The 51,216-nt window shown below is 36.2% G+C and overlaps 2 protein-coding genes across 4 annotated transcripts in view; both read right to left on the bottom strand.

The window, feature by feature from the left end:
- Positions 1-13,640, bottom strand: part of LOC148282078 (uncharacterized) — a 17,406-nt gene extending 3,766 nt beyond the window's left edge. Inside the window, exons 1-6 of the mRNA XM_088225665.1 lie at positions 13,404-13,640; positions 6,655-6,825; positions 4,921-5,085; positions 4,659-4,829; positions 2,048-2,355; positions 356-488 (exon numbers count right to left, since the gene is read on the bottom strand). Of these exons, the coding sequence (XP_088081791.1) occupies positions 356-488; positions 2,048-2,355; positions 4,659-4,829; positions 4,921-5,085; positions 6,655-6,825; positions 13,404-13,482 (1,027 nt within the window). The 5' untranslated portion in view covers positions 13,483-13,640. The remainder of the gene's footprint in view (positions 1-355; positions 489-2,047; positions 2,356-4,658; positions 4,830-4,920; positions 5,086-6,654; positions 6,826-13,403) is intronic.
- Positions 13,641-18,430: 4,790 nt separating this feature from the next.
- LOC148282077 (uncharacterized) lies at positions 18,431-46,648 on the bottom strand. 3 transcript variants are annotated; one of them, XM_088225661.1, is made up of 10 exons: positions 46,579-46,648; positions 42,242-42,426; positions 40,292-40,480; positions 37,266-37,430; positions 32,855-33,028; positions 26,710-27,008; positions 24,617-24,758; positions 22,025-22,135; positions 20,098-20,808; positions 18,431-18,828 (listed from the first exon to the last, which is right to left on the bottom strand). In XM_088225661.1, exons 2-10 carry the CDS (start codon positions 42,318-42,320, stop codon positions 18,590-18,592), a joined length of 2,109 nt encoding a protein of 702 aa, XP_088081787.1. In that variant the 5' UTR covers positions 42,321-42,426; positions 46,579-46,648; the 3' UTR covers positions 18,431-18,589. The 3 variants fall into 3 exon arrangements, with proteins under 3 accessions (XP_088081787.1, XP_088081786.1, XP_088081788.1); XM_088225660.1 differs by having other exon boundaries at positions 46,549-46,640; XM_088225662.1 differs by having other exon boundaries at positions 42,242-42,343; positions 46,549-46,640.
- Between the last annotated feature and the right edge of the window lie 4,568 nt (positions 46,649-51,216).

Below are 51,216 nucleotides of genomic sequence, written 5' to 3'. Positions count from 1 at the left end.
TCAAATCTTTAATTTGTAATTGAATGTATAATAAATAATTATATCAACGTCTAAAGCTGTTTCTTCTGTCTACGCTCCGACTGGTGTAGATACTCCTCAACACTCTACGTACGAACTTCTACAAAGGTAACGAGCTCATATAACACTGACTCCCTTTTTTCCAAATAAGAATAATACATTTGCACGCGTTTTGGCCCACTTTAGAGAATGAGTATGAGAAAACTAGCAACATCTATTGTTGGAAAAGGTAATGTGGTTTGTGTACACCAGAAGTCGTTATATTTAATCAGTTATCAAGACCAAGATAGGCAAACAAAAGATTTGTATAGTAATAACATTTATCAATTATATTTACCTTGTTTAAATGGCGAATTTGTTGAGGTGACATTTCCTCCAATTTTTTGAGCACACAACGAATATTGAAGAATAGCAACATCATCTATTGCTATGTTACTCAAGTATCCGGGTGGATTGCCTTCAATCACTATCTTCAGGAAGAAAAACTTTATTTAAAATATTTTGTGTATGCCATGGCAGTTGCTGTTCCTAGTTCTTATATGAAAGACATTGCTACATGAGACATTCAGGACTGTTTATACAAATAAATGAAGAGAAAAATGGCAAAAATAATTTAAAGCCACATACGAGTGTTAAACTTCGTTCAGAATAATTTTATTGCAGATTAGTGATTGGTGAGACATGTAGCGGAAAAAAAATGAGCGGTTTGTAAAGTAATAGTTATTTTCCAAACTGACAACATGGGCAGTGGGTAAAATGGCCGACAATTCGTCCAGATAAATATTCCAACAAGAGACCTATATTTAATTAACACTCCTTGCTTCATCTCTTGTCAGGATCGCTCACTGTCATCAGCCGTTTTGCTGAGGACTTCCCTGAGAACGGAATAAAAGTCTCTTTTATTGCTTTCGCTTGATGAGGTAAAATTCTTCAATAATCACAGTTTGAGTAGGTATGAGTGGTGGCAAAAGTTGGTTTGCAACCAGTAGTCTTTGGGTAAGTCTACTGCTTTTGGCTGCGCTGCCGGCGAGCGGACTTGAATATCACTTGGGGGCGTTCTGGTGCTCCAGAGAATAGTAACTAACGTTTCCTACCACTGTCGACATAAAGGGATTTGAACTGGGTGAAGGATTTATTTATTATATTTACACTTCCTCTTGCCCCTACATTGTAGACGATGAGGGGTTTTTTTTTAGAGCGACAGTGAAAAGGACGTTGTAAGTTGTAAATGTAAATATTTGTTCGCGCTTTTCTTTACTGAATTTGGCTGGTAGAGGAAGAAATATGATTAATTCGTGATGAAAAAAAAATTGCTTGCTTGTATGAGTGAATTCGAAGAAAGACATTTAGTCTTTAAAATGGATTCAGGTGGTGGATGCTTTCAATGTCATCAGGCGATGCAGTCATCAAACTTTTACCGGAGATGCGGAATGGTACACTCGTATTATGAAGGTATTGGATTTTTTTTATGAAATGAAGGGCGGTGAATGACAACAAAAATGTGATATTCTCATGACTAAGTGAGAGTATTTTTAGTACACCCGTACACCGGCGCCGATGAAGTAAATAGTAGAAGATCTTCAGAGATTATACATGACGTTGTTTTAATTCATCGTACAGTGTCATTGTAAATCCTAGGAAATATTGTAGCACCTTGGTGCGACTGGTGTGGTAATTCCATAGCGCCAAAACTAGCGAGCTGTTACCTCCTTCCGTTTTCTTGCTGATCTGAATCTGAACAAATTAGAGGCTCAACCAGTGATTCTGGCATCTGTACTAAAAGAGGAGGGGAAGTTTTTACGCTACATACAGTTCAAAAAGGTAAACAAGTAGATGAAATTTGCTACCAAACTTTAGTGTCTGGGTTGAGGTTACCATTGCTCTCCACCAGAAGTGTCATGTTTGCGTCCCGTTTTTCTGACATGAACTGCCCACGAATAGTAAGCGGTAGACGTCCAGGACGTCGAGAACCTGATCCCTCGTAAAATAGGCAAGCAAGAAAACGAGAACAATTTACCAAAATCATTACCTGAAAATCATCCGGCATCACATTCAGATCGAAGAAACCTTTGTTCCACATGTCTCCATGATTTACATTTGTTTCAAACATGGTATATTTTGCTCTAAGTTCTCGATCGCTGGCAATACTGGCCAAAGTGACGCTTGAAGGGTGTACCAAGATGGTGAGGTTACCAGCCCCCGTGAGGACGCGTCCGTACATGTGGTAGTAGAAACTGAAGCAGCCGGATTGAGACAAGTTGGCTGGGTATACAGGAGAGATGAGGCGAACTGTGATGTCGGTTTTAAAGGTAAAGCTTTTGATAAACATGTAGTGACCTGGAAATATAAAAGAGACTACTTTTAACTGCCATGTCATAATTATTTTCATACATAGGGCGCTTTATTGGCACGAGTCATTGACATTTATTGCAACAGAGAGGGAAAATAGTTTAACACCTTTATGGCTACGGTATCACATGAGTCTACATAGGATACAAGACTTGATATATCTCTCTTATTTTTTTTAAATGATAAAATTGTATTTTATGCAATCTTCAGATAAATATTTTTATACCCGAATTAGAAAGTAAAATTTGTATAAATATACATGATTTTTATATAAAAAATATTTATCCTTGCTATGCGAAGAATAATTAAATGAATGAAAGGTTGCCAATACGACAATAAATTTGTTTGACTGTATAAGAAAGAGCACGAGGATAGAACTTATAACAACGAGGACAGATACACAGTTCTATGGCTGGTGTTTGTGCGAAAGAGATGAAAGCATCCATTTAACAAGATAGATACATGTACCATGCATAAGGCAAAGAAAACAACACTAGCGTGTATTTTGCCTATTCGTTCGAATCAGTATGTTATTGGCAGTAGGCGGGAGCGTACGCTAGTTAAATGACCGGCATAATTACGATTTTGAGTTTCTTTTGCCTAAACAGGCCTAAATTATATTATTGTTTTTTATGAATTAAAGAAAAAGAGTTATTAAACGGTGTGCCTTTATGTTTTTTCTTTCAAATGTCTGTACTTCTGATAATCCAACTTTTGCTTTATGTAACATGAAGTTACAGCACTGTATCCAAAAGAATTTTTAAGCACAAAAATATGGAAATTTAGGCAACGGAGCTTATGACTTGTAATTTTACAGAATATAAAATTCACCATTCTGCCTATGTTTAAAGGTCCACAATTCCCCTACTCTTGCATCTATTGACATTTGAGAAGTAAAATAGCTGAAACCCTTGTTAATGCGGGTAAGATTAATCTGGCTGAGTGATTTCACCTACTTTTGTAGTAGTCACCCAGGAATAATTTCTCAGTGTTAGCGGACCTACTATCATATTAAGAACAATACAGAAATTGAATCATGTATTTCTTGTATGTAAAAAAAATATTATTAAAACATTCAACTGACTATTAACAAACTGCTGATACGAGCGGATGTAAAATCGCTGAGAAACATGGAATTAGTACACGACCTCAAAGAAAGTAAAATGAACATTGGACACAATATATAAGTAGTAACACCTTTAGTTGCACAGTCAGTTACAGTCAATCTGCTACAACTATGCGGTTACAATATACAGTTACAACAGGTAGTTAGGACATTCATACACTCAGCCACAACATGTAGTCTAATTCAGTGCCCAGTGACTCAACGTAAAACGTCTACGTTTACCGTCTCGTGACTCTGTTTAAACGACATGTAATAAACACGCATCACAGCGTATTATTGTTTTCTCCCGCCTCCAACTGGATGCTTTTTCCAACCATCAAATCCTACACTTCTTACACCAGTTATTCAGCAACATTTTTGGTTAAGCCGATAATTTATTCCAATGTATTTTAGCCAGAAGAATCGTATGTAAGTAGACACTGGCTAATTTTGATTTGTGAGGTTGCCACGCCTGACGGGGCATTTGTTGGTTGGTAACACTGCTCGTCCTCCGCGCCATTCTTCGCTTTTTTCAACGAGTTATGTTCACACGCTTTTCTAATTGTTGAAAGTATTTCTCGCTTTTTTTCGCCATAAAGGTTAATATAACGCCGCGAACATTTATCATCCATCGCCATTAATCATCATCCGCCGCGCCGCCTCCAGACTCCATACAATTGTGTGCATGCAGTTTTTCCGATCACCAGTTTCTCCGTTAGCGCGTGAGCTGATCGCCGACAAAGAAGAGGACTCAACACCAGGTTGGTCAGTGTTTTTACTTATTGATTTTCTCTGGTTCGAGTACATTTTAGTAAATTGTTGGCTGCGCAATCCACTAGCTCACATTGGCAGTTTTGGAGAAAATAATTCAATTGTCCGCTATAGAAAAAATATATTTAAATTCGCCTTTGCGAGTATAGTCTATTGACTATAGTCTATTGACACGGCTTCTCCGATTTCAAATACGTCTAAATGCTTGTAAACAATGCTGAAGACGATGGGTATGAGACGACGATGATTGTAAAACAGTTATTATACGTTAGAAATCCATTTTGGACAAATTTGGAAACAATGAGCTTGAGGTTGAGGTATGAGGTTCTTACAAAAGCAGAAAGAACATTAAGAGCAGGTTTTATATATCAACAACCCAATTCTTCAATAACTTTGTCATTATATCATTACTTGCCTTTTTTCCCTTCTCCAAGGGTATGATCATACAAGGGTCCGATTCTCGTTGGGTAACCTGAGTCACTCATCCTTCTTATCCAATTAACACTTTGTTCTGGGTCGTGAACCCACCCGCACAGCTCAGGATCTTCAAAGTCACAAAAAGTCGCAGGAAGTGTGGTGGAGTTGGCTGAAATAAAATGGACATATAAATATTTTTTTCTGTTTAATAGCAAAGTCAAATGCTCCAACTAGATAGAAAATATGCACCAAAAGAATACCTTTACAAGTAGGTGGGACTCCATTCCAGTGAGTTCCGTTGCAAAAAGTGATATTGTTTCCTTGCAATATATATCCCACGTGGCAGAAAAATCTCACGTAAGAGCCGTTGTGAGAGATGTCTTTAATTCCATTAACAACATCTCCTACTTCTGGACAACCGGGACCTGTAATTTTTTTACAAATGCATTTTAAACGGCTTTTTTGAGTATGTACACTGGTTTGTCACTTGCGTCTGCCCCGGTCAGACTTTCCTGGGAAACGCAAAGCTACCCTCTGAAACAGAGTCAAAACACAAAGTCGAAAGGTAGTGCGATTCAAACTCAATAGCCTTGAAAAGGTCTTTTCACCCAGTCCAAATGGTCTAGAGAGACGAAAGCAGTCAACTGGCAGGCCGAAGTGAATAGCGGTGAGCGGGAGTACACAGAGCGACGAAACGAAGAAAAACACTTGTTCGCTGTTCAGAGTTTGGAACTTGACTGATTTTTAATTAACATTACACGCCTTATAAAGCATCGTGCGTCATGCTCAAACAAAACGTTGCACCGGCTGGCCTACCCCCACCACTTGAGGTACACTGTCGGCCACAGGTATCGTAAATAGCGCGCGCCCCACCCATACGGGCTATTATACCGGGTAAACACAATACAACGGTCCTTTTTAGGGCTTTAAAAATTCGGTTTATATTTTTTGAAATTCTCTTGGCTATATTTCCCCCGGTGTCAAAAGACGCCAGGCCTGAAAGCAAACCATTTGTCTTTATTGAGGGCCTAGCACTCAGTTAGCAAATACTAGGGTATCTAGCTATATTTATCCGTTCATTATATTTATTTTTATTAATCTGCTTATAATTTACAACTAGTTATATGTTTTAATATATTCTCTGTCAATACTTTTTTAATGTTTTTAATCAAAAACATTCAAATTCCACAGAATAATAAGACTGAAGATAATATTCAAAGCCCAAATTTATTAAAGTAATATGTAGAATTAAAACATTTAAAAATTAGGTGTTTTACAGTGAAGCAATAATAAAATGCAATGTTGCAATTTTTGTTCAAGTAATCACTAAGCGGTTAAATATAATATAATTTTACATTTCCTCCTGGCTCGTGGAATGTAACTAAAATCTCCTAGAATCCATTCCTGTATGATAATTTTTATTGGTTGCAAAAGGTTCAAGTTGTGACGAGCGAAACAGTGGGGTTAGATTTCAATTTGTTTTTAACTTGTAAAGAAGGATATGTCACTTTTAAAAATAATAACTGGAATAGCGGTTTTTAAGATGGTATGTTTATGCATTCTGGAGGGCTCTAGATTTTTTTTAATTCTGAACGGTGGGCAAAATAAGTTTGAGAACTTGCAACCTAACTTAATAAAATGAGAACTTATAAACCAGCTCGTATCTATGCAGAGAATGAAGGCAATTAGCCACGAATTTAAATGTCATCTATTATGCGCTTGTAGCGCATCTATTCAATTATACGACATTGATTCATTTATATATATATATTTTTTTATTAAAAAAGAAATATTTGCGTTCTTATAATTTACGCAAATATTTAATTTTGAGGGCCATTTTCAACGAGTTGTAAATAACTCATTAGAAAATGGAAATCAAGTTGAGGTAGAGTGGGATTCGAACCACGGATCTTTGATCCGCGAGTCCGAGACACTAGCCACGAGACCACAACCCGATTCGAAATATATTCAATAGACAAAATCTCATGACTTACTGACACAAATAGGTGGTTCTGAGTCCCAAGAATAGTTGACACATGCCGAGTACTTTTGTCCAACTAATTGATATTCCAAAGCGCAGTCATATTTGACGAGTTTCATTTTCTTTGATATAACGACTCTGCCATTGGCGATATTACCGGGGCGATCACACGACTTTGGCAATCCTGAAATGAGAAATATTTCATTATTATTTCAAAGTGTGAAGAATATATTTCAACTGTAAATAGGGTCTAGAATTACAAACTGCTCATATGATCTGTTGATCTTAAAAAACTATTCTCTTTAATATTATTTAATTATTTTTTTTTTTAGAAAAAAGAAATATTAGCCTTCTTACAATTTACCCAAATATTTAAATTTTGGTGACCATTTTCAACGAGTTGTAAATATAACTCACTATTTGAAAATGGAAATTAAGTTGGGGTAGAGTGGGGTTCGAACTCCGGATCTCTGATCCGTGAGTCCGCAACACTCTTGTATAATCTTTCTTTTAATACGGGGGTCTTCCCAGAAACATGGAAGACGTCAAAAGTAACACCTATACATAAGAGTTGATCTAAATCATCAGTAAAAAATTACAGACCTGTAGCTGTTCTTTCTGCACCAGCGAAGGTATTTGAAATTATCATATTTAGAATCGTCACTTCCCGAGTAGAGCCATTTATTATTGATGAACAACATGGGTTCAGGAAAGGCCGCTCGGTTGAAACCAATCTAATGGTTTTTACAAACTACGCCACGGAAGCTCTGGATGCAGGACATCAGGTAGACTGTTCATATAATGACTTCGCCAAGGCCTTTGATACTGTCGACCATTATGTCTTATTAAATAAGCTGTATGAGATCGGTTTCTCGGATGGTATGTTAAAATTAATGGCAAACTACCTCCAAAACAGAAACCAATACGTCTCCTACGGTCTATTTGCGTCAGAGTGTTTCCATACTTTCTCGGGTGTCCCGCAAGGCTCTAACCTGGGTCCATTGTTGTTCTCAATTTTCATTAATAATATTAAAAATGTAATTTTGAACTCCCGTTTTCTGTTGTTTGCGGATGACTTAAAACTATTCTTAAAGGTGACAACTTCTGACGATTTTCGTCTTCTCCAAGCGGATATATCTAATATGTCTGAATAGGGAAGGCGAAACAAACTTAGGTTTGATGTTTCCAAGTGTTCGGTCACGTCTTTCACTGGGGCCCAAAAAAATCTTTTTTTTCGCTACAGAATGAACGATCAGAATCTGATACGAACATCGAATGTTAAAGATCTGGGCGTTAGATTTGTGAGCACTCTGACATTTCATGAACACATAGAGACAATCAGCATTGAAGATGTCAGGATTTGTTCTGCGTACTGCCAGGGTTTTCGAAAATACCCGCGTACTGAGAACTCTTTACAACTCCTCGGTGCGAAGTAGACTCGAGAGTGGCTCGATGATTTGGGGGCCACATGAACTGAAGTACTCTCTTATGATAGAGAAAATCCAAAAGAAGTTTCTGAGATATCTCTACATGAGAGAGTGCGGGTATTATCCTTGGCTCTACCCGACCGAGTTTCTCCAGGGTATGCTCGGCTACAACAGTTTAGAGACTAGAAGGAATGTGTATTTGACTACTCATTTTTATCGATTGTTGCGCGGCATGATCGATAATTCTGAAATTATGATGAGCATTGGTTTGTATCTTCCTGATAATTACCTAAGACAGCGTCAGCATAGATTGTTTCATATTCCGATATACAGGACCAATCTAGGGAGACTAGGGAGACCGTAGGGATGGTCATGCTTGTTGGAAGGGCTACCGCTATGCTGAACAAAATCGCTCTGGATATTGATCTGTTCCATGTATCCGAAGGGGTTTTCCGGAGCAGGATTCTTCTACTACTTTGACATGAATCTCTTTCGTGTATTTTTTTTTATTTTTATAATATGTACGTATTGAATATATTTTCGTAATGTAAATGTTATATTTAAAATAAATGAATTGAATTGATTTAAACACTAGCCACAGAACCACAACCCGATTCATTTGAATTTTAAGGTTTAAAGTCATTAGTTGTTGGCGCACTTTTCTAAAACAAATCTAGTCCACTTTTGAGCATATTTAGACTACACATTGAGACCAGCTCTTGTGGCAAATTATTTCAATCATCAACAACCCTGTTGCTCGGGAAATGATTCCGTGGATTTAGACTGAATCTGGTTTTCTCCAGCCTGTGTTGACTGGTTTTCTCCAACTGTGGGTCTTGTTTAAGCTTGAACATGAGATTGGAATTTGGGTGGCTACAGTGACAGTTGAGTATCTTGTATGTAGAGACATAGAGATCAGTGGTGGTGTTTTGGATTATCTCTACCCCCTAGAGAGTGGTTAACTTGGGGATATTTATTTTTACACTGATGATTAAACGTCAAAAAATATGAACACGTGAAATCAAACATGACGATTTTCATTTAGAACATTATTGCGACCATAGAATTAAAAATAGTCCAGAAACCGCATACTCACATCAAACAGAAGGCGACTAAACTACTCATAAATGAGTAGGTTTACGTTTTGACCCATTAGTTTCTTTGTAGACGTCGCTCAGTACGTTACTTCTGATTTGAACTCAACTATGCCACACTGTGTCCTTTTAAAGTGTAGAAATACTGCTAGGATTTTAAAGAAATAGGATAGGATCACATTTCATGTGTAATTAGCAAATGAATGTGTAAGTAGCAAATGCATTACTTAAAAATTAAATTATTTTTCCATCTGTCAGATTGACGAAGAAACAAAATGAACATTTCGTTAGTGTTGCCGGGGTAGTAATTTTTTTTTACCCTATTTTGCTCATCTAATGAGAGAACGAATGAAAATTGGACCTCGGATTAAACAACTCTGTGGTGGACATTTGACCGGCATTATCTTTAAAACATCAAATATTATTTAACACGATATAAAAATATCCGTTTTATGTAAAACAAGATTTTATGTTTTAAGTTCAAAGTTCATTAATTCAATTACTCTTATTATTAAATGACCCTTTACTTATTTACTCTGTTGTGTCAATCAATATTTCCGCGTGCACAATAAAATTTGAGAGAAATAAACTGATTGCTTTTTTCCCCCTTACATTTGTGTTATAATTATATTTGTTCCCATCGTGCAACATTCCGCGGTGGCATCACGAATGCGCGCAGCGAAGGTGAGGCATAGTGGGGGTATTATTGGACACAGTCCGATGTATTCAAATATGATTCTACGCTCCTTCTGGACTATTCTTAATTCTATGCATAAAGTGTTATTTGTTAACAATTTTTGATTATGTCCAAATGCTTGCAGACTGGCTGGATTTCCTTCCTAGGGAGTTGTTCATATTTAAATTCATTTCAACAGATAGGGAAAACATTTTTGAGAAGGGAATATGGAAGTCTAGGCATTTACAGGGCTTATGACCTGTCATTGGCTGGTTTAAGTGGCCACTTTACACACTGTGTAATCACCCACGTGATAAAGGTTTCAGCTCTTTTACTTCACAAAAGTCAACAGATGGAAGAGTTGAGGAAATGTGGATGTTTAAACATGGCAGAATGGTGAATGTTACACAGTGTGTAAAATAGCCACTTAAACCAGCCAATGACAGGTCATAAACCCTGTAAATGCCTAGACTTCCATGTTCCCTTCTCAAAAATGTTTTCCCTATCTGTTGAAATAAATTAAAATGTTATTTGTTATATTATATTTATTTATTATGTACTTGAACATAATATAAAAATAATGTAAACGAATGCCTTGACACAGGTTAGGCTCAGCAGGGGCGAACCGTCCATATAATCGATTATTCGCAGATTACCATTATATTTCACTACCAATAATAATGTTTTATAGTAGTTTTAATTATAGAAGAACAAATTAAATAATCTATATTTATTATAAATTAACGTCACTGTTTATATCTTCCTCAAAAAATAAATATAAGCTGCCAAATGCGCACCCAGCGCATTGCCCGGTTCCGATTATTGCAGCTTATTTTTCAATACAAATATAAAGTTTCATATTATATTATTTATTGACTCGGCGTTAACATTGTGGAATAACATATTGAATTGTATAAATAAAACAACTTTGTTTTTAGTCCACTGAGTTTATATATTTAACACGACATGTTTCGGACACGCAGTACTGTCCATCTACAGGTGTATTTAAAAACTAAACATAAAATTACAAAGAGATCATCACCGCTACTTAATATATTCCCACTTTCTAGACCCCCTACCCCCCATTCCACCCCTTCCACACTTAGTTCCTCCCCCACCCCTGTCAGTACCTAAACTTTCTCTTTGTAATTTTATGTTTAGTTTTTAAATACACCTGTAGATGGACAGTACTGCGTGTCCGAAACATGTCGTGTTAAATATATAAACTCAGTGGACTAAAAACAAAGTTGTTTTATTTATAAAATAAAGTTTCATGTGTGAAATAAATAAATAAAATAATTTGGCAATTATCGCCAATGCAAATATTGTTTAGTTGAAATAGAGAGTAAAGACGCAAACCTTCTACTACATAATAAGGTCCGTTGGCTTTGAGGAAACCTTTTTATACGAAAATAAATTTGGCTCGCTAAAGAAATTTATATTCTTGTACCGCTGATATTTGACTTGTTTGACTGATGAGTTTGCCAACCCATGGCTTAGATCATCAAAAATTAAAGCTTTAAGGGCTCAGGGAGAGTTTTTAGAGATCAAGTCCGCAATGAAAAAATAAAACGGACCTGTGTACTTATTTCCACTCAATTCCCTTCAGGAGTTCAACCTTAGAGTAGCCATCGAGCGAAAAACACTCCTCCAGTATTCTATAGTCCTTAAAATATAGCTTGATTAAAAGACAGCTGCCAAACTAATGTCGCTAGTGGAAATTACTGATCACTGATCGTGTACCGATCAAATCTATTTAATTAGTTTTCTCATACAAACATTCCGAAAATTGATCTTAAAACGCAAAAACAAGCTTATTATAGTGTGTTTAAGACAGTTATTTACTGAAAAATAAGACATGAAATACTTTTTTTCATAAACAACACCAAATAAATATTAACATATTTCAACAGAGATGAAGAAAATTTAAGAGAAGGTAATCCAGTACTTGTCTACAAAAATTTGGACAAACTCAAAATATTGTTGATTAAATAAATATCTTTTTTATTCGATCGATTTACATAGATCAGTTTGTCCCATCTCATTACATTACATTTTTTTTTTTTGCACCACAACAGGCCAGGAGGCCTAATTACAGTGGTGAATTACATCACAGAGCACCCAGGCTTGAGAAAAATCACAGTTTTATTTTTTTGTGTTCTCACCGGGAATCGAACCCAGAACCTTCCGTGCGTAAGTCAAGCGTCTTGACCACTACACCACGGAGGCCGCCGAACTCTCTAACATTTTTGCAAAATGTAACCTTGTAAGAACGTCGTTAATAATAAGTTTGGTTTAGTTTTGAAGCTGATTTTATATGTTGATTTATATGTCAAGCATTGTATTAAAAAAAATGATTAACATGCCAGATACGAATGATTTTTCGTGTCTCAATATAAATCACTCCTTAGACGTTACTACAAAGTTATGACGTCACTTTTGCTGACAACTGTCGTTCTAATCAAGCTATATTTTAAGGACTATAGTTCTATTATTCAAACAGAATTGTATTTTTCAACTGCCCAGACACTGAGACATTGAGAAAATGCTGGTTAGGTTAGGTTAGGCTTTTGAATATTGACAACAAAAACAAACTATCACGCCGTTTCCCCGTAAGGATAGGCAGAGAGGATAAAACGCCACATCACTCTATCTTTGCATACAGATCTCGCTTCCTCTACATTCACTAATCTTCTCATGCACGCGCGTCGATTATTCCGACTTTTCCATCTTTAAGTATTTCTTGGATTTGGTCATGCCACGTCTTTCTCGGTATTCCTCTGTTTCTGCATCCATCAACATTCGCATCGTAGATCCTTTTAGCCGTTCTTTCGCTGTCCATCCGCTCTATTTGTCCAAACCAGCGCAGAGCTCCTTTCTTGATTTTGTCGATAATGCTTGTCTCAGCCTTACATAATGTACGGATCTCAACATTTGCGCATCTATCGTACAAAGTTCTACCACAAATTCCCCTTAGAGATCGCATTTCGACAGCATTCAGCCAATTTTCATCCCTGTTTTTCCAAGTCCATACCTCGCTCCCGTACATCAGGGTCGGGACCAGGACTCCTTGTGAACTGCCAATTTTGCCTCTTGCGACAAACATTTATTTTCCAAGGTTGATTTAAGTACACTGTTCACTCTGTTCCCGGCACTCACCCTCCTTTCAATATCTTTCTCAGTCATTCCATTCCTAGTCAACATACTTCACAGATACACGCAGGGATGTGTGATGTCACCATGGCTGTTCAACGTGTATATCGATAACTGCATGAAAGAACTGAAAGGCTTAAGAATGGGAGCAAAAATGGGTGATTTAAAAGTCAATTGTCTTTTGTATGCTGACGATGCTGTACTCCTTGCTAATAACAAAGAGGAACTGCAATTCTTGGTAACAAAGGTCTACGATGTATGCGAGGGAAGCGATTTGTTGATGAATGTCGATAAATCGAATGTGATGGTTTTTGAAAGAAATGAAAGTATGACTAAATGTGAAATCACTGTGAATGGAGTTATACTAAAACAAGTATAGGAATATTGATAATATAAATAAAAACAAGCTTACCATTGCAATAATCTAATAAAATTATAAAGAAAATTCCTTTCAACACAGTAACACTTAATTGTGACTTAACTAAACTCATTTTGTCCAATGTTTGTACTTTCTTCAAGTCAAAATGTATATTTTTTTATTATAAAAGGTTCCAATGTTCACAGTATTTGAAAAATATACAAATCACCACTTTATTTAAATTGATTATAAATATTATGTGTGTTTAAGGCAAGGTGCCAAATGCAAATGATTGGAATTATTTTAATTATAATCTTAGCGTAATTTCTAATGGTTTGAAGATAAGACAGACCACAATGGTTTCCTATTTAATTATAAAAAATTGTTTTCAATATTGAACAAATCATCATCATCCCGTTTCTCGCCTAATGGCGCATAGGGCACTGCGTTGCCATACTAAATTGCCATACTTACTAGTTCTTTGCTCGATGTATTGTGTTTTTTTGTTGTTCGCTTTTTAAAATCATTCTTATGTTGCTGAAATTCCATTCGTCGATGCGCTTTGTAGCTGCAAGACTTTTTGTGATGTTAGTTTGTAAATCATATTTTGTAAATGTTATCAACCATCAAATATCTAAATTAAGTAAATGGGGTCTAGAACTCCAACCGTCCATGCGCTCAGTAGCTGCAAGACTTGTAATCTAACTTCTATTTTCATAAATTTGTTTTTTATCTTGTTTTTCAAAGTCACTTAAACTCTAAACTTCATTGTCAAATGAAAAAAATGTAAATAGGGGCTAGATTACCTACTATCCATACGCTCTGTAGCCGCAAGACGTGCTGTAATCTAGCTCCTAAAAATCATAATTGCTATATATCATAATTGGAGACGAGAAACTAGAATCCCAACCGTCCATGCGCTCTGTAGCTGCAAGACGTGCTGGGATTTTTATTTATTCCACAGTGCCCGTGATGTGATTTTCACAAAAATGGCGCTATATAAATTATTCAAACATATATATTGGTACACCAATCGCAGCGTATCTTAATCATTTTATTTCATCAAGGTAAGATGGTCAGTCTTACGCTTCAGGTTCATGGACTATTCTAGTGTGAAAACACCCTTTTAAATAAACATTTCATATCAACCATTATTATTATTATTACTATTATGGTTAACTTATATAGCGCCACTTTCGTAATAAAATACTCAAGGGCGCTTTACACAGTGATTCTTTTTAATTTGTAATTTAATTTAAATAATGTATTTTGTTGTCACATGCTACGGATTTATTCAAATGATTTAGAGAACAAGTGGGTTTTAAGTTTTTTCATAACTTCACTTTCACAGCCTCGCACCTCTGCTGGGAGAGCATTCCATGCCATAGGGCCTGCGACCGCAAATGCGCGTTCACTAAATTTAGTGCGCTGTTTGCGTAGAGGTAGCTGATCTAAGCGTGAGACGCCTGTCAGCTAGTTCACCTGGAATGCATAGTTCCCTTAGATATTCCGGAGCAGAGTTGTGCAGTGACTTATACATAAGCCAACAGAGTTTGTATTCGACCCTCTGTGGAAAACGTAGCCAGTGTAGTTCCCGAAGTAGTGGAGTGATATGACTGAACTTAGAGATTCCGAAAATAAGTCTAGCTGCGGCATTCAATACAGATTGTAGGCGAGTCATTTTGTTCATTGGTAGACCTGCATAGATACCATTACAATAATCGACTCTAAACACCACACACGCATTTATTAATTGACGGGCGGCATCAACTGGCAAATTTTTGCGTATGCATTTAATTTGTCTCAGCTGGTAGAAGCAGGAACTTATCGTTCTATTAATTTGAGCGTCAAGAGAAAGGTCAGAATTGAGTAAAACTCCCAGTAGTTTAACGGTGGGTAAAGCGGTACTCCCTACATTGGGTAGGGCCGTATCCTGGATCAAATTCTGTCGTCTGGCTGAAGCCACCCATAGTTGTTCAGTTTTTGATGGGTTTAATGTTAGTCTGTTTTCAGCCATCCAGTTTCCTATTTTATCGATGCATCCATCAATTAAATTGACAAGCAAACTTCTCTCGCCTGGTTTGCAATAAAAATAAATCTGAGTATCATCTGCGTAGCCATATCGGGAATCGAACCCGAGACTTCTTGCGAGGTAGGCACACGCGCTGATCATTGCACCACGACGCTGGAAAAAACATTTTTAGGTATAAAATTAAAAATAACATGAGATAGATTGCCCTAAGATTTTACTACTGATTTACATCCCAGTAACGCAGATCAGAAACCAATCCCTATTTAAAATTTCTAAATGTTCCGCAAAATCTTTTTAAAATTCATTTGCAAATAGAACCTGCAATAATACATGAGTATTAGGGTATTAATTTTGAAATAAAAAGTTGCCTTTTAGATTATTTGGAATGCAAAAATATTTGATATTGCTTTTGGCCTTCAACCAGGGCTTGAAGTTTTCGAAAAAGTCAATTTTTTGCTCCAAACCGGCTGTCATTTCGGTCAAACCGGCTGTCATTACAATTAAATTTTATAATGTGCATTAAACCTTATAAAATAATCATCTAAGGGCGTGAGTTGCACTTTGTTTTGTAATAAATGGAAAGCATTGTTTTAATGAGCCATTGTTTTCGTCAATGGAATCAGTTCCGGGGAGTGTAAACTTTTTGCATTTCGGTGGTTTTAAAACGTGTTTGAATTTGTAGTGTGATTATGATATATCTTTACTAACAAAAAATAATTTTAACAATATGGATAATTAACAAAATGTTCAGACAGTTATAAACTTTAAACCCCTGTTGAGGCTAAAAGTAGTATGGAATTTGATTTCCAATAATTTTTACGTTCAATGTGATCCAAAATGCTACTTTTTTTAATTCTTTTCACTTTGGTGTCTAAAAAAATATAAAACCTCATACATCATCGGCCCATTTTAATGTGTAATCATCAATTAAATTGTATTGATATTAATAACATATCTTGTATAACATTCTTTGAAAATGAAATCCACAAAAAAATTCAAGTTATGATGTTGCGCCTTGAATCCGCAGGCTATATTGCGCAGGTTATGTGCAGTTCTGTAGGTAGGGACATATACCGGGTGTTCTTTAAACCCTGTCACACGACTGGCTACGAGCTCACCCAGATGCTTACGGGTCATGGTGGCTTCATGAGCTACCTGCATCGCTTCAAGCTCTCAGAGATCGACAGCTGCCCATGCGACGATGAAACTTCTCAAGATGTCCCTCACCTGTTGATGCATTGCCCCTTTTCCAGCTTTCAAAGACAACAGCTGGAGGCGCGATGCAGAGGCCTGGGTGAAGATCTACGCGACATCCCATCGGTGATAGGTAATAAAGAACTCACACGAGAGGTAGTATAATGCATGATAAATATAGCGCAGGAAATTGGTAAAATTAACCAAAGTAGGGAACAAAATGCCGAACACTCCTCTAGTGATACGGAAGGCCTGTTGACTGCTGCCAACAGGCCGGCTTCTCCTGAAGAGTTTTAAGTGGTTTCCTCTCCACGTGAGCAAATGCTGAGAAGTTCCTGATTAGCCCACATTAATATATCCCTCCTGATCCCAATAGTTTAGATAAATTTTAAGATATTTAATTGCAGAAAAATCCACCTTTTGAATTATAAATCTTGTACATTATAAGCAAGGTAAATAATAAATCAACTCCCATATAAAAAAAATATATAAAAAAAACACTAACGCACCCGAAACCACGATGATCAGTATGGGCAAGAAGACATATTAGCATATTTATAATATATTTAGAACAAAGAAAAATTTAAAAAATAAAATATTTGAAAAAACAAATGTTTGCTTAAGTCTGCAGGAGAGAAGTGAGGGGAGCGCGGCGCAGTAGACTCTCCCCTCCCTCCTCTTCGCTTCTCTCCTGCAGAAATAAGCAACCATTTCCTTTTTTTGATATTTTATTTTTAAAAAAAAAAATTGCCGAAAAAAAAAATTTTTATGTGCCAATATGTCTTCTTGCTCATACTGATCATCGTGGTTTCGGATGTGACAGGGTTTAGTAAACACCCTGTACGTGATATTTCCCTATTTTTTAAAACAACCATAGAAATTCTTGCGTTTATTTAGTTATTTATTGTATAAATAAAAGACGAGTGATACTTTAATCCACAAATTTGGAATATTCAGTTTTCACCGCTTTCGCGACATCTTCGAGACTGGTATCTTTATTAAGGAGTTCAATGTATTTATACGAAACAGAGGTAAGGTGGATTAAAGTATCACTCGTATTTTATTTATATAATAAATTACAATGAACTTCCATCAAGAATTTTCACTTACAAACTTAAATGTTTATTTAGTTATACTGTTCTAAAAGTTACCATTCAATAATCATTAATTTTTGAGCTTTAAATTTGCGGTTATGTTTCACTAGGTATACTATAAATCTTGTATGGTATACATGTTAATTTCGTGGTTAATGTAAGGAACCGCAATCCACTAATTATTATCAGAAGGATGTAACCGTTATCAGAATTTTAATTCTCAATAATTTTAATTACAAAATTTTTAATAATAATAATTTTTCAGAGTTTGCTAATTATCTTATAACTTCAAATCACAATTTTGATAATGAGAAGAGTCAAAATTTTGCATTCAAATAATAAAAAAGAACTTAAATGAAATAATATGGAAATTTTTCGCATTAAAAAAAGCCTTAAAAAATTATATTCCCTTAATAAATAATCAAATTTGCTCTTCAAAGAATTCAGAGTACTGGATATTGTTTGAGAACGGTAGTGGTTACACACATAAATAGAGACATTTACCCAAGCGTCAACCACAACCATAATACAAGATACATACTAAGTGAAGGGGTCAACACTGTTCTGGCATCGAGACAACACTATTACGTAGGCAAAAAGGTGCATAACTTTTTGCCAGAATCGTGGAAAGACGGGAGTGTTGTCAAGTTGCGGAAGCTATTGACCTCGCTCTTTCATGACATTGGTCATAGGGATTCAGAAAAGTTGATGCATGCCACGGATTGGAGATTCTTACTGGATGTCGAAAATAAAATATAAAATTTGGTATTAAAGTTTTCTAAATGGGGAGAAAGTAAGTTACATTTAGAGCAGCTACGATATATAAATGAATTTGAACATATTTACAACGATTTTTTTTGGGCAAAGGATTAAAAAAATAACATTTCATATAACATTGATAACATTTTCTTTCATTCTTTTCAGTCTTCATAATCATGTTCCAATTCTTCCTCGTGAACTAGGAACTTCATGTCTGCGTTGGTAGAGCTTTTGGAGTTCAGTCGTATTCGGACTCTGCCTTTGTCGAGAAGTTTCCTCAAGCGACCGGACCGCATGAGGAATAAGATGACTCCCACACAAGTAATGACCAAGACTACTGTAATAATGATGACTTCTGGAGATGACGACTTTTTGGCATCAGACTCAGCGACATGGGCGTCTGTGAAACATAATTAAAGATATGATTTTCAATGATTAAAAACATTGTAATTTATAAATTTTAAACTGTATTTACCGTGTGAAAGTTAATATTGACTTAGAGCAAGTTTAAAAAACGTTGTTTTATTTTTAAAAATATATTTATTAACTCATAGCCTCCGTACCGGCTGGGCGTGAATTATAGTTTCTCTCTCCAAACATAGCTTAAAATTCGAAAATAAATAGTTAATTGTTAAACAAACATTGTATTAGTGTTTATAAGTGGTCGATGTGTGGACAGAACTCTAATTTAAAATCATTATTTTGCGCTTTATTCTTACTAAAATATGTGACAAGTAGTGAATAACGGAAACTTTCAAACAACTGTGCGCCTATTTTTAAATCATAAAAAACTACATGAATCCGTTAAAATCATTTAAGAATTAATTTGTGATGCGAATGTATCAAGATTTAACTATCCGGGCTTCTGCCTCTGGAGTGCTACTAAAAATGAACTTATTGATAAATACTCAATAGATCAAAAATATTACGTCCAATATACTCGTACATACAAAATGATACGTCAATCCTCAAACCACTCTCATATACACGTTTGTATAATCATAATGTAAAAAAAAAAAAATTGAGTGGGAATTTCATACTCATTATAAAACGAAATAATACAGACTAAAATGGATACAAAGTCGTTGGAACAATAGGCTTCTTTCCCCCCTCCGGCAACTACACGTGGACCGGACCATCTTCTAGGAATTTAGCAAACAACATGTGTTTGCACGTGTGCGACACTGCGACAGTGACTACCCAAAATCTACGAAAGCTACCCTTCGGATATTTTTATCTGTTATTTTATCCATAGTGTTGAAACGGTGCTTTATCTGTTTAGTTTTTTACTGTTCACTTTTTAGCACGAACACTTTACAAAGTCACTATTATGCTCAATGTTTATTTTAAGTTGCCAGAATTTTACTCGTCCATGCACTTTGTACTGAAAGACGATTAGTAATCTAGCTTCAATAGATAAATGTTATGATCTATTAAATATCTAAATTTAGTAAATGAGGTCTAGAATTACAACTGTCCATGCGCTCAGTAGCTGCAAGACTTGTTGTTATCTAACTTATATTTTTATTAATTTGTTTTTTTATTTCTTTTTTTTATATAACACTAAATGATGCTTGGACAAAAAGCAGTTCACAAGATATAGGCGCATCAGCAAAGGCTGCCTGCCTATAACCAATAATAATAATAATGAAAATCTTTGATACCTTACCTTCATTATAAAGAAGAATGTTTTTGTTTTTAGATGCAATGCCCTCTTTGGTAGTCGTTATTGTAAATTTTATAGGGTTCTTACTGTAGTGATCAAATGTTTTGGAATATGCTTTAATTGGTCTAGCAGTAGTAAAGACTTTTACTTTAGGATTCCCAGTATCATTTTTAGTTCCACTTGAGGGAGTTTTGTTTGCAGTTGCGGTTTTATTTGCCTTGACTGGAATATTTTCTACTTCATCTATGGCCTTTTTCAAAATTCCCGTCGCATTAGTCAACGGTACGGCCGGAGTATTGAATTGGAGAATCGGAACAGTTTTTTGCTTCGTTGAACTTTTATTGTTGTAACTAACTGTGTTTAAATTATACGGCTTTTGAGTTGTTGAAGTGATTTTTGTACTTGGTTTTGTAGTTTTAGTTGTGAGGTATCTGGTTGTCGACGTAGAACGATATGTTGATTTTACCGGCTTATATGTGAACACTTTAGTTGTTGGACGGAAAGTTGTTTGTCTTGTTGTCTGTGTCTGATGTGTTGTTTTAACGGTTTTCGTAGTCACGGTTGTCGATGTAGTTGGCGGTTCGGTTTCAGTTGAACTCTGAGTTTTTGTCGCAAAGATTTTTAGGGAAGTTGGTGGCGTATCTGACTTGTACGACGACACTGATTCATTTTCATTGTACGTGGCTTCGGTTTCTACGGTGGTAGAAACTGCATCTACGGAATAAATTACAGTAAATTAATATTGGTGTAAATTTGAGTTACATCTTCACTCACTTCGTACAATTCTGTCTGTGTTTAAACATCCACCTTTACTCAACTCATCCATCTGTCGAGTTTTGAAGTTAAAGAACAGCAACCTTAATTGATGTGGGATAGCAAATCACGATGAAAAAAATATTAATTTATCTTTGTATTAAAAGTACAAATCGACGCTGGAAAGGAAAAAGTTACCAAGCGACACGTACCAATTTTACAAAAGACCCAAAATAAAAATGATTGTTTTTTTAATCAAAAAATAACCTCGCATTTTACATTCCTTTTTAAATGACTTATTTTATTAATTTATTATCCGGCACAAGTGCCTTTTACAATATAAAATATAACAATATAATGAGTTAGTTAGATATACAAAAATTAAAAAACAATATTGAAACATGGGTATAAAAAGAAAAAGAAAAATAACAAGAAAAATATATACGTACATGTATGTATGTCAGCGTACAAAGGATATAAAAAAAATTAAATTAATTAACACCAGATCATTAGCATAAGTAGCTTTTGCAAATGAATCGTTAATCGTTGCTATAGAACATCATAATAGGCGGCCTCCGTGGTGTAGTGGTCAAGACGCTTGACTCACAGACGGAAGGTTCCGGGTTCGATTCCCGGTGAGAACACAAAAATTAAATGTGATTTTTCTCAAGCCTGGGTGTTCTGTGATGTAATTCACCGCTGTAATTGGGCCTCCTGGCCTGTTGTGGTGCAAAAATAAAATAAAATAAATAAAATAAAATATTTATAAAAAAATAATTTTAATTCACAGAGACTGGAGTTAAAAATGTCGATATGAGAGGTACATTCATTTAGGCTAGGCTGTGTGTGCCCGGTATTGGTGAGTGACAAAGATAATTGGTTTGAAAAGGGTGACAATAATATATAGTATTTTGTCTAGTTCTACGTGTTAGAATATTAATATTTATTAAATCCAGGAGTTTGCAACACGACCATATGAGATTTTTTATTAGTAAAAAAAAACAATACTTTAATTGGCGCTTCTGTAAAATGGTACATGTCGTTTAGTATTTTTTTCCTTTCCAGCGTCAAAATGCATTTTGTTAAAAGAAAACAATTTAAATGAGTCGAAACACAGGGAAATATAAATTGTTTGAAGAACACAGCAGTAATAAGTCTTAGTAAATGATACACCTACCAAAAACACAAGTATCCAAATAGTCCACACAGCAACTATTTTGTTCTTCACAGCCATCAAAGCAATCGCAATGTTCACTGTCCGTGACATTGCATCGGTTGAAGCAGGAGCCTAGAAGTGTAGGATTTTGTTAGAAGAAACTGTTGATGTTCGATGTTTATTTATTACACGTTGAATGTATACCCCCGGTGTTATGTGCCCCCTGCACAAAAAGGGAGATGCCATGAACTGTGATAATAACAGAGGTATAACACTGCTGGACACAGCTTACAAAGTCTTTGCTGCATTCTTATTTAAAAGACTTCTCATACATGTCGAAAATATAGTAGGACAATACCAGAGTGGATTCAGACCAGATAGATTAGCAACTGACCAAATATTTGCATTGAGGAACATAATGGAAAACATGCTGGATTATAATGTTAAGACCCACCACATGTTTATTGACTTCAAAGCGGCATATGACAGTATCAAGAGGTCGAAACTGTACGAGGCAATGGTGGAATTGGGGATTCCATAAAAACTAATAAGACTCACTAAGAATACAATGTCTAAAACACAATGCTTGGGGAAGGTTCATAACAAAAAATCAGATCCATTCCAGACGTACAACGGTCTAAGGCAAGGTGATGCACTGGCATGCCTGTTGTTTAATATTGCTCTTGAAGACCCATAAGAGATGCAGGAATAGAACAACATGAACTATTTTTAAAAAGACAACCCAGATATTAGCCTATGCCGATGACCTAGACTTAATCTTTAGAACTGTCCGGGGATTAAAAGATGATTTCTTAAAGCTTGAAATGGCTGCAAATGACATGGGTCTTAAATAAATACATCTAAGATTAAATATATGTTTGCTAGAAAGTCACAAATAAACTATGAACAACAGGCAATTGACGTTAAGTAACACCACATAGACAATGTCAATTCCTTGAAATATTTAGGTACTGAAATGACTAATGATAACAATTATAGTACCGAGATTAGAGCACGGATATCGACAGCAAACGGATGTTATTATGGCTTGTTTAAACATCTGAGATCCAAATTGCTCATTAGAAAAACTAAGCCCATTATTTCAAAACTCTCTTCAGACCGGTCATTACATATGGTGCCAAATGCTGGGTTATGACCAAAAGAGATGAAAATATGGTATTAGTATTCTAAAGAAAAATATTAAGGAAGATATTTGGTGATGTCAACCAAAACGTGTGTGGAGGAGACGGTTTAATCATGAATAAGAGGCACTGTATGGCGAACCCAACATTGCACAATTCATCGAAATAAGAAGATTACAATGGTTGAGCCATGTGCACAGAATGAATGATAACCGTACCCCAAAAAGATTCTTTATACCACTCCGGAAGGCAGACGAAGCAGAGGCAGACCAAAATTAAGATGGCTGGATAATGTGAAAAGTAACATTAGAGCGATTGGCTTGACAAACTGGAGAAGAGCCGTGGGGTGGAGGGACGAATGGAGACAAATTCTGGAGGAGGCCAGGGCCCACAACGGGCTGTAGCGCCACTGATGATGATGAATGTGTACCCCCAGTACGGCGAAGATCAGAATAAATGCTTTACACACTAAAGAGTTTCTAATTGAAAAAGGAGTACGGCAGGATTGCATACTCTCCTCCTACCTATTCAATATCTATGGGTAATACATAATGCGCGGGGCTCTTGATGGATGGGATGAAAGAGTGTCCATTGGTGAATTAAAGCTTTCCAACATCAGCTTCTCAAACAATAGGTATAAAACTTTTGGTCAAACACCCCAGTGAAATAGTTGATCCCCTTAAACGTGTTCAGAATGAAAGGACCGGAGATTAACCAGAATAAGACCAAAATAATTGTCATTTACCGATTTTAGAGGTTTGGGGACTTTGAAAACCCATTTCAATTGAGTTCCTGTACCTTGGATCTCAAATTGACGACTAACGGACATACAAAGGATAAAAAAAAACAAAAAAATATATAATATAAATAGAGATGATACTCCGTTGGTACGGATTGGTATCCGAGCTAAAAAGTCGTCCCCAAAGGAAAAAGAACTGCCAGCGGGAGATGCAAGTGTCATCACATCATATCACATCGTCTTTGGCAAGCAAAACACGTAGTACAGTAAAAATCACGGACTGTTTATATCAGTCTTTTGTGACTTTTTTTCAGTATTTTGCTCCCTTCCACATACGCGTCACATTTGTTTATCGTTTTACTACATATTCGGAAAAATATACCTGTGGACGAAGGAGAAGAGTAACTTGCGAAATAATTAGGACATCAATACTGGTAACATATTAATAAAACTTTTTTCTCAACATTGAAATAGCTATTTAAACAAATATTGATTAAGATGAAAACATTAATTACCAATGAAAGGTAAACTGTTGTTTTTTCTACCTTTTCCAGAACGTTTTGGTGTCTTAGCGTACATGTAGGCATTTTCAAAAGTTCAAAAGTAGCCGAAAAATGCTCGTAACAGACTGAAGCCCGTTCTATCAAACATATGCCAATTGGCTGCAGGTTAAGGGACCATATTCCAAACGCCTTTGCTCACTCTAGTTGTATACCTCAATGGGACTCTTACCGATTGCTGTAGGACTGGGTACGTTGGTAGAAGTTTGGTGAGTCTCCTTATGGTTCACACATTGGTCTGCTTGTAGTATGGCAACATCGTCTATGGCTATGTCACTCACATATCCTGAGCCCCTGACGCCCTCAATCACTATCTAAAAATAAATAAAAGCTGTTTTTTTTCTTTTTACACAAATTTTAGCATTTAATAATCCGCACAGACTTACACTCTGGAAAATACTAAAATCACATGGGAACCTATACAACTAGTTGAGTTTATCAAAACCCCCAACTCAAATAGCGAACGCTGAGTCAGAATAAATTATGCTATCACACATCTATTCTCTTCTACGGATGCGAATCGTGGCACTTCACAACCTCAAAACATTTAAATTCTGAGTTTTGAGAATAGGTGTATCGGAAGATTTTTGGGTGTGTGGTGGTTTGACTTTGTGAGACAAACTTTTGACAAACTTTGACAAACTCCAGTGACAACTGTTGTCAAGTGGAGGCGATACAGTTAGCTTGGTTATATACTGCGAATTCCTCTTGAAAGCCTTAACCACGCTTGCCTACTTTACAAGGAATCAAGTTGTCGACATCCCGGACGTCCACTGCTTACTGTTCGTAGGCAGTTTATGTCAGAACTTTGGGACTAGAACCTGACTTGAGGGGACGCAAAGAAGTTAGCAGCCGTTAGAGATGCATGGAGGCTTTTTGTGGATACTATATGCTCCAACTAGGGAGCGGACATAGAATGAATGATCACGCACTGGTTTAAGCTCACTAATCGCGCCACTTGCCTGTTGGCAGATGAACGCTCGAAATGGTTTGGTTCGCGGGATGCGTTATTCTTATTTACTTTGCCACTGAACCCTAATACAATGAATGCAATTACCTGCCTCGTAGTGGGTTCTGGCACCTTTATTGTTTGGAACTTCTCTCGTGGCAGTTAGGATCTGATCAGATCCTGTTGTCAGGAAGGAGTTGAATCCAGTTCTTGTCGAAAAAAATTCGGACAAACTCAAAACATTGTTAACACCGTTTAACTACTGGGAGTCTTCCTTAATTCTGACCTTTCTCTTGACGCTCAAATTAGTAGAACGAAAAGTTCATGCTTTTACCAGCTGAGTCAATTAATAAATGCGTTTGCAGTGTCTAGAGTCGATTATTGTAATGGTACGAGTATCTACGCAAATCTACCAAGAACAAAATGACTCGCCTACAATCTGTATTGAATGCCGCAGCGAGACTTTTTTTTGGAATCTCTAAGTTCAATCATATTCAGAGGTGTGAAACTGAGAGAGTGAAGTGATGTTTCGGAAAAAACCTCAAACCCGCTTGTTCTCTAAATCATTTTAATAAATCCTTAGCATGTGGTGACACAAAGTACATTGTTTTTCTTAAACTACAAATTAAAAAAGGTGAAATTAAATTTATTTCTTTATACAGGGTGTTCATTAAACCCTGTCACATCCGAAACCACGATGATCAGTATGAGCAAGTAGACATATTGGCACGTTAAAATATTTTTTTTAAACGAAAATTAAAAAAAAAAAAAAACAACAAAAAAAGCAAATGGTTGCTTACATCTGAAAGGGGGAAATGAGGAGGGGGGGAGGGGGGAGTCTGATACTGCACCGCGCTCCCCTCACTTCTCCCCTGTTGAAGAAACCAACCATTTGTTTTTTTTATTTATATATTTTTTTAAAATTTTCTTTGTTCTAAAAAAATATTTTAATGTGTCAATATGTCTTCTTGCTTATACTGATCATCGTGGTTTTGGATGTGACAAGGTTTAAAGAACACCCTGCACAATCACTTTGCAAAGCACTCTTGAGGTATTATATTACGAAAATGGCGCAATATAAGTTATCCATAATAATTATAATTGTTGAATGTCAAAAATGTACGTTATTTTGTTCCAAATCCGAATGTTCTAATTTTGTATTTCTTCCATTTTGATGTAAGGTAGGTACCATAAGGAGGAGTCAAGGGAAGGCCGGGAAAGAGAGGTAATCGGCCAGGAATAATATCGATAAATGCTGTTATTTACTAAACTCTAACTTATTTAATAAAACATCAATAAATAAATAAAAAACATACCTGAAAATTTTCCTGCCATACGTCTAAATCAAATAAGCCCCTGAACCAGTAGTCTCCCTGGTTTCCCGACTCCTGAAACATGGTGTACTTGGCTTTCGTGTCAGGGTCCTGCAGGATATCGGACAGTCCTATGCTGGACGGATGCACCAAGACCCTCAGGGTCCCGATAGTCCAGCCGTACATGTGGTAGTAGAAGCTGAAGCAGCCGGACTGCGTCAGACTCGACGGGTACACGGGGGAGATGAGGCGAGCTGTGTCGTTCTCAACGCGAGAAGTGCTTTCTATGTACATGTAATAACCTGGAAAAAAAAGACTGATGAAAAGGTCCATAATATATTCTACGCCACAGCATCATTCCAACAGAAGCAATACTACTGATTTAAAATATTTAAGTTTGTAAGTGAAAACTCTTGATGGAAGTTCATTGTAATTTATTATATAAATAAAACACGAGTTATACTTTAATCCACAGATTTGGAATATCCAGTGACCGGTTTCATCGCTTTCGCGACATCTTCGAGACTGGTATCTTTATTAAAGAGTTAAATGTTTTTATACAGAACAGAGGTAAGGATAGATAATTCAAAGTTATATGTAAGTAAATTAAAAAAAGTTATTTTTATAAGTTTGATGTATGGAAAAACACCAAAGCGGTGTTTACAAATAAACCCTTTGGCAAAAAAATAAGTAACTAATAAAATTGGGGTTAAACTAAGGGTACCGACAATGATAAGAATTATACACGTGCGTTTTGGTAAATTTTGAAAGCTGAAGTAAATTCCTTGCAACTAGCCACGGTTAAATACTTGGGTTTTTGCACTTATTAACAGAGGTCAATAAAACACGACTCCGTACAACGAAGTAAATCCCGAAATTCTTCCAAGGGACCGGACTTAATCCTACCCCATCATAAAATATAAAACTTCCCGTCTCCGGAACGTGAGAAACCTTGCTCGGATTATCTGCATGCCGAAAGATGCATAGGGCACTAACACGGTCGACAGATATTCCGGTCACTCATATGTATGGAGGCAAGATGGTCAGTTTTACGCTTCAGGTTCCAATCAAGGAACGATAAAAACATTGCAGCCTAGAATTAAAATTAAAAATCAATATTTCACATCTTCCTTGCCGGGAATCGAACCCGACGTTTATTCGACATGTATATCTTTATTCATCCTCATTTCTCTATCCGCACTCGGTGGTGCATATAGCACCGTATCAGTTCGTTAAGCGATTCCCTTGTTACATTGAAGGTAAGGCGATCAGCTTACGCTTCAGGTTCCGGTCCAGGAACCTCTATCAACCATCAACCATCAACCACGAGGCGAAATTATAAATAAATTATATTTTAATCTCCATGTTTGTATTTAAGTTGATTTAATTAAGTTAGTGTAAGTTAATTATAAATATAAGTATTATTATAGTTTTGTTGGATATAAGTTTAGATGTAAGATTTGTGTAGTAATAAGGGTTGAAAAAGGACAACATTCTAATTGTGCTATATGTGTGAGGGGGAAAGCAGACAGACACGATCGGGTGGTTCTATAAAATGGGCCACAGCCCTTACAGTTTTTTTAGTTTAGGGAAGACAGTTGAGGGAAGATAGTCGAGGGAGTTTTTTTTGTCGGGAGAAGAAAGTCGCGAAACTCGTCGCGGGACAAGTACTCGGACTTGTCCCAGCCCTTCGGTTGAATCTCCAAACTCCGGACCTTCGAAGTTTCATGGCCCAGTCTGTCAGCTTTCACCACGTGGCCGCCTGCAACCATGTCCAAGGCGTCCGCCTACCGCCAGCGAAAGAACCATCTCCGCGCCCCTTGCCGCCCCTCAAGAACAACGCTTCATCAGCGCACATCGTGATGACGTACCCCATGCGTCGTCCCCAGACGTCCGCCTACGCGCTAACCGTGCACCCTCGCCGCAGCTGGATGCTGCTGCCGCAAACAACAACTCCGCCTGCAACACGCAGCCTCACGCGTCGTCGACAAGACGTCCGCCTACGCGCTAACCACGCGTCCCCGCCGCAGCTGGATGCTGCCGCCGCAAACAACAACTCCGCCTGCAACACGCAGCCTCACGCGTCGTCGACAAGACGTCCGCCTACGCGCTAACCACGCGTCCCCGCCGCAGCTGGATGCTGCCGCCGCAAACAACAACTCCGCCTGCAACACGCAGCCTCACGCGTCGTCGACAAGACGTCCGCCTACGCGCTAACCACGCATCCCCGCCGCAGCTGGATGCTGCCGCCGCAAACAACTCCACCTGCAACACGCAGCCTCACGCGTCGTCGACAAGACGTCCGCCTACGCGCTAACCATGCGTCCCCGCCGCAGCTGGATGCTGCCGCCGCAAACAACTCCGCCTGCAACACGCAGCCTTACGCGTCGTCGACAAGACGTCCACCTACGCGCTAACCACGCATCCCCGCCGCAGCTGGATGCTGCCGCCGCAAACAACAACTCCGCCTGCAACACGCAGCCTCACGCGTCGTCGACAAGACGTCCGCCTACGCGCTAACCACGCATCCCCGCCGCAGCTGGATGCTGCCGCCGCAAACAACAACTCCGCCTGCAACACGCAGCCTCACGCGTCGTCGACAAGACGTCCGCCTACGCGCTAACCGTGCGCCCTCGCCGCAGCTGGACGCTGCCGCCGCAGACAACTCCGCCTGCAACACGCAGCTCCACGCGTCGTCCACAGACACGACGCCGCCTACGCGCTAACCGCGCGCCCTCGCCGCAGCTAGATGCTGCTGCCTCCAGATCGTTTTTTTTGGTAGTATTAAGTTTAGTTATAAGTCCGTAATATTAAGAATTAATTTAAGACATAGGATTAATATTTGTTTAATTATAGGGATTGTTATCCTTTATTTGTTAAAAGACTATAAAACCTACATGGGAATTTTAATCAAGCACTCTTTCATTAATATATACCCCTTCCTCTCAACATAATGTTACAAGGCAATCTAATTAATTTTTACTAAATTCTTTTAATAATTAGGATAAACTTTAGAATTAAATGAAACCACAGAAATTCCTTTATTTCTAGTGTGTTAAGTTATTTTTATAACAACCCTTTGTAAACATAGGGTTGTTTTTCAAAAATCATTATTTACAAAACCACACTCACGAAGGATGAGACACCAAAAATAAAATAAAATACTTCAACTCATTAAAATAGCATTATATCAATTCATTAGTTAACCCAAAGAAAATTTGTTGATAATGATCCTTAAGATAAAAATAACTTTATTTAATTTACTTACATATAACTTTGAATTATCTATCCTTACCTCTGTTCTGTATAAATACATTTAACTCTTTAATAAAGATACCAGTCTCGAAGATGTCGCGAAAGCGATGAAACCGGTCACTGGATATTTCAAATTTGTGGATTAAAGTATCACTCGTGTTTTATTTATATAATAAACTGCTGATTTAAATTTATTGCAACAGAGAGGGAAAACGTAAACTCAAACCAGCCAATGACTGGTCATAAGCCCTGTAAATGCCTAGACTCCCGTATCCCCTTTTCAATATGTTTTCCCTCTCATATATAATAACTCCCTAGGGAGGAAATCCAGCCAGTCTGCAAGCATTTGGACATACTCAAACATTGTTGAATTAACTACCTGGCATAAGAAGTATAAAAATTATAAATTGTTTTCAGGCGTTGCCTAGTAGGTAATTTGGTTCAGCCGGAGGAATCTCACCCACATAATTAAGGTTTCAGCTCCTTTACGTCACAAAAGTCAACAGATGGAAGAGTTGAAGAAATGTGGATGTTTAAACATGGCAGAATGGTGTTACACAGTGTGTAAAATAGCCACTTAAACCACCCAATGACAGGTCATATTCCCTGCAAATGCCTAGACTCCCGTATTCCCTTCTCAATAATGTTTTCCCTCTCTTTTGCAATAAATTTAAATATGAATAACTCCCTAGGGATAAATCCAGCCAGTCTGCAAGCATTTAGACATACTCATAACATTGTTGAATTAACTACCTGGTAAAAGAAGAAGTACAAAAAATTCGAAAATAGTTTTCAAGCGTTGCTTAGTGGGTGAATTGGCTCAGCCGGATGAATCTCACGCACATGATAAAGGTTTCAGCTCATTTACTTCACAAAAGTCAACAGATGGTAGAGTTGAGGAAATGCGGATGTTCAAACATAGGTAGAATGGTGAACGTTACACAATGTGTATATTGGCCACTTAAACATGCACTATCTTGGATTCAAAATAAAGATATGAACTCTTTTTTTCTATGATTTATTTTGTTGCCCTTTAAATAATAAGGAATATTTTTGTGTCTTTTTTTAATATTTTTTATTTCCTTTTTTAATTACTATCAGTCATATGCCCTGTAAATGCCTAGACTCCCGTATTCCCTTCTCAATAATGTTTTCCCTCTCTTTTGCAATAAATTAAAATATGAATAACTCCCTAGGGAGGAAATCCAGCCAGTCTGCAAGCATTTGGACATACTCAAACATTGTTGAATTTTTTTTTTTTAAAGAAATATTTGCGTTCTAATAATTTACGCAAATATTTAATTTAGAGGACCATTTTCAACGAGTTGTAAATAACTCACTATTAGAAAATGGGAACCAAGTTGGGGTAGAGCGGGATTCGAACCACGGATCTTTGATCCGTGAGTCCGAGACACTAACCACGGGACCACAACCCGATTCAAATAATACTGATGATTGAACTGTTAATTATATACTTGAACTATTTACGTGATTGAAAACTCAAATGATTTTTTTTTAAATCCAACTACAACTGCTACTACCATCACGCCATTTCCCTAGGTGTAGGCAGAAAGAATGGACCGCCACACACGTCTATCCTGGCATACATTCATACATCTTGTCACACATGCCCTCGGTTCTGTCTGCTTTTTACACGACGAGACTTAAGATTTTGGTTTATCTGCTCATGCCACGTCTTCCTTGGTCGTCCTTGTATCACGTTACGGTTCATTTTCGCCATATACCTTATCTTTAAAAATAAACGGGAATTTGGAAAAAAACTTAAAATTATAATTTTCAACATTTTTTCTATATCCCCTTTAAAGTACTCCGTATTTGCGACGATACATTGATGCCAATGCTTAATCCAATTGTTCATGCACTTTTCATAGGCTTGCAAAGGTATGGCCTTTGGCTCTCGCGGCGAATTATTTTATGGCATCAATCGTCTCAAAGCGCGTTCCTCTTTATGGCAATTTCAGTCTTGAGAAAAGAAAAAAGTCAGACGAGGCCTGGTCTGGAGAATACGGTGCTTGGCTGATGAGATAAGTCGAATTTTTGACTAAAAACTCCGAAACAATCACCGTTGTATGAGACGGCGTTTTATCGTGGTGTAAAATCCACGAATTGTCCTTCCACATTCCTTCAATGTTTTTGGGACGACAGGGGCAGTGACGCGTTTCATACTCAAAACATCTCAATGATGAGATGCTCAATAACATAGCAAGCTCTTGGTTGGTATACATAGATTTTTTAAACGATTTGATTTGCCGATTCGATGTTTTCTTCGGAGTACCGCCAAGTATGGCGTTGCTGGACGTCCAGTATTTATTATCATCTAAGCATTCACGAACGCCTTTATACCATTCGTATGCCCGTGTTTTTGACATACACGATTCTCCAAAGGCTTTATTCAACATTTTTAATGATTCGGCACACGAAATTTCATTAGCAACACAAAATTTGAGGCACGTTTGTTGAGCCAATTTTTTATCCATTGTAAAAATCACCACACAGCAAATTTTCGACTCACTCAAATAGACGCCGACAGAATACTGAGTCTCCGATTGCCGTCAAACTAGGACAGATTGTCAAAAACAGTGTCACCATTCTTTCGTCATCCATTCGTTCTACGTGACTAAATCATCTCAGAGACCCTTTCTTTACCTTATCAATTACACTTGACTCAGATTTACACTCGCGCCTGATTTTATCATTCGTAACCCTGTCATACATTGATTTCCCACACATTCATTGAAGAGATCCAATGAGAAATAAATGCAGGAACTTATGTAAAAACTTTCAAAAATACCTTTCTTGTCATGGCTTCATGCGCCTGCTAATAACAATCTACCCAACTGCGGCACGTGTTAAATTTAAATACGCACACTACCTTCATTCCCAATTCCATACGTGTGGTCGTATGATGGTCCAGTGCGGGAATGGCCGCTAGGAGTTTGCTTGTTTTGTCTCCTCCAGTCGAAGTCATGGAGAGGATCGTGTGTCCACCCACAAAGGCTGTCATCTTCAAAGTCACAGGACTTAGCTGGTTCCACATTAGCGTTTGCTGGAAATCAAAGTTTGGATTAATTTATTTATCTTTTCTGTTGAAAATTTGCCCATGTAATGCACGTTTTATTCATATATTATCTGTATGTCTGATAATCATTTTAGCCGGAACACATATTTGCTAACCAAATTACAAAAAGACTTCATATTGTAAAAAGGCTGGTCGACGATTAGTCGTATTGCATTTTGGCTGAACAACGACACGCCACATTGAATGGCATATTATTTTTTTTATTCGTTTCGGCCTCAGAGTAATAATTCTCTAGAGAAGCCCTTAAACTCTATTGCATAGAGCAACAACCCGTTTCAAATTTTTGTTTTGGTTTTAGTTTGATTTTTAGTTTAACAACAAACGTGCAACGGGCGGTTTCTGTTAAAGCTTGCAACTCTCAACCCAGGGTACCAACGACTCGTGTATTGCTGTAATCTGTAGCTAACTTCGTGGTCAATAATCATATAATATTTTTTCTCCAAGTGGGCGACTCTCTAAGGTTTCGGCTGATCGAACAATCGACCACAATGTTTGTTACCTATGTAAATACTTACCTGGCATACAGGGCTACTATTCCAAACGATCTCGCGGCCGTAAAAAAGCTTTTATTTCGCTTATTTACATACAAAATACGCGAGAAAAAGTATTTTCTGCGGCCGCGAGAGCGGTTCGGAATAGCGCCGTAGGGCTGGTATTTAAAACTATCTTCGCATACGATGACGTCAAACTTGGTGACGTCATGAATTGTCTGTTTTTATTTATTTTCAAATGACTAGACTTTAATCCTTTATATCTCCCTTATTTCTTAACGGATTTTAATAGGAGTAGTACCGATTGTCTTGTGATTTTTCAAATTAATTTATTAGCTAATAAAAAAATTCCGTGATAATAGCCCATTGCACGTAAAGAAATCGCTCTGTTGGCGTGTATTTAGTACCTAAATACGAGTTAAAAATGCGTTTCTGAACGCAAAAGCGCGCGTAGAAAACGCGTATTTACGTACGTGTATTTAGTACACGCCAAAATACACGAAAAAACTGTTTTCTTCGGGCCGATTACAGTGACTGCTGAAGTGTTTGTAAATATTTGTCAATATCAAATGTGAAATCAAATTAAATTAAGTCCAACAACAACAACAAACCATCACGCCGTTGTTAAAGAGGATAGAACGCCACATCACTCTATTTTTGCATACAGATCTCGCTTCCTCTACATTCATACATCTTCTCATGCACGCGCGCCGATTATTCCGACTTTTGACATGTCCATCTTCAAGTATTTGTTGGATTTGGTCATGCCATGTCTTTCTCGGTCTTCCTCTGTTTCTGCATCCATCAACATTCGCATCGTAGATCCTTTTAGCCGTTCTTTCGCTGTCCATTCGCTCTACATATCCAAACCAGCGCAGAGCTCTTTTCTTGATTTTGTCGATAATGCTTGTCTCAGCCTTACATAATGTACGGATCTCGACATTTGTGCATCTATCGTACATAGCCTTACCACACGTTCGCCTGAGAGATCGCATTTCGACAGCATTCAGCCTACTTTTATCCCTGTTTTTCCAAGTCCATACATCGCTCCCATACATCAGGGTCGGGGCCAGGACTCCGTTGTGAACTGCTAATTTTGCTTCAAGCGACAAACATTTATTTGCCAAGGTTTTTTTTAAATTTTTTTTGTTTTTATTATATTGAAAACATATTATACATAATTATATACAATATTCCCAAGGAGTTTTTTAAAAAAAAACTCATTTAGGGACATACAGATAATAATTTTTTTAGAGACGTTTTTAAATTTTAAACTATAATATTATTTAACAAAAGCAGAAAAATTAAAATTATGATATACTACAAATTAAAAAGGGTATGAAAAATACTTGAAAATAACAGAATAAACAGAATACTAGGCATGGAAATAAATTCAAAATAAATGTTTACATTATGCAATCTGGGAAAGAAAATTGAAAAAGTTTAAAAATTACATGGATGTATATATACATACTGAACTAGTACAAAATAAAATCATTTTTTTTAATTAACAAAATATGCGCACACCCAATACAGGTTAATTTTTTTTATCAAAAACGTTGAAAAAATTGAAATTATGTATACAAGCCAAAAAAAGTATATAAAAAGAAAAAAACACAAATAACATTTAAATAGTATTAAAAATTACATATACAAGCAAAAACGGTGAAATATTAAAAGGTATATGTTCAAGATGCGCATTCTCTATAAACTAACATTATTTATTCAAAGTACTTCTGGAAAAAATAATTCTTCAATTCGCACGTCCTGTTTCTATATTTGAAATAGGTACTTTAAATTTATGTGGCAATTTATTAAATTCCTTGAAACCTATGTATTGTAAAGATCTAGTACCAAACTTCGTAGACTTCACAGATCCAATATATATATTGTTTTTTGATCGAGTACTGTACCTATGGATGTCTCCAATGAAAGCTGGCTTTATGTTACTGTGCATTGAGTCGAGAGTAGTATTAATGATAGTGTCAGTTATCTCGAAATAGGAAAGCATGCTAAAAGGCATGATTTTTGTTTCAAAATAAATGTCCCTTACATGAGTATCATACGGTAGGTGAAACACATTTCTGATCGCTCTATTCTGAATAATCTGCACCTCAGAAATTTTGCTCTTAGTTGCAAAACCCCAAACACAGCATAGGTATGATAAATGCGAATGGACCATAGAAAAATAGATTGCTCGAAGCAGCGAAACTGGAAGCATTCTCTGAAATCTGTACAGTATTCCAGCTACAGGGACAATCTTTCCTTTCACGCGCTCAACATGTTCATTCCAAGTAAGCTGCGAGTCCACTAACAGTCCCAAGTACTTAGTGCTATTTTTTTTCTCCAGACGATCAACACCAATAAAGACATCAATAGATTCATTACTCTTGTTTCCAAATAGAAGGTAGTGAGTCTTTTTTGCATTCAAGGTCAATTTATTTAAACGCAGCCATTCCGCCAGATGTAAAACGTCACTTTCAACCATCTTCTGTAAATCTTGTTTGTTTTTAGTGTAATATAAAATAGTCGTATCATCTGCATAAAGCTGTATTCCTCCTTTGATGCCCCATTTTGTAACATCGTTGATGTATATAAGAAATAGCAACGGACCGAGTATAGACCCTTGAGGTACCCCGCAGGTGATTTTACCAGAATTGCTAAACTTACCTCCAACTTCTACCAAAGATGATCTGTTTGAAAGATAGTCTTTAAAAATTTCTAAACGTATTCCAGTTACACCAATATACTGAAGTTTTTCGATCAAAATGCTGTGGTCCACAGTGTCAAAAGCCTTTTTTAGGTCTATGAAAACACCAGCAGTATAATCACCTTGGTCTAAATGTTGGTTTATTTAAATGCACCGTTCACTCTGTTCCCGGCACTCACTTTCCTTTCAATATCTTCCTCAGTCTTTCCATCCCTAGTAAACACACTTCCCAGATACACAAATTCCTCTACTTCTTTACGTATAATCCTAATCCCGCCCAATTTACAATAACTTACTGTTCTGAAAAAATGTATAAAAAATATTCGATTGTTGAAAAATATTTACGAGTACATGAAAATAACATTTTTATAAAATGTATAAACTCGTATGTATTTATTTAATATGTTATATATTTTCTCTACTAACCTTGTGTACTTTGTGGATATCTGTTATTAGTTCTGAGTTTATACACTATATCTGTTTGTTTACTATAAATATGTATGTAGAACTGTTGATTTCCCAATAAAATAAATAAAAATAATAAAAAAAAATTTTTAAAAAAAATAAAAAATAAATAAATAAAATAAATAAAACAAATAAAACAAATAAAACAAATAAAACAAATAAAACAAAGAAAACAAAAAAAAAGATAAAATAGATAAAATAGGTAAAATAGATAAAAAAATAAATAGATAAAATGAATAAAATAAACAAAACAAATAAAATAAGTAAAATAAACGAAATAAATGAAATAAACAAAATAAATCAAATAAATAAAATCAATAAAATATATAGAAAAAATAGAATAAATAGAATGAATAAAACAAATAAAACGAATAAAACGAATAAAACGAATAAAATTTATAAAATAAATAAATAAATAACTCAATATAAAATACCAAGTGTTGACAATAAGGCTAATTGTCGATTGGCCTTTTACAACCCAGCTGTGACATATATAATTTTCACTGACAAAAGCTCAGTGTGATATCTTAGTGCTTACATTCACATTTGGGTGCAGTTCCATTCCAGGTCTGTCCGTCGCAGTATATGAAGTCCTTCCCGATCATGGCGAACCCCGGGTTACAGAAGAACCTGACGACAGCGTTCTTGTTGCTACTGGCCATCAGTCCATTCTGCAGCTCGCCCACCTTCAAACAACCGGGTCCTTAAAAGCCAAATTAATTTATTTAAAAAAAAGCAGAGATGCCGTGTTGAAACAGCTCTTGCAATGTTAGTCAAAATGAGAGTACTCTTTTGCAATTACAACTCAACTTTAGCTCGTTAAGGCGCGTTGACAGTTGTTACATGTACGAGGTGCGCACAACACGCCTGTACCTCAATCACAAATAACTATCGACGTGCTTAAAATCATGCTAAGCATTTGAGCGATCACCATGAACAATAACGAACACGCTTAAGTTATTGCGGTGTAATCTCTAAGTCAACGCTCGTGTCAGTTTGTTTTTTGTTTTCCTCGTAAATAAATACAGTTCACTGGTGAAAAATCGGCGTTTACTAAAAAAAATAATTCAATACATTGCATTTGCAAAATAGTAAAGAGGATCTAATACAAAAAAGTGAAAATTAAATTACAATTACTATGGCGACTGCTTTCTTAACATTTGTCTTGCCAATCGCTGGCTAAATGCAATAAATAGCATGATAAATAATAAATAAATAAATAAAAATAGCAGTTTTGGAATATTTCCCATATTTACACCGGTAAAATTCAAATATGTGATTGCACAAACGTAAACATCTTGGCAGTCAACAACGTAGTAAGCCTTGTGGTGTAATGGTCAGCGCATTTGCCTACCATGCAAGAGGTCTCGGGTTTGAAATATTATTTAAAAGGGTGTTTTTACACCAGAATACTTCATCGTCCGTAGACTGGTACCTGAAGCATAAGACTGATCATCTTACCTTCATGTTTCAAAAATGATCAAGATACACTGCTATTGGTGTACCAATGCAGTGCTCTATGCACCATTAGGTGCTGAAAGGAAATGATGATGTGATGATGATGAAATATCTTGGCATTGACATTTAATATTAGGTGTTCACGGATGTTGCATTGTGATCGCGAATACGCTAAACAACCATGGTGAGAAATTGTTATCACGTCGCTTATTAGCACGTCCATAGTTATTTGTGGTTGAGCTACTGGCGTATTATGCACTTCATGCTATTATTAACTTATCTAAAATTGATGCGCTTGTGGTTTTGATTCATTTCTAGACACAGTATATGTCTACATAAAGTCATAAAAGGGTAGCCTATGGTTGTCTGCTTCTCATGCTTTGAAGTGGGGGTCAGTGCTCTATAAGTTCCTGACCTCACTGCGACCTGTGAAGATCTATTGTGGTGGGTCCACGTGAATTAGTTCTCGCGCTCCAAGCCCAGGTCTTTAAAGAGCCTAGCTACTTTATGTAATGGGAGAGTTCTCACTGTGCTAAATCTCCCTCTCCAAGACCAGATCTATAAAGTACCGGGCTATAGGCAAGGCGAGCTCTTTGACATCCTCAGGTTGTCTGATACTTTACAAATTCATTAACTTTAACTAAGCTAAAATTCCTCAGCATGGCATAAATATATATGAATTTTAATTAGCCAAGAACGTGTTACAATCAAGTTTGGTGAGAGTTACATTTGGTGCCTACTATTGTATAGAGTTTAAATGCATGTTAACCTTTAAGGTCCACGTTTCAACATGAACCCTATAATAAAACAGTGTAATTAATATAAATTAATAAAATCAGTGCAGGTATTAATCAAAAATATAATTCTTCTTCTTGCGGTGCCTATCAGGTCCCCCCGACGTTGGTGATCACTACAGCGAAAGCGTCTCGGTCCTGCGCTACTCCGAGGCCAGGACAACTGCTTGTTGGATGTACTCGCCATAGTGATTCCTTGGAAAAGATGACCAGAGTGGTTTCCAATTGCTTTCTCTGGTGATTTTACTGTCGGGGTTACCTTCTCTTAGCTGGTTGGTTCTGGTTTGGAAGCGCCAGAAACTCGCCTTTCACCCTTTCGTTATCTGATGTGATCACACCGTTACGAGTGTGATCCCATTGCACGGGGTTCGCGACGTGGACGCTAACGAGTTGGACTAGTCAGTAGTGTTGCCGGTGGAATGCAACTGGGCATTCGCAGCATTTCATAGAAACACACCCTCCAGCAAGATGTGACTCACTGCGACTCTACTGACGGTTTGAACCCCCTTTAAATATCATTAGAGAATACCTAATAATTATAGAACTAAATAAATAAAATAATGATAATGATTGTGGCTCTGTCGTTTTACCACCAAGACGACGTTGAATTTGATAACTAGTATAGAAACAAACCATCACGCCGTTTCTCCGTAAGGGTAGGCATAGAAGATATAACGCCATATCACTCTATCTTGGCATACATACCTCGCTTCCTCTACGTTCATACATCTTCTCATGCACGCACGCCGATTATTCCTACTTTTGACATGTCCATCTTCAAGTATTTGATGGACTTGATCGTGCCATGTCTTTCTCGGTCTTCCTCGTTTTCTGTATCCATCAACATTCGCATCGTAGATCCTTTTAGCCGTTCTTTCGCTGTCCATTCACTCTACATGTCCAAACCAACGCAGCACCCCTTTCTTGATTCTGTCGATAATGCATGTCTCAGCCTTACACACTTCACGGATCTTGACATTTGTGCACCTATCATGCATCGTTTTACCACTCATTCACCTGAGGGATCGCATTTCGACAGTATTCAACCTACTTTCATCATCATTTTTCCAACTCCATACTTCGCTCCCATACATTAGAGTTGGCACTTGAACTCCGTTGTGAACTGCTAGTTTAGCCTCCTGCGATAAACATTTGTTTGCCAAAGTAGATTTCAGTGCACCGTTCACCCTGTTCCCGGCACTCACCCTCCTTTCAATATCTTTCTCGGTCTTTCCATCTCTAGTAAACATACTTCCCAGGTACACAAATTCTAGTATAAACCTGGCGATATTTAAGTAATGAAGGTACTGACTGACGCAGACAGGAGGAGGGGAGTCCCAGGCCTTGCCCACACAGCTGGAGTAGCGCTGCCCCACCAGCTCGTACCCCCACAGGCACTGGTACTTGGCTAGCCTGCCTCGCTGGCGCGTCCGCACCTTCCCGTGGCGGAAGGCTGATGAAGGGGGTCGACACTGGCTGCTGGAGAACAGGCCGCCGATACCTGGGGGCAACATCGGGAGACAATCAGTGATTATGGATCGAACCGGAGAGTGTTGTATACTGGACCTCTAATATGATAAAACAACATAAAGTGAATAAATTACAACGGGAATACAATTAGATAAGGGAATATGGAAGTCTAGGCATTTACAGGGCTTATGACCTCTCACACACTGTGTAAAATTCACCATTTTGTCTATGTTTAAACATCCACATTTCGTCAACTCTTCCATCTGTTGATTTTAGTGAAGTTAAAGAGCTGAAACCTTTATTGTTGCGAAGAGATTCATCTGATTGAATTATTTCACACGTTAGGCAACGCCTGAAGACAATTTTCTAATTTTGAACTTCTTCTTGGACAAGTTGGTTTTATTACAATATTTTGATTTGGTCCGAATGAGAAGGTAAGACGTCTTTATCTTCCCATCGTAATCGAGGCCCTGTATCTTACCTCAATATGTTCTACCTACTTGCCATATCGACATGATTTGATCGAGACAAGCCAATAAATGACCGTTAAAAATTAATCCGCTTTCCTTTAACGTAATTAAAATTAAAAATAGTTATCATTTATATTTTAAATAGGCTTCTTTGATAGAAAGTGCCCACTTCAAAGTGATTATAAACTCTAATAAATCCCAATTCAAGCAAAAAATGCTCGCTTGAACATTATTTATTTATGACTTTTAACCATTGTCAAAACGATATGCTTAAAGATCGTCTGCATTTATCTACTGAGGTAGTACGTAGCGATTACAAAGCCGGCTCTCAATACGTTCTCTCAGAAATATAGTAAAACAGATGGAAAAAATATAATAACAAAATTATTTTTTTACAATGGTAACTTTCTAACGCCTAGATACTCTTATTTGTTAATAGGACAGAACCTAGCGATATTATTTTCACATCTAGGCGTTCGCTTTATTAATGTGACAGTTATGTCGAAGTTTAATTCGACATCAAAATTTACTCATTTCTCACTCATATTTTTAATAGGCTTTTAAGAAAAAAGTGCCAACCTCAAAACGGTTAAACATTTTATTAAATCATAATTAAAGTAAAAATTGATAGGTGGATTTTTTTTACACTTTTAATGCGCAGATAAACGTATCGAGGGGTTCTAGACCCGTCGGTATAAACCGATGTACTTACATCAAAACTTGATGATGGGGGTATCGGTAATCGGTAGTTTACCTTTGTAGTCGGTCGGGAGACTTTTATCTTCAACTATGACGTCATACTGACGCTTTGTCATTTTAGAGCCTAGATATGTGTACTATGACGTACGTTTCGCCTTGTTTTATATCGATGTACCTACCCAAAACTTGAAGGTGGGGGGGTCGGTAGTATATCTTTATAATCGCTAGAGGGAATTTATCTTCAACTATACCGTCAAGGTGAAGGTATGACGTATTTATCTTCCCTTGTCTTGAGGTAGTAATTGTGATTGAATTTTTTTGTTCTAGCTTTAATTGTCTTTATTAGTTTTTGATTTTAATTGTGCCTGTATGTATTTTAAAGATTTGGGATTACCATTTTTTTAATGGACTAAGTCCGTTAATATTTTGAAAATGCATAAAAGGTCCATTTCAGTTCTACATTTCTCCAATGAAAACATTTGGCTCTATTTCAAAAAAGGAATAATTACCGTTTAGCAATCTCAGTAACCATGCCCTTTCTATGAGAATACGGAGTTGGTCAGATTAAATACGGTCAAATTATGCTATAATTCTTAAATAAATAAAAAAAACTCAAAACTTACCAGTACAATTTGAAGTGAAGCTTAGAATAAAAATCACTTCCACAAATAAATACAATAGTATTTTCTCAAAACACAGCATTTTTATTTATATTTGAAGAATCACTTCGTTTTTTATTATTATTATTATTGTTTTATAACAAATATTTGTTAAATTATAATTATTATTGGGTGTTAACAAATGCAAGCTGAGAACAAGAGGACACGACAAAAAAATTACAGCAAATGTATTCTCCTTCATTATTTTACAACAAATTAGTCAATAATGTATTCTCCTTCATTATTTTACAACAAATTAGTCAATAATGTATTCTCCTTCATTATTTTACAACAAATTAGTCAATAATGTATTCTCCTTCATTATTTTACAACAAATTAGTCAATAATGTATTCTCCTTCATTATTTTACAACAAATTAGTCAGTAATGTATTCTCCTTCATTATTATACAACAAATGAGTCACTAATGTATTCTTCTTCATTATTTTACAACAAATTAGTCAGTAATGTATTCTCCTCCATTATTTTACAACAAATTAGTCAATAATGTATTCTCCTTCATTATTCTACAACAAATTAGTCAGTAATGTATTCTCCTTCATTATTATACAACAAATTAGTCAATAATGTATTCTCCTTCATTATTTTACAACAAATTAGTCAGTAATGTATTCTCCTTCATTATTATACAACAAGTTAGTCAATAATGTATTCTCCTTCATTATTTTACAACAAATTAGTCAATAATGTATTCTCCTTCATTATTTTACAACAAATTAGTCAATAATGTATTCTCCTTCATTATTTTACAACAAATTAGTCAGTAATGTATTCTCCTTCATTATTATACAACAAATGAGTCAATAATGTATTCTCCTTCATTATTTTACAACAAATTAGTCAATAATGTATTCTCACTAAATAAATAAAAAATAAATCACTCCTTAGACGTCACTACAAAGTTATTTCCTAACTTTTGCTGAAAACTATCATTCTAATCAAGCTATAGGTTCGAACCCCACTCTACCCCAATTTGATTCCCATTTTCTAATAGTAAGTTATTTACAACTCGTTGAAAATCGCCAAAATTTGGGTAATTAATAAGAACGTAAATATTTAAAAATTAAAATAAATTAATTATAATCATTCAATTGCACACTTTATATAAATATGTTAGCATAAAAACCAAAAATACGTTTATATTAATGAATCAATCAATATTAATTTCTATTTTTAAAAAAAATGATTTAAAAGGTAAATGTTATCAACTGTTCATGCGTCCATTCCAACCGCTCATGCGCTCAGTAGCTGCAAGACTTATTATAATCCAACTTCTATTTTTATAAACTTGTTTTTTATATTTTTTTAAAATATCACTAAACTTCATTGTTAAATAAAAAATGTAAATAGGGCTGGATTTCTTACTGTCCATGCGCTCTGTAGCTGCAAGACGTGCCATAATTTAGCTCCTATTTATCGTAATCACTTTTTAGCATGACCACTTTAATAAATTACTATTATGCTCAATGTTTATCTTGTAAATTTATTGATAATTTTAAATTGCTAGAATTTCACTCGTCCATGCACTTTATGGCTGCAAGACGATTAGTAATCTAGCTTCAATGGGTAATGTTATCAACTATTAAATATTTAAATTTAGTCAATGGGGTGCAGAATTCCAACCGTCCATGCGCGCAGTAGCTGCAAGACTTGTTGTAATCTAACTTCTATTTTTAAAAATTTGTTTTTTTATTTCATTTTATAAAAAACTTCATTGTTAAATAAAAAAATAAAAAATGTAAATCTAGACTTTTTACTGTCCGTGCGCTCTGTAGCTGCAAGACGTAATGTAATCTAACTCCTATATATCACAATCAGAGACGAGGAACTAGAATCCCAACCGTCCATGCGCTCTGTAGCTGCAAGACGTGCTGGGATATTTATTTATTGTACAGCGCCCTTGAGGTGATTTACACAAAAACAGCGCTATATACATTATAACAACAACAACAACAAACCATCACGCCTTTTCCCCGTAAGGGTAGGCAGAGAGGATAGAACGCCACATCACCCTATCTTTGCATACAGATCTCGCTTCTTCTACATTCATACATCTTCTCATGCACGCGCGCCGTTTATTCCGACTTTTGACATGTCCATCTTCAAGTATTTGTTGGATTTGGTCATGCCATGTCTTTCTCGATCTACCTCTATTTCTGCATCCATCAACATTCGCATTGTAAATATTCTTAGCCGTTCTTTCGCTGTCCATTCGTTCTACATGTCCAAACCAGCGTAGAGCTCCTTCCTTGATTTTGTCGATAATGCTTCTCTTAGCCTTACATAAGGTACGTATCTCCGAATTATCCAAATATATATATAAAATCGAACCCGAGACCTCTTGCATGGTAAGGTAATGCGCTTACGACTACGTCACAGGCCACAGACCGACTTCTGCCATCTAACTACCGAAATTAAGACATTATTGAGAGATATTAACGTCCATAAATATAACGAATTTCACAAATTATAGTTTATCAAAAGATGTAGGTATTTTTAGACGTTTATATTGTTATATTACTAAATGTTATTAAATATTTGTACATAACCACTTACCGACTTTTCTATGTCTACCGGTTTCGAGACGTACCCGTCTCTTCGTCAGGACTCCATATAAGGATTTGATATTCGTGTTAAAGAACATATGAGGTGTCTTCACAATAACAATTTCTTTGAATTCGCAAATCACAAAATCAATTTAAATCATGACTTTAATAAAAATACAGAAGTTAAAATCTCACTTAAAAATAATAGAGGGTTAAAAGTAAATAATATGGAAATATTGCACATTAGGAAAGCTTTCAAAAATAATGTTCCTTTGATCTATGATCAAACAACCTTTCAATATAGTAATTTATACGGTGTTCCACTGTAATGGTCACCATATTAAACCTATTAAGCTTACCCCCTCCCTCCATCCCCTCTACTTTTTTCATTAATTCTCAAACAACAGAATATTTTCATAATTTTATCAGTGCATGTTTGTCCTAATCAGTGCATGTGCTTATTAAAGTGCATGTCGTGTTGGTTTTATATTTTTGTGCAACAACTATGGTGAAAGTGTATAGTGGGTTTTGCATGTTGGTTTAATTGGTGTACTGACGAAGAGACGGTACGTCTCGAAACCTGTAGACATAGAAAAGTCGGTAAGTGGTTATATGCAAATATTTAATAACATTAAGTAAAATGTTCGGCCACAAAGTTAATGCTTTAGATATCAATTACAAATTTAGGCGGCTTCCGTGGTGTATCATACATCGTTTTACAACACATTCGCCTGAGGGATCGCATTTCAATAGAATTTAACCCAATTTCATCATTATTTTTCCAATTCCAAACTTCACTCCTATACATTAGAGTTGACACTAGAACTCCATTGTGAACTGCCAGTGTTGCCTCCTGCAACAAACATTTGTTTGCCAAAGTAGATTTCAGAGCACCCTTCACCCTATAGTCCTTAAAATGTAACATGAATGACAGTTGTCAGAAAAAGTGACGACATAACTTTGTAGTAACGTCAAAGTAGTTATTTATATTGACACACGAAAAATCATTTGTATCTGCCGTGTTAATTTATTTTTTTAATAAAATGCTTGAAACATAAATTAATATTAATTTATAAATTAACAGCTTTAAAATTAAAACAAAACTAAAATAAACCTAATTATGAAGGACGTTCTTACAAGGCTACATCATTTTGCAAAGACGTTAGAGATGGGACAAATTGATCGAATAAAAAAATAATTCATTTGATGTTGTTCATGAAAAAAGTGTGTCTAATTTTTTGGTGAATAATTGTGTTAATCACACTATAATAGGCTTCTTTTTGCGTTTTTTCAAGACGCTTGACTCACGCACGGAAGGTTCCGGGATCGATTCCCGGTGAGAACACAAAAAAAATAAATTATGATTTTTCTCATGCCTGGTTGTTCGGTAATGTAATTCACCACTGTAATTAGGCCTCCTGGCCTGTTGTGGTGCAAAAAAAAAAAAAGTTATATGAGTGCGAAGGTTTTCACGGTCACTGTTATCAATATTATGTATCTTTTTTGGGTGATACCGTGTATGTTGGATTTGATCCGACGTTTCGGCTACCATTGCAGGAGCCATCCACACAGTTTTCCCTGAAGATGGCTGGCTCCTGCAATAGCCGAAACGTCGGATCAAATCCAACATACACGTATCACCCAAAAAAGATACATAATAAAGTTATATGAATTTATAAAATTTAAATGAATTTCAGACACAAACTTTCACAAATTATAATGAATTTTTAATTACACTTTCACAAAACAAATTAATTAACTTCACGTGTTTAGTTCGAAGGGTAAAACTTGAATGTCAACGGCTGTATGCAAATTAAAAGCCTAACGGTTTGAGATAAGTCGAACGTATTTTTTATAAATAATACATCATATACAGGATAGCCATTTCCCGTTTTAATACATGTTTATCAGTTTTAGTACATTTGTTTTGGGACGCGGGGATACGCTGTAACAGCTTCCGTTCTCACACAGAAATATCTAGAAATCTGTGGAGTTAAACTGAATTTTTACATCGAAGTTGATAAAATAAAATAAAATGAACAATAAGTCCATATTATTGATATCGCCGTTTGAAAGAACACGCAGAAATGCACCAGCGAAGGCATTTGAAATTATAGTTTGTAGAATCGTCACTTCCCGAGTAGAACCATTTTTCAAATATTTTTTTATTCCAGTAAAATGGCTGCAAAGTGCAGAGCCAATTCTACCATATAAAATAAAATTTTAAATTTGAAGCACTTATGGTGGTCTCAGCATATCCCGCCATCGCTTGAACAAGGGTGAATGGATCCACCCTGCAGTGGCTTGGAGAATCGCGTTGTTAGAGTTTTTCAGGCGTACCCATAGGCTCCGGGCTCTTTGGCGAAGTAGGGCAGCGAAGGTGTTTATTCGTCCAGCTGTGAACGTTTCGGAGGCACTGCAGTATCTGGGCACTCCGAATAATTGCCTGTATGAATTATTATACGTGAGCCTTAATTTATTCCATACTGCTTGCGTATAATTGTTCCATAGTTCCGCTGTATACATGGATGTCAAATACTATATAAATATGATTTTCTCCACTTCGTCACTGCACTGAAAGAAGCGTCTTGCTAGCATAGAGGCCCTGGTATTGATAGCTCTTATCTGTCTCTCTATGTCCTGATCATCTTTACAATCATCAGTCAGATGTGCCCTAGATAATTGACGTTTGCAGTTACCGTTGAACTGTTGTTGTCCAGGAACACAGGTGGCGATGGGTGCACGAATTCAGAAAATGACCTCTTGTGTTTAAATATACGCACGGAAGTTTTTTTGGCATCGAATATCATACTGTGATCGTTTGCATATTTTTCGCAAATATTGACAATCTCATACTATTAATTTATGGGATCAATAATACCATATCATCTGCATAACTAACATTGTTAGCACAGACGCCGTTAACATCACATCCGACTTTGGTTGAATTGAGGAGCACGGTAAGATCATCCATATATTTATTAAAAAGCGCCGGAGACAGACAGCCTCCTTGTCGGACTCCACATTTTAAATAAAAAGGTGAAGATGTAGTATCTCTCCATTTTATAATATTTTCCTGTTGTGTGTGCCAAGCTACCAGAGTATTAATAATACAAGATGGAATTCCTCTCTTCTCTATTTTATTCCACAATATTTTATGATTTACGCGGTCAAACGCTTTATTTTTTTATTATTGATGAACAACATGGGTTCAGGAAAGGCCGTTAGGTTGAAACCAATCTAATGGTTTTTTTAAGAACTACGCCACGGAAGCTCTGGACGCAGGACTTCAGGTAGACTGTTCATATAATGACTTCGCCAAGACTATTGATACTGTCGACCATGATGTCTCATTAAAAAAGCCGTATGAGATCGGTTTTTCTGATGAAATGTTAAAATTAATGGCGCGCTACCTTCAAAATAGATACCAATACGTCTCCTACGGTCTGTTCGAGTAATAGTGTTTTCTTACTTTCTCGGGTGTCCCGCAAGGCTCTAACCTGGGTCCATTGTTGTTCTCTATTTTCATTAAAAGCAAAGTTTCCTGAATATGTACGAAAAAAAAAACGTTTTGATATAAACGAACTACTTTACGCGACGTCACTTGTTCATGTGAATCAACCAATGATAAGAGAGTAATGAAAAAATTACGATTTGCTCGATGTGAATGGACCAATAGGAAGAACTGATCGAGAATAAGCGGAAAGGAACCTATGACGTCACACGTAGAGTTATTTCAGAAATACAAAGTAGTTTAAAAAATCGTAGAGCTGATAATCCGATACTTTAAAAAAAATTGGCTTTGTTTAATAGTCTATTAACATTAAAAAAAAAAATTAAAACCACTGAACTTCATCATTACATGCTCTAATTTTTACCGCTGGTAAAAATATTTAATTTTGTCTAATTTCTCCTAGCACCGAATTTCCTCATTAGGTGCTAAATTGTAATCTAAATTTATTTAGTGCTGTTCTCGCGATCTTTTCTCAACATAAAAGCGCGAAAATGTCGCTTGCCTCTTGCGTTCTACTCCATATTCTAAATTTAAACAGTTTAAAAGTATTTCGGGACACATCAACAGTCGTTAGCGATGTTTTACAGGACTAGAGTACTAGAGACAGCGATAATGGCGCTTTGTCAGTTTATCTTCGTCAATATTTAGAATTACGTCCACTTTTTGTGTTTACAAAGCCTATCACAACAAACGCAGCTCAAACACAAATTAAACAGCTTTAAAACCGTGTCCAGGCGGATCGAGAACACAGTTTAGTGTTTGAAATAAAATCAGAATACTTTAGCTGAATCACAAATAAGTATCGACGTGCTTAAAAACACGCTAACCATTTGAGCAATCACAATAAACAATAATGAACATGCTTAAGTTATCGCAGTCATTAGTCAATGCGTTTGTAATCTCTAAGTCAACGGTCGTGTCGGTTTTCCTCAAATATATAAGAAAAATACAATATATTGCATTTGCAAAATAGTAAGGAGTATCTTATACGAAAAAGTGAGTTTTGCATTTAGCCAGCGGTTGGCAAGCCAAATGTCAAGAAAGCAGTCGCCATTGTAATTGTAATTTAATTTTCACTTTTTTGTATTGGAGACTCCTTACTATTTTTCAAATACAATATATTGTATTATTTTTCGCCAGTGAACTGTATTTAAATAAATACGTAAATACGAGGAAAACAAAAAACAAACCGACACGAGCGTTGACTTAGAGATCACACAAGCGTTGACTTATGACTGCGATAACTTAAGCATGATCATTATTGTTCATTGTAATCGCTCAAATGCTTAGCATGTTTTTAGCATGTCGTTTGTTATTTGTGATTGAGCTTCAGGGACTATGAAATATTCTGGGGAAAAACACCGTTTCAAATAAATATTTCATATTTACCATTCCGGGAATCGGACCTGAGACCTCTTGCATGGTGGGCAAACGCGCTGACCAGTACAAATTTATATTCACATTGCTTGATAAATTTCTTAAATAAATCAATAACAACGCCCCCGCTGCCCAAATATGAAGACTAGAAAACGCAAATTTAAAAAAAATGAAGCTTATCATATTTCCGCTCACTTCAATGCATTTTACTGATAAAGATTATTGTTATCAGCAGCCTTTGGCATTGAAAGGAGCATATTAACAATGCTGCAGGCTGCAGTGTTATCTCTTCAATGACGAAGTAGATGAAAATGATAAAGTAGATGCTTATATAAATAACTAGCGGACCCGACAGACGTTATCCTGCCTGAACGTTGGCATGCCTGCTATTATCTTGGAAAAAATCTTTTCATCTAGGTACTTGTTTGTGATTTAATTCCATAACTAAAAATTGTTAATATTACACAAATATTGAATTTAGGTAGGTACTTGTTTATGGTTGAATTCTAAAACATAAAATAAATATTTTTTCAAATATGGCATTCTTTTTGCAAACGTCAAACTCCGGTCGTCTCACCACCAACAAAGGGGTGTACTTATGAAGGAATTCGATTTTTTTAATGTATTCAATTTAATATTATTTTAGTGTTACCAAAAATCCAATAAAAAGAAATAAATCGGTAGAAATTGTAAGGAATTTAAGGAAAGAATCTGATTGAGATCCACAAAAAACAAATGCTGTTTGTAAATATTCAAAAACAAACTTTTTTAAACACAAAAAAACAACATTTTTCCATTTTATGTAAATACATTATCCTCGAATGCAACCATGGTAGATCGATGAATAAAACATTTACGATCCTTACTTTATTTTTATATATTAGATTGAAGATTTTAATATCTACGAACACGCAAAGCGCAGATCTATATTTCTCTGAAAACCGCACGTAAATCGGCCAAGTCGTTTAGGAGAAGTTAAGTGACATCACACGTACGTAGAGGAATTATATATATTAAGATGAGAGCATATTATACATTTTTGGTATATTGTACTCTAGTGTTCTTTTCCCGTATTTTTTTGCAAACGCATTCTCCTCAAATGCAAACCTGGTAGATCAATGAATAAAATATTTGTGCTTCTAACTTTTTTTTTACATATTCAATTTAAGATTTTAATATCTGCGAACAGGCACAGCGTAAAGATCTATATTCTCTGAAAACCGCACGTAAATCGGTTAAGCCGTTTAAGAGGAGTACGGTGACATCACACGCACAGAGGAATTATATTGATTAAAGATGAACGACTAACTGAAATTGAACATTTTAAATACTTAGGACTAACAATAGACAGACAATTGCCACGGACAATGAGTAAGTTCAGTGGTTTTTTTTTAATGTTTTTATTTGTTAATAGACTATTAAACTAAGCAAAATAAAATTACAATTTTCATATAACGTATTATCAGCGCTATGATTTTTTTA

The sequence above is a fragment of the Micrasema longulum genome, unplaced genomic scaffold (assembly GCF_059751315.1).
Source record: "Micrasema longulum isolate JH-2025_06_02 unplaced genomic scaffold, ASM5975131v1 h1tg000378l, whole genome shotgun sequence".
Taxonomy (NCBI): Eukaryota; Metazoa; Arthropoda; class Insecta; order Trichoptera; family Brachycentridae; genus Micrasema; species Micrasema longulum.
Note: the sequence above shows the minus strand (reverse complement) of the source record. Positions and strands in the feature narration are given on the sequence as shown.

Bases quoted from the DNA above. Each gene is read 5' to 3' on its own strand.
- LOC148282077 (XM_088225661.1), bottom strand. From the start codon at position 42,320: ATGCTGTGTTTTGAGAAAATACTATTGTATTTATTTGTGGAAGTGATT. The intron at 37,431-40,291 runs GTCAGTACCTTC...TTGGCTTTTAAG, and splicing joins CCCTCCTCCTGTCTGCGTCA to GACCCGGTTGTTTGAAGGTG. The intron at 18,829-20,097 runs GTAAGGTATCAA...TATGTTTCACAG, and splicing joins CATTCTTCTTTATAATGAAG to ACGCCCATGTCGCTGAGTCT.